Consider the following 72,089-nt stretch of genomic DNA (forward strand, 5'->3'; position numbering starts at 1 on the left):
CCTCGTAGCCTTGGACGGATTTGGGAATCCGGTTCACCTTGTCCTGCCAGTAATCTGTGGTAGCACACATGAGTCTCTAGAAGGTAGCTAGCGCATTAGTCAACTATGTAGGCAAAGACTCCCCACTCTCAATGGAAAAGGTAGGGTCTTGTGCCTATCAAGAGGGTGCACTTGCACTTGATTGTACCTTGAGAAGCCGTCCAAGAAACTGTAGGCCTCTTTACTAGCCACTCTCTTGAGCATGTGCCTGATGTACGATGATGGATAATTATCTCTCTTCGTAGCAGCAATTACCTTTTTTGTAGTTGACGCATACTCTGATCTTCTTGTTCTTCTTTAGTATGATGACTATGGGTGAAACCAAGTCCGTGTGCTCAATCTTGTAGATGAATCCCGCTCTCATTAGCTTTATCAATTTCTTGCTTGATAGTGTGAGCATGCTTTGGATTCATGGGATATGGTCATTGCTTGACCGGCATTGCATCGAGTGTCATGGGTATATTATGAGTCACTACACTTGGATCTACCCCTTTGAGTTCTTCTAGGGTCTAAGAAAAGACGCCTTTATACTCTTGTAAGAGAGCAATGAGACTTGCTTCCTCTTTCTTGGTTAGGTTATCCGCTATAAAGACAGGTTGGGGTGTCTCCGCCTCCTTGGCTAAATTGACCGCCATGACCTTGGCAGGTCCTTCTATTGGTTCACTTGCTTGCCCTTGGTGTTTGGCTCCCAGAAAGCTCACTATCCTATCACCTTTCTTGAAATTAGTGAATCTCCTTGTTGGTAGGTCTTGCGGTGTTCTTTGCTCCTTTACCTATGCGTCCTTAAGCAGCTTCCTTCTTTCCTCCTTTAACCTTCGGCACTTGAGGTGGACGGGTAAGTCCCCTTTGGTGCATCTAGTCTTAGAAGGTCGAGTTATTTCAGGATCACTATTTGAGCTTACTTTCGATTCAAAATCAAAGTCTCCGTCTTCACTAGAAGAGGGAGTCTCTCTCGGTGGTCTTAGCTCCGATGGTGAATCTACCCTAAGCGGTGGCGTGGCACTTGGTCGAGCTAGGCCTGCTTGCTCAAAGTCTATTGCACCTATGTGCTCCAACTAGGTGCGATCGCAATCCATGTGCATGACTCTTCTTTCGATTCTAAATGCATTTTCCTTGCATGGTTTGGAGTCTGCTTGTATTTGCTCTATCACCCATCCCTCAGTGTCGTATTCTATCTTGTCAATTTCCCCTTCATTCTTGTCACTGAAGGGTTAGAGCTATCTTCGTCTGACTGCTCGTCGTCTCCTAAGTCTTTATATGTCTCATCCTTCTTGTCAATGACTAAGGCCCAATTATACATCAAGTTTAAGTCGTGCACATTGGTCCATTGCCACTTAGGTTTGTTCAAAAGATCTTTGAGTGGTTCAAGGTTTGTTGATGGGTTACCAACTAGCTTGTCAATCAGGTGCTCTAAGATCTCATGGAGCTCTCGCTTGTTGTTCGGTACTTGGAATATGATGGGATTGGGTTTTCTCTGTGTGCTCCTAGCCATCATGTAGATTGGCAATGAGGGATCTCCTTCGGTCTTCCCAACTGCCTTAGCAACTTACTTGCATTCTTCATTGTCCGAGAACGGTAGGTCGATTGTAGCAAGGATATGCATCTAGTCACACACTTGTCCTTAGGACAAAGGATATACTTAGTCAGTGGCTTGTAAGATTTTCTATTATGGTCGACACCCTTCAGCATAGGGAGATGGCATCTAGGTCAACTAAAGTGGTCTTCTAGGTGTCCATCTCTATTCTTATGACTTCCATTTGATTTCCTAGGAAGATTAGACCATTGCCCCAGTCTTCTATGACTCTCGTGTTGCACATCTAGGGTTGTCGAGGCCTAGCAGGATGTCATAGTCCACTCCCTTCATGACTATAAAATCAATCAAGAATTGGACTCTTGTGATCTTTGTTGGCCAATTCTTTAATACACCAAATGGCTTCACTTTCATTCCATTAGCTACTCTGACGTTAAACTTGGCCGTCTCGACCGATGGGTTACCCCAAGTCTAGAGCACTGCATGGCTCAACACACTGACTCCCACTCCTGTGCCTACAATTCCTTTTCTTGTGGTGTCACCTAGAGCTAGGAACAACAAGATAATATGCATTTCAGTGCCCTTCCAAAAACCATTGACGTGTAAGGATTTTGGCACCAAGTGCAGTGTCAGACTCAATATCTACGCCTCTACATCATGTTGGTGTGAGTCAGCGGTAGCTTGCTCCATTGATCCTTCAACCCACTGTTTTAGCTCTTGCCACATTGGCAAATGCTACCTAAGCAGATCTCCTAGGCTTAGCATCACGGGGGCGGTCACCAGTGTGGTGAGGAGATTGCTAGCTGCTTGTTGCTCTCTTGTCCTCACATTTATGGCCAATGGCCTTGACTGATTTGCTAGACCATAGCGTTTAGGCTTTGTTTATGCAGCATTACTTGTGGTGCAGTCGTATCTCTCAATTTTGGTAATGGAGGTGACATTGGTGTGCTCATGCTTAAGAGATTGATCTCGTCTTCCAGTATGGGCTTAGCATCTTTTAGGTGTTCCTGGGCTTCTTTTACCCACTCCTTCGAAGACCTTTTTAATGGCTTTGAGTTGGCACTTTGGGTAGGGATACTTCTTGACCTTCGCACTTCCCTTCTCAGCTGTCCTTGGAGCTGACATTTCTACTTCTGCGTCTATCACTTTCTTTCCAATAGGCAGCGTTGTAGCACTCTCTATTTTCAGTGTGACCTTTGCATTTGGTTTCTTCTTTTTTCTCCTATGGCTCTTCTTTTTTATTGAGGTTGTGTCTAACTTCTTGGACCTTGGCAATGATATTCTAGCTAGCTTATTTTGTGCACGGGTCATGACATGCAAGGGGATAGGCATGGCCTCCCTGTTGAGTGTCTCGACATTGGATAGCCGCAATGGGTTCGATGGCTCATTTTCCGAATTAGAGGATGGCTTCCATCTAAGGCAATCAACAAAGAGATGTGTGAATCCACATTCAGGGCATCTCAAGTCAGTCTTGTCTTGATTCGCTTGCTCCCTTTTAGGGCAGTGTGAAGAGATATGTCATGGGTGATTGTAAGTCCATGATTGGCTCTTAGGTCTGCCCTCCTAAACCTCTACCTCTTCGTCTACCTAATGCCATCATTGGTATTGGTTGGTAGTCCGTAAAGACTACATTTCCATCTTCGTCATACAAGATGTAAGGGTACACATAAGGCTCTTTGTCGTTCAGTTCCTCCACATAGTGGATTGGAGTGTCACTTGGGGGATGGGTCATGTAGGGTCCATGAGGTCTTGGGATGCCGTAGGGTTTATCTCCATCCTAGGAATCACTGGCTTGGCATCATTGGGCATCGGGAGAGCCAATGGGGCTCCCCTTTTGAAGAAGTTTGGTGGCCTATTCACTGGGTAAGATTGATTATATGGTTGCAGATACGAGAGTCTCCTTGGCAATCTGTATTGCATGGCATCGTGGCCAAATCTACCACAATTGGTGCAAGGTCAGGATAGAGGGTCCTAACACTTAGCTGGTAGGTGATTTCCGCTACAATACACGCATTGGACATGAGGGTGCGTTGGTTGTCTCATCATCTTTTGTAATCTAGGTAGCTCCATCTTCATCTCTGCTAGCTCCTGGCTTGAGTTAGTACTCTTGCTTTTATCCCGAGTACTTGGGCCTGATCTTTTGCTTGTCATCAAAGCTCTCTCAGAATTCCTAGGGGTAGTCTCCTCTCAATTCGAGCTCCTGGAGTTTCTCTCTTTGAGCTGTTTGTCCACTCTAATGGCCTGTTCAAAGACCCTAGCTAGGGCGTCTCACTGTAAGCTCGAGTTGTTTACCAAGGCCTTATAGAGCTCTTCACTTTATATTCCATTAATGAATATTATGGACACCGCTTCTTAGGCAGTCGATCACTAGTTGGGATTCTCTTGAAGAGACTCCTCACATGGGTCACGTAATCTTGAATATCTTCCTTGTCCCTCTTCTTGACATTCATCAGCCGCACTAGCAAGTTATCAAAGTATCCTGTCTCAGAGAATCTCTTAATGAAGAGATGTTTAAGGATGTTGAAGTTGGCTCGCTCAACAGCATCTAAACTCATGTACCAAGTCCTTCCCTTATCGCCTAAGCATAGACCAAATGCTTGCAAGCATTGAGTAGGGTTGGTGAGGCCGTTGGCCTCGCAAACCTACTCGAGCTGCTCTAGGAAGCTATATGGGTCATCATTCAACTGGTATTTATCTAGTTGTTTTGCGACAACAAGGATTTTTAATTGGCTTTTGGAGCCTTGGTTAACTTCTAGTCCTGAGATAGCGACGTTGCTAGTGCTGTAGCACTCTACTCTACTGTCGTGTTATCTAGCAATCGCTTCAACGTGAGGTCTCCTTCTAGTGCTCTCTCTCTCTCTCTATGCATCTGGTCCTGTCCAATTTCTGCTTGCTAGGGCTAGCACTCACTCGATCTCTCGCATTTCCATGTTTTGGTGTAAGCTCCTAGTGTGCTAATCTTGGTTATAAGCCACTATGCCCTACAAAGCCTTTCGTGCCAACTTTCTTTCCTCTTTAAGATTTGCTATGACAACCTCTACAGATCTACCATGGAGGTCTGAGTTTGAGTGTCATATTCATTCACCATTTGCTAGATCTTCTTTGGAAAACCTCCCATATCAAGCTCCTCATTGTGTTTGCCATCTGAGAGCTGGTCTCTGCCATATCTGTGGTCTTGCGCTCCACCAAATTGTCGATGAGATTGATTAGGTCAAGTAGATTCACTTCTCCGATGGAGACTGTCCCTGCTATGCATGGCTTCTCTGTTGCTTTTTTAGCTTGGTCCTACGCTTGGGAGTTTCAATCACCCAACTATGCCTCAGGGTCTTCTCCTACTGGTGGGTTCCTTTAGGTTATTATGTCTAAGTGAATTCATTGTTAATTAGAAGTAATTTTCAATTTACAGTCACTGTGTGTGTGTGTGTGTGGACTTTTTTTCGTGTACTGTGAGCAATCAAGCTTTCAGCTTTTCTTAAGTGTACTTCAAGTGCTCAAAAATAGTACAAGTGCGAAGACAAGATGACCATTCAGCTTCTGTACTCCCGCTTGTGTTCGCGGCCTCAATGGGCTCTAAGCTTGGCTCCTGGCCTTTCTTTTTGCTTGCTAGGGTCTCCATCGTGTTGCTCAGTTTATTCACGGTTTTTAGGGTCCACTGGTCAGCCTACGGCTCAAAGCGTGTCGAATTTTCCGCTAAGTGCGTCAACACTGTTCCTGGCTATTTCGGATATGATTTCTAGGTCTAGAATTGCATGGAAGGCATTCGGAGAATTCTCCTAGTGTGGGTCGCGTTCTATGTCGTCCAAGATATGTCAGATTCCCAAAATTTTCTATCCATGTGTATCCAATTGTGCAGGGTCCAATTCTGAAAATCAAACATCTGATTTATTAGTGGTTCGATGCTCGGTTTGAGGCGCGCAAGTGCTCAAGCTTAAATTCGTTGGTCCCAGGAATGAAACCAAAATGTAATGGAAGCTCACGCTCAACCGCCAAGACCCACGGACTGCTTATTCCTTCAAGCATTTCAAGCGAGAACCTATGGCTATCTCTCACCTAGCTGACGCACCTTCGATCCTACCGGGGTGTAGTGATGCCCAAACAAGTTGCCTCCTCCCTCAAGCACTCCGGTAACTCCATGACTTGTGATGCAAGCTCAAGCATCCTCAAGCCTCCTCCTCCATAGCCACGCACGAGAAGAAGAAGAAGAAGAAGAAGAAGGAGAGGAGATGATGGAGAGCTTCACCTCCAAGATCCCTCACTCTTATGCACTCACTTACTCACTCACTCACACTCCCTCCCTCAAGCACTCACAAAAAGCAAAGAGAAGAGAAGGAGAGAAGAATATGAGTCCACTTTTGCCACACACCAAAGAATGAGCTTTTCATTCACTTTTTGGCTTCTATACATAAACCTAAATCCCCTTTTAGGCAATCATCCCTTTTTTACATGACCAGCCATTGTGGCAAGGTCCTTTTTCCATTTTCTTCTATGTGCCTTCTATTTGCATTCTCTCTTACCTATGCCCATCTACCTTTTACAATTTGCACAGGAGGTAGCTTGGCACTCTTTTACAACAGTTTTAGGGGTGACTTGCATTTAAAAATGTGATTTTGCCTTTGACTTGATTTTAGAGACCGCTCTTGCGCTTTTAGTCGTTCTCCATCATCCTATCTATTTCGTTGTGTTCGATTTCCTTTCGGGCCACCTCTTTTAGGTCCCAAATTGCGCTTTTCCACTTTTTTTCTTGTGCTGAGGTTAACATGGAGATAGTTTTAGTGTCTTCCCCTATCAATAGGCAGTTGAATGGTTGATTGATGTATATATTACAAGGCATGACATTAATTTGTTGTCTCACATATGAGCATGTCTATGCATAGCCTAGGCACTAACCATTGGTAGATGCAATGAAGCAAATCTTTGCTACATGAGTGATTCTCTCAAGGAGATCATTACTGCCAAATTTATATGTTTTTTTTAAATTTTGGCTGGGCTAGTTATTACGATACCTGTGTATCCACAAGTCATTTTTACTTCATGCTTAGCAAGTCATGCATATCGTGGTTGAGTAAGAAGTAGCCCATTGTGGCCACTTCTAGTTGTGAAGGTAAGTGCATGTAAGCTTTTACAACTATGATCGAGTGTGTTTGGCTTTTACAACTATGATCGAGTGTGTTTGGCTTAGACACCTCTTGGTTAATTTGGGTGTTTAACAATCATTTACCACCACCATCTTCACTGGCAATTAGAGTGCATTGGCATTGCATGGAATCTCACGTACTAAGCACATTGAGGTGCACTATCATTATTTTAAGGAGAGACTTTTGCATAAGAGAGATTAGCTTGGCCTATGTGCTAAGACATGACAAACTTACAGATATTTTCACAAAGGCTTTGCACCACAAGAAACATGAAGCTTTTTACAAAGCTTTGGGCTTACTCCCCTTTGTGAATTGATTTAATCCATTGGCATAGCACTTCCCTATACATGAGTGCTAGCTCTTATTCATTGCATCACTCCCACAGGGGATTTGTCACTATATTTCAGTATTGATGTGTGTGAACACACTTAGGACTATTGGGTGCTTTTTTCCCTCTTTAGGAGGTCATTTCCCTCGGCCTTCTACATGTGCCCATTCACTTTTACCGCATACTTAGTCTTTTAAATCTTCTCTATTGATACCTCTTAATACACTATGCTCTATCAAGCTTCTTCTTTAAGCTATGTACTTGCATTCCTACCACCCTAGATCCAATACTTCAATGTATTTTGAATAAACAAACGAAACATCTTACATATTAACAATATAAAAAAGATCACAATGCTTATAATTAGAAATGCATAAGCTTAATAAACACTAAAAATACAAGCTCAAATATTTCAACACTACAATTAAGGACCAAACTACATTAAAACTAAGTGTTCTTTTATACATCATATGTTGTACAAACTATCATCAATGTTGTAGCTCTCCTAGAATAATGCCATCTTATATAGCAGTAGACTCTTTGTATGGTTCCTGAGATTGAGTCTTTAAATGAATTGGCTAGTTATCATATGATTTTATATCTTGATATTCAAGGAAATGGGTAAGGGTTTAACAATGTATTTGATTATTGAAGATGAGACCCACCACTAGCTCAAACTAACCCAGTGATAGGTCTCAAAAAAATAGAGTATACTTGACCCCACCATATGCAAGCACTTGTGAAGGGACTAGATCATCTTTCCAAAATGTTATGAGAATAAAATTGCAGGAGTCCACATACACTATGTGTGAATCAAAATTAACAATCCAAGTATATCCCAAAAGATAAAACATAATGGGATGGAGGTTGTATGGAAAAGAGTCCCATAAATATTTAGACTATGTACCCTCCATACTACAATCCTTAAAACAATATTTAAATTCTCGAGATGTTAAAGATCTAATGTTACCTCATGTAATGAATAGACAAGTAAAAACTACACATACAAATTAATCTCCACATAATAATAAAGAGCAATAGAAATCGTGTCTAATTAAGAGTTACCTTGATCTACATAAATAATAATAACTCCAAAGATCAAAAGTTTGTGATGGTGATTATAGTTTGAATAACAATGTTCTAGCACTTTGGATTATTACCCTAGGAAACCCTATATACTCATAAAAACCGAAAACACATATAATCGTTAGCTTCCCTTTGTAACGATATTTGTGTTGATAGTCTAAAGTTATATCCAATGGAAGTTGGTATGTTTTACAAAGTTCTCTCTCTAGTGTACTCTCTATTTTCTCTCTCTTATCTCCCAATTTCTCTCTCTACCCTCTCTTTTCTCTCCTCTCTTGTAACATACCCAAAATTCTATAATCAAATATACTCAATTCAACCTTATTTGCCATCCATTTCTACAAAAATAGGTTAAACTAAGTTAATTTATACTTTCTCAAGAAAAATTATTTTTATAGATTAATTAATATTTTTAAAGATTAAAATATATTATTTTAATATTTTAATAAATATTATATTAACTTTTAAATTATTTTACTACCAACAAGTATTTTCTAATTATGGTTAGATTTTAAGAAGTATTTTTCATTTTTAATAAAATATTATAAATTAATTCACTTTTTAATAAATTTATTAATTTTTTCTTAGTCAATATCTCCTTAAAATAATTTGGATATTATCTTGAAATGATAAAATTTCATATTTTTTTAAAAATTATATCATTAAAATAATTCTTAAAAGAAAATAAGAAAGAAGAAAAAACAACATTTTTTTTAAAAAAAGAGAGAGGAGTTAAGGCTTTAAGCCGTACGAGGCTTAAAAGGAAAGGCTAATGGGGTAAATGAGTTTGCCACCTAATGGTTGCACGATTTGCACTAAAACCTAAAAACCACGCCCACCCTACCCCCCGCCCCCCTCAAAAAGAAAAAACAAACAAAAAGAAAGAAAAGACAAAACCCTCCCTTTCTCATATAAAATGAAGGAATAAGTTAAAAAGTTACACTAAATTAATTAATATTTCTTTTTCCTTTTAAAAAATGAAAGAATTTTCTTAGGTAACAAAACAAAAATAGTTTTCCCTTATCAAAACATCACTAAAAGATTGAATCTCTCTCTCTCTCTCTCTCTCTCTCTCTAAATAAAAAAAGAAAAGAAGGGAGGACTCCTCTTTTCATTTTTAAAACATAATGACAATAAGTCAACTCTTGAGAGTGAGAGAGAAAGGAAAAATTATTACGAGTCAGAGGTGAGGAAATTTTGTAAGAAGGAATTAGAAGCAGTTCACGTGTGTACCCATAAATTCTTTCTTTTCTCATCTTTCCCATCCACTAAGGCCTCTTGCAAGCATATCAACATAACGAGATCCTTGAGCAAACATGATATTGAAATTTCAGTTGTTAATATAATTGAGGTAAATATCTTATTTTTAAATTGGATAATTATTATAAAATAAGAACAAATAATATCCAAATTTATAAAAAAATATTTTAGAGTTTAAAATTTTTAATTTTCTTTTAAAATTTAGTTTTTACTAATTTAAATAATAAAAAAAATCCTTAAAATAGTAAAATAATATTTATGTTATTAAAAGTAAAGATAAAAAAGTAGACTAAAATTTATAAAATTGAAATAAATTTGTAAAAAAAACTTATTTAGCATCTAAGGTAGTCAATTTATCAAAATATTGAACTGTAAATTTAATTTCTTCTTGTAAAGTTAAAATTAAACTTTATAAAAAGTATATTTTCTTAGTTAAGGTCATTTGTGTTTTATATTATTTAGTACCTTCACATAAATTAGGATAAATGTTCAAATCATGGAAAATTGATATTCTTTTTACAAAAGAAAATTGGTTTAGTTTCTCATTACATTGTTTTTAGAGTTCACATGCATTGAAATACTTGGTATACTTTCGTGAATAGAAAAATAATAAATAAGGTGCATTCACATGTAGTTAAGTGAAATATGTGTAAATACACAAAGATGAATTTTATTTGATTAAGAAACCATATAAAAGTTCTATTCATTGATTTTGATTTATTTAAAATTTATTTTGAAAGAAATGATTGGTAGAAATTATAGAAATTGATTGTGGTTGCTTTAAGGTATGAAAAGAATTATACTAATTACGTCAGTGGATTTAGGAGTTGGATGAGGATAAGGCGTGATGCCATCCCTAGGGCCGCCTTAGTTCCTCTTCATTGAGAGTATTCGTATACTACCTAATGTAGGTGGCCACCATCACGTAGGTATGTTTGCTCTTCCATATAAGAAGGTTCACCTATATAGCATGCGAGAACCTGCACAGCAGGGCTCTAGTTTGAGTCATAATCTCGATCTTGGGCCTGAAATAGGGTTAGAAATCTATACAAGCCCAGCATGATTGAGTGTTGGAAGGCTCGGGAATATGGCAAGGGTGGTAACTTGGTTTTGGATTGATTTGCTTTTGAAGTTATTGTATATATGATAATAAAAATAAAAAATAGCATTGTTTTCAAAAGGATTACTTAATGTCTATAACTTAAAATACTAATCAATGAAATTATTTGTATATATCATCACAACATGATAGCATTCATGATTAAAACACTAAAATAACCCTTGATACCATGGGAAGTGGTGGACGGTTTTCCAATAGAATTGTCCCACAGGGTTGAGTGGACCCGATTAGCCGCATTGGCTTTCCCCAAGTTTAGAGTAAAGACTGATAAGCATGATCTTCCTTCGAGTCAGTCCTAAAACTGGTTGAGCACTATTTTAGGGGCTGATGTGAGACTATGCCTTATGCACAAAGGGGTTGATGCTCAATTCCCTTTTGTTTCTCACTCGTATTGAACCAAGTGTGGTACTCACCTACCTCATTCTTGGATGATTTGCAAAATGGTGGTGACTAGGATTGGTCCCTAGACGACTATTGAACTACCCTCCCTAAGTTTAATTAGGTCGAGTATATTGCATGTGGTATTAATAGAGTATGAATTTAGGCCAGCTAACATCTTGTAAACAAAAGAAAATAAATTCAAAGAAGTGAGTAACATATACGACCCAAAAGATTTTATGACTTGTATTTTAATAAGAGAATAGTTGTAAGTAATTCATGAGCATCATAAGTCACAAAAAGTTTGTAAGAAAAAAATGTTAGGGTACTCTTCTATACTTGATATCTTGTGTAGGAGAATTTATATTTGATGTTTCCCTTATTATACCAGGTTGGCTGATAGTGTAGCCTACCCTTTTGAGAGAACCTATTCTGCTTGATGGACTAAATTTTTGCACCTTCCCACTATCAGTTCTTTCAAGTTCACTAGTGGTGGACATAGTATATGGGTTGTTACTGGACTTCTACCAACTACTCTATGTATATTGACTACACAGACAAACAAGCTATGAAGAATCTATTGCATCGAGAGGCTCAACACAATCTAACTTTTTACCTTCTACCCAGGTCCTCTAGGGCCTGTAGAGTATCATGAGGGCAAGGCTATAATGCAAGCCTAGTGGATATATTGTAGGATTATCTGAGTCATATGACCAATCAAGTTATATTCGCCATAGATTCCACTCTTCTAGTTAGTAGGTAGAAAGATTTCTCGATCTCCCCAACAAGTTTCTAGCCCTAGATATCCTTAGTGAGCCACCCAAATATGAAGCTATCTTCCTTCAATAGTTCCATGGTTGATATTGTATATCATACAACTTTTTAGTAAAACAAAGCCTTTTATATAAATTAAAAAAGTAGTATACTTGGTTTTCTTTTGTTTTCACTAAGTTCCTAGTCTTCAGCATATATATAATTATGTTAAATTAATCTACTTGCTGCATATAGATTCAAGACGATCGAACCTTGGTATAATTTCCTAGTATTTTGTACTATGTATCAATTTGCTATATATTCATTGGATTATACTAGCAAGAAGACTTCATGAAGATCCTAGAAAAACTATATTATCCTCCTAGATATTATAGGGAGAGGTAATGGATCCAACATGGTGTTTATTGCTTTATTGATGTTGAAAGGTTGGATTATTTTGAAAAAATCTTAAAATAACTTAATGGATGGAGGAACTTAAACTTGTCAATATATTTTTGTTCAAAGATCCACAAGTAAAAACCATTATAACCGTGAATGATCAAAGTTTCCATCAAGATCACTACATTTATGATCGAGTTATTGATATCCTACCTCTTGATAGAATAGCTCACCTAGGTAGACAAAAACGAAATGACTATATTGTCAAGGGATTCCCCGAACGATTAAGCCACTATTGACTTCTTAAAGTTCATGAGAAACCCCACTATATAAAGAAATACATGTGGCCAAGTTTCGTAACTAAAGTCCTTTTACAATATATAAAAAATGCTACCTACAATTTATATTGAAGCAATAAAACTTGAGCTTTTGATGGTGTGAATAATTGTGTCATGAATATTCTTATCTAAGATTACTATATATCTTTCAAGTACCACTACCATAAATTTCCTTGGTCTATCAATAGGAAAAAGAAGTTTCTATTAAAGCAAGTTAAATCGATTGACAATCAACGAAGAATTAAATATAGAAATAAATGATGAGACATGGATTAAGCAAATGGAAGATTACTTCTCTATGGATGAGACAAGTGTAGCCAATCAGGCTATGATCACCCAGTTACTTCTCACAAAGAGAAGCCCATTTATGGTGGAAACAATGGTATCGTGACAAGGCTACTATTGAGACATCCCAAACCTATGAACAAATTAATGCATTTGTCCAAGGAATATACATATCCTTAGCCTACAAATTTGTAGAATGGATGAGTTCTTTAGATTAAGACAATAGGGCTTAACCATCAAGGGGTACTACTTCCATTTTGTTTCACTTCTAAAGTACACTCCCAAAATGACAATGACAAAATAAGTAGATTGCTTCCGCCAATGCTTAAATCCACCCTAGAATGGGTAATTGAAGGCTATGAGACCTTTCTAACCTCAAATATGTGGTGTTATGAACTCAATCTTTAATCGAATCTCTCCCAAAAAAGAAAATTTGGGCTACCCCTTACTTCTCAAACTGTGGATTTTTATATCCGAAGAGAGCCATGATCAATCTTTAGATAGAAAACCAGAATTGGGGTTGCCTCAACTTATTAATAATGCCCCCAATCGCCAACCCAAAAATAACAAAAACCCTCACCTTGTAAATCCTAATTAAGAGCATCAACTCCATTGCTTTAAATGCAACTGGCTAGGCCACTTCAAGGCCCAATGTCCCATTTGAATAAACAATGTAAACCCTCCTCATAACCCTCTAGCTAAGGGAAACTTCAACAATGGAGGGCTCGGGGAAGTTACTATATGTATATCCTCTACATCACGTGCTTTTAAGGCTTATTTATAAATATCATTATCTATGATTTTTTCATGAATAAAACATAACCCTTTTCTATTCAATCTATAAATAACCCCTTTATATTACACCCTTCTGTATGTAAAAAATGTATAAAAATGGTATTTTAAAAATACCTTATTTTGAACCCACGTGATGCACACATATACTCATGAGTAACTTACCCAAGGGACAAGGAGTAGGACAAGAAATAGGTGGTTTAACTTGTTTCCTTGCTAGACAAGAAGAAGAAGAGGAACTTGCCCTCTGTAAAAAGCTAGAGAGAGATACTATCCATATGACCATTAAAAATAATCAAGAGATTAAACATCGATTCACTATCCCTCTTGGAGAGCACCAAGGTAAAACTTTCTAAACTCTTATTGATTGTGATGCTACTCATTCATTCATTCATATCTCATAAGTGTATTAAGAAATCACAATTGAAACCTAAACCCAATAGGAAACTTGTAGTTAAATTAGCAAACGGAAAGGAAGTGTACTCAAACCAAATTGTTAAAATTGTTGATCTTCACTTAAGAAATCAATATACAAAGGCAAACTTTTAGGGTTCCATCCCTAGAAACATATGGCTATCTCTTAGGTATGGATTAGCTAGGTACTAATCAAGAAAGTATCCACTATGGGTAAGGGACAATCATCTTTAACAGCATTGATAGAACTTTAGTTCAAGATAAGAAAAAGGTAGGGAAACCCAAATTATAACTAGCAAAAGCAAATTGACTAATTAAGGGTCTAAGGAAATGACTACCCACTTATTTAATCAAATTAAGGCAGATCCACCTACAGACTTTAAAGAACCATCATGGCTTAGAGATTTTGCAGATGTGTTTCTTAAAGACCTAACTGAACTATCTCCTAGCCTAGATGTAGATCATGAAATTAAAATCAATTATCGTGGGTTGAATTAAGTAACCATTAAAAATAAGTATCCCATCCCACGATTTGACGAGTTACTTCATAGACTTCAAGGGTGTTTACAAAATTTGACCTAAAGTTAGACTACTATCAAATTCAAATTAAGGACAAGGGTATCCCAGAAATTGCTTTTAACATGAGGTATGGACATTTTGAATTTATTGTAATATCCTTTGGGTAAACTAATGCACCGGCTACTTTCAAAAGATTAGTCTAGGAAATTTTTAGATTGTATCTCCATGAATTTGTCTTTGTATTCTTTGACAAAAACTTGGCCTATTCCAAAGAAGAGGAAGACCATCTAAATCACCTCAAAGTCATCCTCGATACCTTGAGGGAAAAGCTCTATGTAGAGTGGAGCAAATGTGTATTCTTCAAAAAGAAGATTAAGTATTTAGGATTCATTTTTTCAATTGAGAGATTCTTGATTAACCATGCCAAAGTGAGGGATATCCAAGAGTGGCCACCTCCTACGATCATTTAAAAAGTCTGAGGATTCTTGGGGCTCACATGATGATACCTTATTTTCATAAAAGACTATGCCCTTATTGCCACTCCCTTGACTAAACTTCTCCAAAAGTAGACCAAGATAGCATGGATTCCCACATAGCATAAGAGTTTTGATAAGCTGAAGGAATGCCTTAGTACTAGTGCACCAATATTAAAGCTCCTAAATTTCTCTCAAGAATTCAAAGTCATGATCGATGCTAGCATTATTACAGTGGGTTTTTATTCTCAAAAACTCAAGCCTTATGAGAACAACTATGGTATGCGTGATCTAGAGCTTCTGGCAGTCATTCATGCTCTTAAACTTTGGTGCCATTATCTACTTGTCACATATTTACCCTTATCAATTACGAGAACAACTATGCTACGCATGATCTAGAGCTTCAGGTAGTCATTCATGCTCTTAAACTTTGGTGCCATTATCTACTTGGTCACAGATTTACCCTTATCACCAATCACATAAGCCTAAAATGGAACTTCATTCAACCAAATCTCAAGATGAGGCAAAGAAGGTGGATAGAATTCTTGCAACAGATTGACTTTGAGATTTGATATCGTCTTGGCAAAGAGAATGTGGTAGTTGACACTCTTAGTTAGAAGGACGTTCTAAACACCCTAATAATTAAGGAACATACAAAGCAAGAGAGTCTTGCAAGCCTCATCTCAATGCCTTATAATCCCATTTTGGAGACAATAGCTATTGAAGCTCTTAAAGATCCAAATTACCTAGAAGTGAAGAGGATTATATGTTTAGAAAAGAAGATCCTGAAGGAGAATTCCAAATTCAAAGACTATGTCTTACAAGATGATCTACGTTATTATTAGTAGAGGCTTTATGTACCAAAAAGTTGGGAGCTAAAGAATAAGATTTTGTGGAAAGCTCATGGTAGCCTAGTACCTTGACATTTGGGGTATACCAAAACTCTGAATGCAATTATAAAAAGCTACTATTAGCTTAGAATGAAAGCAAATGTTCTTATGTATGTGATGCAATGCCTGAACTATCAAAGGATCATGCTTGAAAGAATCAAACTTCTTGGCAAATTATGTCCCCTCAATATTCCTCAAATAAAATGAGAATATATTAGCATGGATTTCAAAATTTGGACTAGTCTCTTTTATGCCATTGAGACAGTTATGCTTCAATATAACATACCACCCGAAAACTGATGGATAAATAGAAATAATAAATCAAGTCTTGGAGGATATTTTGAGGGCTTATTGCATCCAAGAACCAAAGTGGATTGAATGCCTGCCATGGGTAAAACACGCCTATAATGCTTCATTCCAACAAAGCATTTGAAGGATTCCATTCCAAGCATTTTTTGGACAAGAGTGATTATCTTCTCTTAACTTCTTTGATCCAACTATAAATGTGGAAATCTAAAAAAGAATGTTAGATGATATGCAAGGGCAAGTCAAGGAAATCCAACAAGATATAAAAGTAGCACATGATTGACAGAGGCCTATACCAATCCAAAGAGAATTAACAGAACCTTTAAGGAAGGTGATATGGTCTTCCTAAGGGTTCAACCTAAGAAAAGCTCTCTATCTCTCAGAAAATTCAAAAAGCTTAGTCCTAGGTATTGTAAGCCTTACAAGATCATCAAATGCAATGAAACTCATGCATACAAGGTCGCCTTATCTCCTCATCTAAAAATCCACAATGTATTTTACATAAGCCTACTAAAATCCTATGTTCCTAATCCAAAACACATCCTTGATGTGACGAGTAAATTGTAATACCAACCTAAGGGATCCTTGAAGTCCAACCCAATAGAATCTTGAAAATCGAAGGAAAGCCCTTAAGAAATTATACTTTATAAGAATATCTAATCCAATGGAAAGAATTTTCAAAGGAAGATGCAACCTAGATTGAGCAGTCTATTCTCCAAAAGGAATACCCTGAGTTTCTTTTGAGATGAATACATATTGATTTCTTTAAGGGAAAGAGAATGTAGCATACCCAAAATTTCACAATCAAATATACTCATATCAACCTTATCTACTATCCATTTCTAATTTAAAAAAATTAAATAAAACTAATTAATACTTTTTAAAATAAAAATAAAATTTTACAAATAAAGTAAGATTTTTTAAATTCAAATGAATCATTTTATATTTTTTCAAAATTACTTAAAATTTTTTATAAATCCAAAATCAATTTCTTAAATTATTGTAAGCTTTTTAAAATTATGCTTAAATTAAAAATATTATCAATTTTTAATACTTTTTTGGACTGATTTGGCTTCTTGATAATTTTATAATTTTTTCTCTTTCTTATTTTTAACATATAATGATGATGAGTCAACTCTTGAGAGTGAGAGAGGGAGTAAAAATTATGAGTTAAAGATTAGGAAATTCTACAAGAAGGAGATAGCACCACTTCGCATGTTGTCCACCTACCTCGTAATCCTATCTTTTCTCATCCTCCCGTCCACCATGGTGCCTTGCAAGTGTATTGACGTAGTGGGATCCTCAAGTAGCCATGATATCAAAATTTCGAGCATTAATGTGGCTAAGGTAAAATATTTTATTTTTAATTTAGATTAGTACTACAAGATAGTTGAAATAATGCTGAATTTTTTAAAAATTTATGTTAAAGTTAAAATTATTTATATTTTTCATTTAAAAATTAGAGATTGATTAATTTTAATAATAGAAAATCCTTTTAAAATAGTAAAATAATCCTTACCTTATTGTGTTTAATATTTTTATTTTGAAAAATTAAAAATATAATCAAAATAATATTAAAATTTCTTTTTAAAATGATAAAAATAAAGATAAAATAAATAAATCAAATGCAAAGTTAAAATTAAGTAGGTATGATAAAAATATTATTTTTGAAAAGGTTTAAATTATTAAATTAAATAAACATTATTATAAATAATTAAAAGTAGTATTAATTTATTAAAAATATTATTTAGCATATAAGATAATTGCTTTATCAAAATATTAAATCATAAATTTAATTTTTTCTCATAAATTAAAAAATAAGCTTTATAAAAATTATATTTTTAATTTAAGATCATTTTTATATTATTTAGTTGCTTAGTATAAAAACACACATTGAAATACTTGGTATACTTCTCTAAATAATAAATTAAGGTGCATTCACACACATGTACATTGAAATACATGTAAATATAGGAATATGAACTTTATTTGATTGAGAAATCATAAAAAAGTTTCATTTTTAAATTTTGATTTATTTTAAATTTATTTTTGAAGAAATAATTAATAGAAAAATTAGAAATTGATTGTGGTTGCTTTAAGGTATAAAAGGAATTGTTCTAATTATGTCCATGGCTTCAACAACCAGATAAGAATGAAGCCATTCTTGGGGCTGCCTCAGTTACTCTTCACTCAGAGTATTTGTACACTATTTAATGTAGTTGGTCACTACTAAGATATGTTTGGTCTTCCATATAGGACGGGTTGGCTTGAGTTATAATCTCATTCCTATACCTAAAATAGGATTGAAAACATATACAAGCCCAATGTGGTTGATCATTAGAAGGCCTAAGATGAACATGGTAAGATGGTAACTTGGTTTTAGATTAATTTGCCTTCAAAGCAATCGTATATATGAGAATAAAAATTAAAAAAGGTTTGCTTTCAAATGGATTGCTTTAAGGGTGTGCCGATGAACCATATGCAAATAATAATTAATCAAACTATTTGTATATGACATTATAGTATGGTAGCATGCCTATTTAAAATAATATATATTAAAATATACCTCCACACCTTGGAAAGCAGGTGGACAATTTTCCAAAAGAATCATCCTATAATCAGGTGAACCTAATTAGTTAGGTGGCTTTCCCAAGTTTCAAATAAAGACCGATAAGCATGACCTTCCTCTAAGTGTTATAGAATCCGAGATACACGCTCGACTTTCTTATATACTTAAAATATATATGGCGAATATTATATTGGCACAAAGGGAGAATAGATGAGAGAAAAGAAAGATGTAGAGAGAGAGGTAGAGAAATTGGCAACACATTAGGGACTGGAAGATGGGCTAGTCCCCCCCCCCCCCCCCCCGTTATGGAGTTATATTATTGACAAGGAGCAAGCTCCTCCATTACACATAAGCCAATTCTTACTTGTAGATCTTGGAAACAAGATCATAGTTCCTTGCACGGTATACAACCGGCTAACACTTGCACAACTTGGAAGTTGACACCTTTTGATCCTTCTTGAGTCTCCTTCTCTCTTACACAATATGTGTAGGGCTCTCCTCTTGGTGCTTGATTTCATCAGAGCTTTCGCGGCACTTGCACCTTCTCTTGTCCTCTTGTGTCAGAGAGAGAACTAGGGAGAGAGAAAGAGGAGAGAGAAAGACTGCAGAAGAGAGAGAAAGACTGCAGGAAGGGAGAGAATAAGAGTGATGAGGAGAGAGAAAGACTAGAATTGGAGAGAGAAAGACAGGAAAGATGAAGAAGCATGGAAGCTTAGAGCAAGAAGGGAGAGAAAGATTGTAAATGTATTGATTTGTCAAAAGATGTGAAAAATTACAACTTCTCTCCTTATATACCAGTGTCAATGTGACATGGCATATTATTAGCATTCTAACTATTCCCAGCTTCTCACAATCCATCCCTTCCCAAAAGTTTTTGTCCTAAAAAACAAACCTAAAAAGAACTAAAGAAGAGATGGATAGAACAGAGTACTACTCTGTTTTACAGCTTTACAAATGGGGAATGAGTGAAGAATTATCATTACAAGGGTTGAATTTGAAGAACGGAAAGAGGACCCCGCTATATACATGATTTGAAGAACTTTAGAAGCCATTGGAGCCATAGAATCTTCAACAAATAGTTCCAGAAGAAAGTAGATAGCTTGCTGAAATAACAGTCCCTGCTGGACCAAATCTGCCATAACTTTTGATAGAAGTGTCCAAATGAGATGTACCACATATCAAAACGAAGCTCTTGAAGAGTACTTTAAGCTTATGTAGATAGCTCAATTCTGAAAATGAAGTACGACAAAAATTGTTCTAAAACAGTGTGCTGTCCTGAACTAGTCTGCACCAATACTAGCTCCATAAGCAATAGTCTTCAGCCACCAATGTATCCTTCAAGTATGGATACTCATCCAATATTGAATCAGGTCTCCAAGAAGCCTCTTCAGAGGGTAAACCTCTCCATTTAATCAAATATTCCACAATAGAACGTGATCAAAGCTTCTTTTCACGCTGACCTATAACAGCCTCTGGGATGTACTGAACAATACCATCTTCATCAATAGGAGGCAGCTCATCAACTAAATTCACTGGATCACCATAATAGGGCTTGAGTTGACTAACATGGAAGACGTTATGAATCTTTGTAGAAGAGGGAAGCTCTAGTCTGTATGCCAAATCTCCAATCCGCTTAAGGATGGCCATAGAATCTGTGGGCAAGCTTATTACTGGATCCATCTTTCAATGTAGAGTACTTGGATTTGGGCACCTTCAACAAAACCAGCTCTCCTTCCTGGAACTCTAAAGGCCTCCTCTTCTCATCAGCATACATCTTCATCTGATCTTGAGCCTTCCTTAGATTCACCTTGCATTGCTGAAGAAGGGTTTGCATTCTTTCCAACTCTTCCTTCCCATGAGGGTTGATCTTTTCATTAAAAATGACTGTGGGTAAGGGCACCTTGTAACCATACAAAGCCTCAAAGGGTGAAACTCCTATGCTTGCATGAGTGGAATTATTATAAGCAAACTCAGCCAAGTGTAACAAAGAATCCCATGAGGTTTGGACATCATAGCAAAAATGGCGAAGATAAGTCTCCAACCATTTATTAACTCTCTCTATCTGTCCATCAGTTTGGGGATGATAAGCCGTAGATGGAGCCAACTTGGTACCCATAGATGTAAATACCGCTTGCCAAAAGCTACTCATAAACTTTGAGTCTCTATCATGGACAATCACTTGCGGTAATCCATGTAATCTGAAAATATGCTCCATAAACTGGTTGGCCACCTGAGAAGCAGTAAACTGAATTTTTGTTGGGATAAAATGAGCTGCTTTGGTGAGTCTGTCGACCACCATATAAATACTATTCCACCCCTTCGTGGTAGTAGGTAAGCCAGTGATAAAGTCCATAGTAATATGAGTCCATTTACTTGTAGGAATAGGCAATGGCTGCAACAAACCTGCTGGCTTATGGGTGCTATCCTTATTTTGCTGACAAGGCATATACTTCATAACGAAGTCCTTGATATCTTTCCACAGTCCTTTCCAATAAAAGCTCTTGCTGATCCTGTCATAAGTCTTGAAAACTCCCAAGTGTCCAGCTAAAGGCGAAGAATGCAACTCCTCCATAATTTTTCGCTTGAAAGAAGAAGTAGAGGGAATAACAATCTTGCCCTTCCACCAAATAATACCATTTTTAAGCTGGTAATGTGAGTTTTCTTCCATAAGACCTTGCTGTAATTTCTGAAAGATTTGGCTGAATTCCTCATCTAAGAGATATGCCTCTTGTAGCTCTTCAATCCAATCACTATGTAATTCTGTCATGGCTGATACTTTGCAGGCCCACATACGAGAGAGAGAATCAGCCACTATGTTATCTTTGCCCCTTGTATGAGTGATGTCAAAGTCATAATTTTGTAATGTTGCTACCCATCGTCGTTGCTTTGGAGTAAGATTTGACTGAGTAAGGAAATACTTAAGTACCCGATGATCACTATGTACTCTAAATCGACTGCCATATAAGTAATGGTGCCATTTCTTGATTGCATGCAGAATAGCCAACATTTTCTGGTCATAAACATTCATGGCCATCTCCTTATCAGTAAGCTTACGGCTTTCAAATGCAATTACTCCATGCTCCTGAAGCAAAACAGCCCCAATGCCACGGCCACTAGCATCACACTGTATAGTAAACTCTTTAGAGAAATCCGGGCATACAAGAATAGGAGCAGAGGTAAGTAATTCCTTTAACTGGTTGAAGCTGCTATCTGCAAGAGCATCCCAAAAGAAAGCCTCTTTCTTCAACTTGTCAGTTAAAGGGGCTGCAATTGCCACATAATGCTTTATAAATCTGCGATAGAATGAAGATAGACCAAGAAATCCTCTAAGAGAGGTAGTAGTAGTAGGCGTTGGCCAATCTTTTATGCATTGCACCTTCTTGGGATCAGCCTGTATTCCTTTTTCACTGACTATATGTCCCAAGTATTCCACTTTAGTCTGCATGAAAGAACACTTCTTCTCCTTAGCAAAAAGCCTATGATGTCTCAACACATCAAAAACCTTCCTCATATGCGACAAATGATCCTGAAAAGTCTTGCTGTAGATCAAAATGTCGTCGAAGAACACCAAGACAAACTGAAAGAGGAAAGGTTGTAGAATCTTATTCATCAGGCTTTGAAAGGTAGCTGGAGCATTTGTAAGGCCGAATGGCATCACCAAGAAATGGTAGAGCCCACGATCAGTCCTAAAAGCAGTCTTGACCTCATCACCCTCTCTCATGCGAATCTGATGATACCCTGATCTCAAATCAATCTTCGTGAAGAATCGAGCCCCCTTAAGCTCATCAAGCAAATCATCTATCCTGGGTATAGGATACCTGTTTTTCACTGTTATCTTATTAAGATCCCTGTAGTCAATGCACATTCTGAAAGATCCATCTTTCTTTTTGACTAACAGGATTGGGGATGCATACGGTGAAGAACTGGGTTCAATAAATCCCATTTCAAGAAGCTCTTTGATTTGCTTGGCTACTTCCTCTCGTTCACATTTTGATAGTCTGTAAGGTGGCTTATTGATTGTCTTTGAGTTGGGTTCCAAATCAATGGGGTGATCCACCGCTCTCTTAGGAGGCAATGAAGTAGGTACTTCAAATAAATCTCTATACTCCTCAAGAAGAGCTGTCAAGGCTGGATGGTTTGCTGAATTATTGGGCTGATCCTGTGCTTCTTTGTTCAAATGCAATACAAATATTTGTGAGCGCTTTTTGTACTATTTCTTGAGTTGTTGAATGGTGATAAGCTGAAAATCAGATCTACTAGGGATCCCCTGTAAACGGATGAGCTGTCCATTGGAGAAAAACTCCATAATAACTGTGAGAAATCCATAGTAATCCTGCCTAAGGTCATCAACCAATCACAACCAAGTACAATATCTATGGGCCCCATTTCCAAAGTGATCAGGTTTACTTTGACTTCAAAATTTTCAGCCATCTGCAAAGAAACCTGTGGGCAAATCTGCGTGCTGGTTTCCTCTTCACCATTAGCCACTTGTACTCGAATGGGCTGCTGTAAGTCGGTGGGAACACAATTCAACTTGTACATAATAGATTTATTGACAAAACTGTGAGTACTACCACTATCTATCAAGATGAACACTGGCTTTTCACATATGCTTCCCTTCATACGAAGTGTATTAGGGCTCTTAGATCCCGTCCAAGCATCCATAGAGATAGAACAATTAGTGGCAGCAGGCAACTCATTACAAAATCCACCAGGATCAAATGGGATATCACCGCCTGGATCAAAAGGAAAAGAATCAGATGGATCATAGAAGTACTCCTGTCCACCATCATCCTCGAAATCTTCATTTTCAGCATTGATTGTGACTGCATTAACTTCATCTATATCATTTTCAAAGTCCTCAAGAACTACCATACTCTGAATTTTTGGCTTGGCATTTTTGTATACACACTTTGAAGCATGGTCAAGAGTATACTTTTCTCCACACTTGAAGCATAAGCCTTTGTCCTTTCTTTCCTTGTAAAGATCCATGGGAATATTTCTGGAATTTGTATTGGCTGAAGTAGACTTAGGCTTACTGTCACCTTGTTTAAATTCAACCTTTGGACTGTTTGCTGTCCTGAAATTGCTTTGAAGCCTAGAAGCATTAAATGGAGGATAAGTTGGTATCCGTAAGCTCCCACTAGGCATATGATTGCTGCCATAATTGTTACCAACTTGCCCTTGCTTTAAAACAGTCCTTGGCTGTCCCATAACTTGGCTGAAATGAAGACTCTTTCTTATACTTCCTTCCATAGCGCTCTGCAAGCTCAATAGCCTTGAAAAGTGAAGTAGGATTCTGTGCCATAACATCAGCTGACAAGGATGGTTCTAAACCATACATAAACTTGTGTAACTTGGCCTCATCACTGATGTTTTCCATATACATGGTCAAGTTGAGGAATTGGTTTGTATATTCTCTTACACTTAGGCTCCTTTGTTCCAAGCCATACCATCTTCGTTCTAACTTCTCTTTTTCAAGAGGTGAAACAAAGACTTTAGCCATAAGTGCCTTGAAAGCTTCCCAATTCTCAATAAGTACATTCTCTTTCTTAATATACCTCCACCAAGTGTGAGCAAATCCTTCTAAGTGGAGGGAGGCAAAGTGTATCTTCATATCATCAGTTTTAGGAAATATGTCGAAATAAGACTCCATCTTAGAGGTCCATTCCTCTAATTCTGATGGTGAAGATGACTGGCCATTGAATTTGGATAAAACAAATTTGTCCTTGAATTCTCTATCATGGAAGGGTTGCTGTCCCAAAACTGGCTGATCGGGATTTCTAAGTACAGAACCCCCAAAATGAGACTGAAATCTTCCAACAGGTGGCTGAGAATTACCATGTAATCTTCCTGTTGGTAAAGCACCCCTAGAATTCTGAGTATGCAGTCCAAAAGTTTGAGTATTGGCTCCATTCAAACTGCCCAAATAATCATCATGCCTTTGTGAAGCTTCCCCCACTTCATATTGACTATTTGGTATGCCTCTTCTTCCTATGATCCCATCTCCATAACCATTTTGGTTGGATGGCTGAAGTGGGACTGAAGGGTCACTGTTTGAACAAGCCTTCTCATTTGCTTCTTTTGATCCCTTTTGTGACTGCATGAGTTGAGAAAATTGTGCCATAAGTTGAGCATTAGATTCTACCAATTTATCAATGGAAGCATTGATTCGGTTAGTTGATTCCATCATCTTCTCAACAGTAGACTTTGTTTGATCAAACGATAAAATCATATGCTCCATTGCTGACAAAATAGTCTCATGACGTTCCTTATGTCTTAGTTCATGGGCACACAAAGTGTCATTGAGTATACTAATCTCTCCTTGTTGAGGCTCTTCAGGATTCTCTTGAAGTGTGCTTTCCATCATGGAATCCCTGATTTGTTGTGCATAATCCTCCTGGACCTTATTTTTGCCTTTATGTCCTGCCATACTAGTGCAGTCCTACAGTACCCCCTGTCAGTAAAACGGCTATAACTTTGGCTAGAAAACTCCGATTGTAAAACTTTTTTGTGCGAATCGAAGCTAACAATGCCCTCTTTGAGATGAGCTATAGCACGCTATAATAGATTTAGGACAGAAAATTCTGTAATTGAATTTCAGAGTCTAAACTCTCCAGTCCTGCACCCTGTTTAGACTTGTAAGTGCCCTGTTTTGACCCTGTAATGCAAGAAAGTAACCTCAAATGGCTACCAAACCCTGCAAAGCGGTATATAGGACCTGTGGGTACCCTGTAGTACCTGCACCTGTGCTTCAGTATCAAAGGGTGTACCTGTATCCCCCTGTAAATACCCTGTGGGTAACCTGAAAATGCCCTGTTTTACCCTGTTTTAATCCAGTAGGTACTTGAGTCATTGGAAAGTCTTCAATCTTCAATTCTCCACTCGCTGTACCTGTGTGAGGGATAAAATGGCAGGATGGGCTCCCTACACGGGCTCCGAATCACCGGGAGTTGGGCAAAGTTCCCCCCGGGTCGGTTGGTTGCACACCTTCAGGATCTTTGATAGTGAGGGAGGGTCACCTCTCTTTTGTCCCACTATCTCCCCCGGCATCCACCTTTTTCCTCGGTGGGAATATCAACATGGCAGAGGCTAGTGTGCTAAGCAATCAACATGATATGCAATTCCAAAAATATTCATTCAGCCTTTCATGAGATGCAATTGATTGAGATAAGAGAACTTGAGATGGGAGAAGGGTTTTACCTATGCAATTCAGTGATTCACTGATTGCTAGTACTTACCCTTTTATAATATTTCAGCTTGGGCGAGAAAATTTCAACAAAACAGACCAAGGTTATGCATCAAGCTGATCAAAAGTTACCTAAGATGAGTAATGGTTTTGAATCAAAAGGAATTCAATGAAATAGGCTGAGATTGAAGAAAATTAATACTATTCTCTGATCTATTGATCAATCCAGTGAATTAATTGATCAATAACCTCTCATCAACAAGTGGAAAAGCCATTAGCAATAGGATTATTGAGATATTTCAGAGATTAGCAAAAAAAAAAACCTCCATTAAGCTTGAAAATGATGATGGATATCAGCTTTAACCCGGTTGATGCAAGAGTTCTTCATAATCCACCATAAATCCAACATAAAGCTTGAAATCTCCATGAAATCAGTCCATACATGCTTCAATATGATGAAATCCTTGAAAGATCAATACTCCAGCCTTGCTTGAACACTTGAACTTCAAAGATTCAAGCTCCTTGATGAAAAGCCCCAAAATAATCCTTCCATTTGAGCTTCACTGACATGCACGGGCTGAAATCTCTTCAATGTCTTCAATCTTGAAGTCTATCCAGCTTGTATTTAGCTTTACAGAAGCCTTGAAGTCGGGGAAGTCCAAAATTTTGAGAAATTTGAGCTTCCATGTTTGTGGCTATGGCTGCCCTACTGTGTATTAGGGTTTGAACAGAGGAATGGCTGATCAGAATGCTTCAGAGGCTGAAGATTGTTGCCAATCAATGCTTGATGAAGCCTTCAAGAGCTGTGGTCAATGGCTGAGGTTGTGGAGCAAGCTGAGCAGGGAGTAGTGACCAGAGAATTCAGCGCATTTTTCGGCGCATTTTTCGGGCTGATCCAGGGCTGATACTCCTCAGCAATGATGAAGATTGGTAATCCTCCTGTAGCTCATGCAACAAAGATTCTTTGCCCCATGCTTTGACAGAGAGATAAGTTCAATAGAGAGAGATATTTGAGACTTTCTTGACATCCACCATGAAAGATTCAGCCAAAAGCTTGAAGGAGAGAGAAGAGAAGCTCTCTTTTGAAAAGTAACTGTAGTTTAGTCTGTAACTAAGCCCGGTTAACCATTCTTTACCCTAGTTACCTCCATTTTTGCATGAAATTTGATGACGTCCAGCCATTTAAGCCCCCGCCATCTCTGACCTTGGATATCTCCAGATGTAGTCATTGCTAACTGTAGTTGTCCTGCAGCACTCCACTAGTCACTGTCTTGTACCATTTTTGTCTGAAATTGGTTTTGAAATAGGAAAATAGGAGTGAAAATGGAAGAAAATAATGGATCAAAGACTGAAGCTCTGATACCACTTGTCAGAGAGAGAACTAGGGAGAGAGAAAGAGGAGAGAGAAAGACTGCAGGAAGGGAGAGAATAAGAGTGACGAGGAGAGAGAAAGACTAGAATTGGAGAGAGAAAGACAGGAAAGATGAAGAAGCCATGGAAGCTTAGAGCAAGAAGGGAGAGAAAGATTGTAAATGTATTGATTTGTCAAAAGATGTGAAAAATTACAACTTCTCTCCTTATATACCAGTGTCAATGTGACATGGCATATTATTAGCATTCTAACTATTCCCAGCTTCTTACATCTTGGAACTTGATTTCAGTAGGCCTTCGGTAGCACTTGCACCTTCTCTTCTCCTCTTGCATACATGCAAAGTGATGCTTCCTTCCACCTCCCCCTTACACCCAAGGAAAGCCTCCTCTTTTATAGGCTTTCAGGAGCTTCTCTTCTTGGAGAGAGAGTTGAGTTGATCTTCATGCAAGATGTGGTTATTCCACTTTGCAGCACTAATTTCAAGATATCTCTTTGTGCGTTGTTTGGATGAAAAAATGTCCAACACGAAAGTTGTAGATCTCGTTGTTTTCAATAACCCATGCGGCCCGTTTTTAGAGATCATTTTTCTATTGCAAGATATTTTAAAAATGGATTTTCCAAAAAATAGCTTTTTAAACTGTACTCTTAACTTGTGGTCCATGCAACCACCTTGAGTCATAGATAAGGAGAGTTCATTAGATTGCCTTAGGCCTCAACCTTAAGATTGAATTCCACACAAAAGCTTGTGTCATTTTAGACTTTAGAAAGAGAAAATCACTTCTCTCCTCACTTCCAGAGGATCACATCTCTCGTATTTCTTAGTGAGAGAATTCCCTCTCTTGTCTTTCTTAATGAAAGAAAAGACCTTAAACCTTGACTTGTAGGGGAGAGGATGACCCCAAATGAATGCAATGCTGGTCTCTAAATGGTCTCATGGCCATGCTAGATCATCATCAAGACTTAAAGAAAAGTGAGTCATTAATTTATTAACATGAATTTATTAAATAAAGAATGTGTAATAAGCAATCAATTTAGTGACACTAAGTTAGTTGTAAAATTGGTTTAGTACTATTTCAGGGGGCTAATCTCAAACTATGCCTTATGGAAAGAGGGATTGGTGCTTAACTCTAGCTCATTTCTCGCTCTCATTGAACCAAATGGGGTACCTTCCTATTTCAATCTGGGATGATTTGTGAAATGTGTTCATTTTTTAAGCTCAATGTTAGATTACTACTAGAGACTATAGTGCGACTTTAGGAACCTATAGGTCAATCCTCATGGGATGAGGCTAGATGCTTCACATGCAAGATAGACCTAGAAAATTCCTAGTCATATAAGTTTGCATACTCAATGTTAGCATGGATAGTGGTGACTAGGATTGGTCCCTAGAGACAACTATCAAATTACCCTTCCTAAGATAAATTAGGATTGGGTATATTTCATCTCTATTTTCTCTCTCATCTATCCTCTTTACTCTCTTCTATCTCTCCTTTATACTCTACTCTCTCTCCTTTCCTCTTTACTCTACTCTCTACTCTACTCTCTCTACTCTCTACTCTACTTTCTTTACTCTCTTTACCCTTTTTTTCTGTCTACCCTCTACTCTACTCTCTCTACTCTATTGTCTCTATCATCTAATCTCTCTATCCTCTCCTTCAATGCTCTCCTCTCTTTAATTTCTCTCTTCTCCCCTGTCTCTCCCCTCTCTACTCTACTATTCTCTCTGTTATCTCTATACTCTCTTATCTCTCTATTCTATTTTCTCTACTCTATCTACCTTCTCTTTTTACGCTCTACTCTCTCTTATTCTCTCGTCTCTCGTCTCTCTAATTTTTTCAGGGGGTTAAAGGCCACACATGCCTAGACGCTTACATTTACTTGTACTCACTATTCACACACTGTACATTATAGATGGCAAAAATTGCTCATCACTATCACTTTATTATTTATTCTTGACATGACGATAGAATAAGGGAAGATATGTTATACATTGTGACTATTGGTGTTCCCACATACCATCTTGATCTCTCTCATGATTTGAACTTCCATAGCTCTTGCTTCTCTCTTTCTTTTGCTTGTGTTTTTGCTCTTGCTTCACCTTTTAACTAGTATCAAAGTGGGCATTTGATGAGCTTCTTTAACATTAAATTCAACCTAGGGAGAGAACTTGATTGAAACTTTCATGAGAGCCACATACTAATGTATGTATCAATCCCATTGAGCTTACCTTCATCAAGACTTATTTTAGAATTAAGTAGGACCTTCCAAGGGTTGCTTTAAGCACTAGCAAGTGATGCAGTGCACTCATCCAAAGCTTGTGGGAGCCCAAGAGTAGCCAATGTGATTTACACCAATGTGGATTGCTCTTATTCGTGACCTCTTGCATCCTCTCTAGCTCTTGTTGAGCTCTTGTTTCATTGTTTACCTACTTGGCATCCTCCTGGCTCTTGTGGCTTTGATCTTGAGAATTATTTGGATTATTTGAGATCAACCATTGACCTTAAATTTACTACAAGTCTACTATTCAGTATTAGGACAAGCAAGCATTCATTGATGCTAATGGGACCTGTTTATTATGCACAAATGAGACATTGATGCTTATCAAAGACTTTTGTGGTGATTAGAGCTTAATTATCTTAGTTACTGCAAGGTTTACTACTGTAACAAAGTCTAGACAACAAGCATTCACCTTACAACAGTAGGAAAAATATTGACATAGCATTTACTTCTCATGCACTTACAATGAGAGGCAGACATGGTGGTAATGGGAATAATAATCATGGTAGATACTCACACTCCAACGTGGACAAGTCTAAGTCTCATGGGCAATCACACAATAAGTCCCATGGTCCTAATTCTTCTCTTACTTGTTATTATTGTGGGTAGTAGGATCACATAAGGCCATAGTGCCATAAGACTTTGATGATCCGAGCATTGTTCCTATGTCTAGTCTTAGAATAGAGCAAATAAATACCTTATATGATTACATACTTGCTACTTTATCACTTGATGCTACTTAGTTGCTTGATGTTTACTCTGCTTATTTTGAGTGGTGGCTTCTAGATTTGGGGGCTTCTTTCCATATTACCCTGCATTTTCAGGGGCTTTATACCTATTGCACTATTACAAGTTCAGTCACACTAGGTAATGATCATATATGTGACATTGTTGGCATAGATGATGTGAGATTAGTACTCCATTTATTCTTCATAATGTATATCATATCTCGGCTTTGACTAAAAACCTTATCTCATTGGAAAGTTGAATGTTGACATGTACCATGTTTCTTTTGGCAATTGTGTATGGAAGATTACACATGGTAACCTTATTTTTACTAGAGGTTCCAAAGTTGGTAATGTGTACTCCTTGCTTATATTTGAGTTTATTAATCATATTTTGGCCATGTGATTGATCTTCCACATGTATCTCTTTAGCATCATCATCTTGGGTATATATGCCTTGAAGGAATGAAAGTACTCACTCGTTTGCAGTATTTTCTATCTCTTGGCTACTCATGTTTTGACTCTTGTGATAATTGTTTATATTGTAGTAGACTCGCAACTTGCATAAAAAGTATAGTTTTATGCACATGGGTGAGCTATTGACTCTTGTGCATTCAGATGTTTTTGGTCTCATGCCTTGTCAGTTACTAGGGTGGTGCTAAGTATTTTGTCATGTTTATTGATTATTATTTGCATAAAGTTTGGGCCTATCCTATTAAGAAAAAATAAAAGGTGTTAGCTATATTTAGCACTTTCTTACTATGGTTGTAAATTACTTTGGGTATAGGTTGAAATGAATACAATCTAACAGTGGAGGTGAATAAGGCATTTGAGTAGTTTTGTGATAAGTGAGGATTAAGTGTTAGTTGACCACTTCATACATCCCACCCCAGAATGGTATTGTAGAGTGCATGAATAGAGCCATTCAGAAAAGAGTCCACAATGTGCTTAGTCAAGCAAGCTTACCATAGTAATTTTGGACTGAGGTAGTTAGTATTGATGTTCATTTAATTAATATATCCCCATGCACTAATCTTAGTGGTAGAGTTGTAGAGGAGGTATGTTCTGATAAGCCTCCCTCATATGCACACTTTCTTGTCTTTGGATGTGAGGCTTTCTACCATATTCCCAAAGACAAATGCAATAATCTAGATACGATATTCATTAAGTGTATCTTTTTTGGATATAGTGATGTAGGTGAGATTGGCTATTGCCTTTGGGATTTGCAAGCTTAAAAGGCTATCTACAATCTTATGATGTTGTGTTTCATGAGAAGGTAGTTGAGGTAGGTAGGGTGATCTTTTTAGGAGGAGCCTCCTATTACAATACAAGCCACAACCCCAGTTAGACAACCTTGTGGCAGTTGTTGTTGATGATGTAGTGGCCTAGGATCTACATGTTGTGCATGATCTTGATGTTAGATAGAGAGGATAGGCTATACAGGCCCCACAACCAATTTCGAGATGCTTTGCTAGAGTCGCGTGTCCTCTCGATCACTTTGAGCCCTCTATGCATTATGTCATGGTGATAGATTTTGGTGAGTAACTTACTTATGAGAAGGCTATGTGAAAAGGTGATAGCCACTCCTAGGAGACGGCCATGCAGTTTCGGTATGATTCACTATAGAAAAACATACATAGGATTTGATTTCTTTGCCCAAGGGAAAACATGCATTGTCATGCAAGTGGATGTATAAGTAAAAGAGTACCCCTAGTCACCCTAAGCCAACATATAAGGCTAGATTGGTTGCTAAGGATTCGAAGCTAGAGAAAGGAGTTGATTTTGATGAGATATTCTCTCTTGTGGTTGAGATGACTACTATACACTTAGTACTAGCTTGACTTTCTTACACGGGGATCTACATGAGGATATCTATATGTAGTATCTTAAGGGCTTTGAGAAAAAGGGTAGGGAACACTTAGTGTGCAAGTTGAGAAATAGTCTTTATGAATTTATATTTGTGCTACATTCTCAACATGTTTGGACCATTGGATACACTCTTATTCATTCAAGAGCTTGAATGTGTGTATCATATACTAGCTCTCATCTAGTCACTTGCATATGGATCGAGAACAAGCTATTGTAGTGAGCATCGAGCCACATGCATCACATTAAGAAGGCCACAAGCACTAGCTCCACAATTCAAGTGAGCACTCCATTGCCCCTCAACCCCCTACAATCTTCGTCATGCTAAAGGAGGCATGGTAGGCACAAGAGTATACTTGAGAGGAGGCTAGAGATTTCACTCTCTTGGTCCCTCACTTGTCACTCACTCTTCGTCTTCCTCAATCTCACACTCTCACAGACTCTCTCACAAGACTTGGAGCAAGAATGTAGAGAAGCCAAGTTTGCACACATAAGAATAACCATTTCTATTCAATTTCATCACTTTTATACATGAAGTATAGGGTTAGGGTCTCCCATTTTCCCTTGGTTATCTTGTCCATTCTTTGGCCACTTGACCATCTTCTTGCTTTTGCATACTTTTAATCCATTTTCCTATAGTATAGTTGACAATTTGCACGAGAGAAGAGGTTGGCTCTCTGTAAAATTAGTACAAAACTTTGACCAATTGATACAATTTCCAAAAATTAGTGAGTGCATTTTCCAATGTCTTTATGGTTCAAAAAATACATTAACATTTGCCTCCTCCTAACAGAGTGCCAGTCCCATGGCATTCGCTTCTAAAATACACGGCGTGCTGGCAAGAAGCCCTAGACTGATCACAATGGAGAGATCTTGGAAGGCTTATGCTGTTGCAATAATGTGGTGATAAGGATATTGGTGCTAATGACAAAGGATAGTATATGTAGTTAGATGAGGGCCATCAATGTTGATGGTTCTTCATGAGCTGCCTTTTCCTCTAGTGCTCTTCTTGAAGGTGTGACTACCTATCTAGTGATGTGAAGTACTCATGTAATGGAACTAGGATATGGGTTGAGTTCCAAGTAAACTTGGAATGTTGTCCCACTAGAGGGCCCAATTTGTGGAAGGTTATGGTGCTATACTAACTTCACAAAGATAGGTCTGCCAAGTAAGCTTGGGATGTCCCACTCTTGATGTATCCTAAAGTGATGATGTGGGGAGATGGGCTAGGGTGATCCCTAGGTGTTGTATATGTGTCTCTCTACTTTTTCTTTTTAAAGTAAAAAATATAAATATAAATATACAAATAAAATATAGATAGGTTATATTTCACTCAGGTACTAGCTTTTGAGTGCATGTTGTAGACATCTTGAGCTAAGCATGCATTTATTTGATGAATTGCATAACTCAATGCTTGAATCAAGGTAAAAAGGATGTATGAAAATCGAAAACCTATTGTCTACCATGTCTCTTAGCAGATTAGCTCAATAGGTTGGTAGCAATAGTACTCTAAGATGGAGGCAAATAATGGCTACCCAATCAATACCTACATTCATGTCAAAGAAGAGTGGTGGGAGCTGCTCCTCATATGGTGTGATTGGATGTCAAAGTAGCATAGCAATCAATTGAAGGTAGCTACAGGTTGTAACAAAGGTGGGATTTGGACAATTAGTGAACTTTCCCAAGAAGTGCATGAAGGATAAGATAAGATCAAAAGGTAGGAATAAATAAATCTTAGCTTTCTCCATAGCCTTCACATCAAGCACATTTAGGAAGTCATACCTCCCATGCTTCTTCTAGTAAAAATCACTAATGTGCCAGTGGGGATAGGGACAAAAAAGTGGGTTTGATCGATCAAGCTTAGTGGAGTAGTTGAAGGCATTCCAAGCTGCTTTATCGTGCTTTAGGATTGGATATTTCCACTCTAGTTGCCTTGGGTAGGATTCTCTTAGTTTTAGAAGGATGTATCTGCTTATGCCTCCTTGGATTTGACATGATGTCCTAAAGGTATCAATGTCAAAAAATTGATCCTATTATTCAGCTATATTATGAACTTCTTTGATCAGCACATGGGTAGCTTGTGGGGGGTAGAGGCTCCTTGTACTGGCAATCTCATTTATCTTAACATCAAACACTAATGCTTCTCGAGACTCTTCCTAAAATCCTTACCTTTGGAACTTTTCCTCGGGCCGTTTCTTTGAAGTGTCTTCTTCTTCTTTGATTGTGAGCTTAGGAGGAAGGGGATGGTTGATCACCTTTTGTGGCTGCGCCTTGAGCTCTTCCACCTTGGCATTGTAAACTTCCCTCTATTCTACTACTTCCTCTAGATTGGGTCATATGGAGAAATCATTGAATGATGGTAGGTCAGGAAGTTGGATGGTGGTGTCATGGATGTTGGTGGCTCCAAGATTATTGGGGACTTAGGAGGGGAAGACTCTTCATCCATTACTCCCATCATTTCTATCTCCTGCTCACGGTATCCTTTTTGCAATAGATTTCTTATAACTTCTTGTCTCATTGGCTCAGTGGTCATCAAGCAAAGTTCCTTAGTCTGCTCCATTCCCTCCAAGAGACTTTGAACTATCCTTAGTTGGGCTAAGCTCAATGGCATCTTTAGATAGAGGTATGCATGCTTTAGTGGTTGCCCCCTGTTCAAATTCATAGAGGCAGATATATGTCGGACAGAGTGAATCAGCATGCTTCCTCTCACTCACTTCATTATTCATTCAACACTGTATATTGAAAGTACAACCTAAGGTCATAAGACCATTCACACCAGTAGTGGCACCGACTTATTTAATGTACCTAACTACTATGGCTAGACTAGCTGTGTCCAGCTCATGTCGGTCAACACACATAAATGAGCTTGATATTCTAACACTCCCCCTCAAGCTCAAGACATCATCTGAACTCCAAGCAGCTGTCTAAAACCACAGAACTTATCTTTACCCAAGGACTTGGTAAAGATATCCGCCACCTGTTCATCTGTCTTTACATGCATAAGATCAACGCGTCCTGGGAGAACCATCTCTCTGATGAAATGGTAGTGTACCTCTATGTGTTTCATCCTGGCATGATAAACTGGATTCATAGCTAGGTGTACACTACTCAGATTATCACATAGTAGCTTCACTGGAGCATCTACCTATATGTCCAAATCAGCCATAAGCTTGAGCAACCATGAAATCTCGCATGCTGCCAATGCAGCACCCCTGTACTCTGCCTCAGTACTCGATAAAGCAACCGTAGGTTGCTTCTTGATACTCCAACTAATCATGCCGCTACCAAATCCACATGCATATCCACTTGTAGATCTGCGGTCATATGAGCAACCTGCCCAATCCGCATCTGTGTATCCAATCAATGTCAAGGGATTATCTCTGACATAGAACAGCCCATAGTCTACAGTGGACTTAACATACCTCATGATGCGTCTAACTGCATCCAAGTGCGGCTTCCTTGGCTTCTGCATAAACTGGCTTATCAGCCCTACAGCATAGCTCAAGTCAGGCCTAGTGATGGTCAAGTAAATCAAGCTGCCAACCAACTGCCTGCACATAGTCACATCCTCTACTTCAACCCCAGTGTTCATATCCAGCTTGGCATTCTGATCAAGAGGTGTATCCAACGGTTTGCATTCAGCCATGCCATACTTCTTAAGCATTTCCATGGCATAGTGCTTCTGCATCAGCCATAAACCATTTTCACCTGGTACAACCTCAATACCCAAGAAATACCTCAGATCTCCTAGATCTTTCATGTCAAATTTAGATTTCAGCATCTTCATTGCATGCTGAATTCCCATGTCATCATCTCCAGTAATTTTCAAGTCATCAACATATATGACCAGCACTACCAAGCCACTGTCAGTCTTCTTTGTAAAGAGGCTGTGATCAGCCCTGCCAACAACAAAACCAAGACTCTGCAAGTAGTTGCTGATCCTAGCATGCCAGGCTCTCGGAGCCTGCTTCAGCCCATACAGTGCCTTTTTCAGCCTGCACACATAATGCTGAAAATCAGGGTGGTGAACATACCCTTCCGGCTGATCCATGTAAACATCCTCTGCTAAGTCACCATTGAGGAATGCATTTTTCACATCTATCTACTGCAATTTCCAGCCTTTAGCAGCAGCCAAAGCAATCACAGTACGGATAGTTGCCATCTTGGCAACATGGCTGAATGTTTCATCATAGTCAAGCCCATACTGTTGGGCATATCCCTTTGCGACTAGCCTTGCCTTATACCTTTCCACACTGCCGTCAGATTTGCATTTGATCTTATAGATCCATTTACAGCCAATGGTCTTTTTCCCTTTAGGCAAAGGTACCAAATCCCATGTCTTATTTTCAGTCAAAGCATGTATTTCTATATCCATGGCTGTGCACCAGTTCTCATCTTTCACAGCTTCAGCATATGTACCTAGTTCTTTAATCTCCATTACTTTTGTCATGTAAGCATAATGCTTTGCAGAGTAGCCACTGTATGTCAACCTGTCAACAAGGTATCTGACCCTCTGTGATCGTCTAAGTTGTGGTGCACTACTCGATTCCCCTCTTTCATGAGGCGGAATATACCTGCTCTGCCTTGTGCCAGGCGTATAGACAGTCGGAATACCAAGTTTGCTGTCCAGAGTATCAACAGACTCATAGCTAGAAGTCATTTTGCCAGGTGTCATCATACCAGATACATCCTCAGTAGCTTTTTCTTTTCCTTTGTTGTCCAAGATATCATGTCTCCCCCTCACTGACATACTGGTATCAGTGGATGGTGAGCTCCTCAATCTCCCTGTCCATGGGGATACTGTCTGACTGCTAGGTCCTGTCATAGCAGTCCTCTGCTACAAATCAACTGTAGAGACATGAGTGGAAGGCATATCGGATGGCACTGCAACTGGTGAGACATACCAAGAGCCCATCTCATCAAAGATGACATCCCTGCTCACCAAAGTCTCCCTGGTAGAGGGGTCATAGCATTTATATGCCTTCTTCTCCTGCGAATACCCAATGAAAACACACATGCACTTTTGGATCCAGCTTTTTCCTTTTCTCATCTGGAATATGCACATAAGCAAGACATCCAAAGACTTTCATATGACCTATATCAGGCTTGTAGCCATACAGCCTCTCAAACGGCGTCATATCATGAATACTTGCAGTGGGAGTCCTGTTCAGAATGTATACAGCTGTCGTAACAGCCTCTGCCCAATAATAAAGTGGCATATGTTTTTCATTCATCATGGTCCTAGCAGCCTCCATCAGAACCCTATTCTTTCTTTCAGCTACTCCGTTCTGCTGCGGAGTGTAGCTGCAGGTTAGCTGCCTACGAATGCCATTTTCAGCCAAGAAATCAACAAATTCATTTGCTACATACTCCTCACCACTGTCGGATCTCAAGCAAGAGATGTAGCATTCAAATTCCTTCTCAACCTGTGCTTTGAACTGCTGAAAAACAGCAAAGACCTCATCTTTTGTTTTCAATATGAAAAGCCAAGTATAGCGACTATAGTCGTCAATGAAAGATACATAATATCTAGAACCTCCCATAGAGGCATTATGAGCTGGCCCCCAAACATCAGAGTGCACTAACTGCAAAGGATGTGTACTCTGCCTTACATGCCTGACAAACGGCAATCGAGACTGCTTACCAAACTGGCAAGCCTCACATACATGACCAATATCTGAATATCGGAATTTGGGTAAACCTGTAACCAGCTGTTTCTTCTGCATAGTTTGCAGCCTTTGCAAATTGACATGCCCCACTCTCTTGTGCCAGATTTCCAAATCCCTAACAGTGCCAGAACCATGAGCAAACATAGCTGAATTCAGCTCTGGCAAAGAAGCATCAAGAGTAAACATTCTGCTGTTCCTGTGACCACGAGCTATCAACTTGCAGCCATTACCAAACTCTTCAATAAAGCAACCATGCTTATTGAATCTAACTTGCAAGTTCTGCTCCGTCATCTGACCAACAGACAATAAGTTCTTCGTAATTGAAGGGACATGCAAGACATCATGCAGATTTTTCTTCCTGCCATCATGAACCACCAGAGGCACTTTGCCTTTATGCTCAATGCTATGCTGCGTGTCATCACCTGTGCATACATAGCCATGCTTTTCAGTCACCATATCAGTGAACCAATCACCGTGAGGGGTCATGTGATTCGATGCCCCTGAGTCAATGTACCACACTGCATCATCAGATGATTTTTCAGCAGCCTTATCTTTGACATATTGCATGGCAAACAGTCTATCACCAGAGTCATCTGCCTGACTAGACGTAGCATAGTGTCCATGCTGTTTACCCTTTTGATTCCCCTGCTTCTTCCAGCACTCGTTTGCAATATGCCCATACTTGCCACAGTAATGACAATCCTTGTCTTTGTTTGGATTGTCTGACTGACGCTGCTGCTGCCATGAGCCTCTACCATGGGAGTTAGATCTCCCCCTACCTCGAAAATTTCCACGACCTCTTGCATTTGATGACTGCTGATTTTGAGTGCCATAGGATGCATTCTGCTGGCCTCCTCTGCCAGATCCATAACCCCTGCCACGGCTGCCACGGCTGCCACAGCCGCGCTGATTCGAGTAAAAAACTGCATCCTTATTCTTTGAACCGCTTGACCCTGTAGCTAAGCCAAGCTTCACTTCTTCATGAATCAATAATGCAACCAGCTCATTAAAGTCAGGCATTTTAGCCCGCACAGACACTGAAGTGTCAAAAGACTTGTATTCAGGACCCAATCCATTTAAGGTCACTGCAACCATATCTTCATCTTCAACCTGTGAACCAACATATGCCAACTGATCTGCTATGGTCTTAACCTCCGTGACATAATCTTGTATGGATCTGCTCTTCCGGTCCATGTTGTTGAATTTCTGCTTCAACTGTATCTTCCTGGTACTTGTGGTTGTGCCATAGTATTTGACCAATATGTTCCATGCATCTGCTGGGCTCTTACAGTTCATGATCTGCATCACCATAGCATCCGAGATACATAATGACAGCCAATGTAAAACTCTGCGAGCTCTTTCCGTCCAAGCTCGATGCGCTCGTCTTTGATCAGCTGTAGGATTCCTTTCTGGAAGTTCAGGTTCAGCCTCAACACCTGTCACTAAGTCCCAGTATCCTTTCCCAATTAGGAAGTTCTCCATTTGAAACTTCCAGATGGCATAATTATTGCTATCAAGCTTCTCCCCCACAATCTGGGTTATGTTGTCCGTTCTATCAGCATTTGCCATTTTATAGACACTGCCTGACTACCTGCAAGCCAATAAGACAACTTGTCCGACTTCAGCCCGGAACTGTTTATGACAGTTTTTTGCACTAAATTGTAGAAAAAAACCAGGGTATTTCAGCCTACTGGCACCCCAAAACAACCCACAAACAAGTGGTCTCAACTATAGATATCACTGTCAATACATAAGCTATGTGTTTGCTTCAGCTTGAGCTTTGGTAAACTCACTGCCAGGGTAAATACATGCAGTCTGAAAACTGTAAACTGTAAATAATCAGCAGCACTTTCAAGTCCAAAACTGAGTGGTAATCATGTCACACATGTCCCAAAACCTCCCAGATAGCTGCTAGTACACTTGGAAGTCATGACATGAGCATAGAGTCACAGAACAGTGCATAACCAGCACATACAAGTGTCAACAAATTCAGTTGCAGGTTGCAGTCAACCAAAGTTCAGCATATCAAGTTCCAATCAGCCCCAAACTGTCTTCCAATCATGTCATACATTTACTTCGTAATGACAAGGTCAATACATGAGCATCTGGGTATACATAGGCAACCTATTTTCACTGACCAAAGCATAAAACTTCATGAACCATTTGTACTTGACCAAGACAATATGTCTGCATTTACTTCAGCTCTAGACTTCAGTTTTCAATGATGCTCATTGCATGTTTCAAGCCTCCATACATCCAGCATGTATATGACAGCTCTCATAGGTGATAAAGCTCTAAAAATGACATGTATTGCATCAGTAGTATCCAATGCTTGTCACTGACAGTATATGACAGCTTTCAGCAGTGAAACAGTTCTCAGATCTGAATATTTTAATGAGAAAATTCAGCTCAAGTACTTCACATCAAGTACATATGACTTCTTGACTTGTGTTGTCTGCAGTGCAATCTTCCCAGCATATTAGGGAGCTTCAAATGCTCTTCATGATCAAAACAGTGATGTAAATCACTGTATTCAACAGTGTACATTCAGTTTCAAACCTGTATACCTGCATAACAGTCCATGCCTCATCACCCAAGTTTCCATTGACATGTCAAACCTTCAAGGTCACACCCTAGGGTCAGCATACACTTCATAGAGCATGTATAAGATGCTTAATGCCTCGTTTTGAAGCTGAAGGACCTGAATCTGGACCTGGCGCAGCAGCGCAGACTGGCAGGGGGGTAGCACAGCTCACGATCTTGTTAATCATAACAATGAAGCACTCCAAGGTGCTCAACACATCCCTCTCAAGGCTACAAACAAGCCTTTGATAATGCCTTTGATCATTGAGCATACAACCATACACTGCATACCTTCCATTGTTCAATGGCTTCAGCCTGTTTGAAGAAGAATGACCTTTCCTTCGACTTCAGCTCCTGCAAGTCCAATGCCACACTCCCAGGCACCCAGTCTTTGCCGATTCATGGCTCTGATACCATGTTCAAATTCATAGAGGCAGATAGATGTTAGACAGAGTGAATCAGCATGCTTCCTCTCACTCACTTCATTATTCATTCAACACTGTATATTGAAAGTACAACCTAAGGTCATACGACCATTCACACCAGTAGTGGCACCGACTTATTTAATGTACCTAACTACTATGGCTAGACTAGCTGTGTCCAGCTCATGTCAGTCAACACATATAAATGAGCTTGATATTCTAACACCCCCCTATAGATCTCCTTTTGTTTGGTGAGGATGCACTTATAGGTGTCTTGTTGGATCTTATATTGTGATTCTACATATAAGGTAATGCCTTAAACATTGAGTAAGAGGTAGAGTCTTGGTGGAGTTTGGAGTATTTTGTTTAGACTCTACAGGGGTTGGATCAGGCAAAGTGATAGGAGGAGTTAATATAGAGGAAGTTGCAACGGATGTACAAGCTGGTGTTGGGCAATTTGGGTAACCAAAGCTTATGGGATTACCGATAATAGCCTTGTGCTTCTAGAAGCTTCTTAGAGACCCATCACTGTGTAATGTACGGGTTGTGACATGGCTAATGGTGATGGCATGCTTAGATTGCTTGAGTGTTTGAGAAGTAAGGGTATGTGAGGATTTGTTGGGTCGCCACTACCACTTTGTTGTCGTGCTATTAGGGATTTTCTTACTTGCATAGTCATCTAGAATTTGGGTCAATAATATCGTGGCCTTGGCTAGTTGAGTAGGTGGAGAATTGCAACCAGCCAAAGTGGATCCAAGCAGTCCATTCTTGGAGGAAAATGTGGTGATCACACGGGTATTGACCAAGTGAAATGAATTCATTTATCAATGTAAGTTGACATTACATTGGGTTAGACATTTGAAGATGCATCCCAAGAGAATCTCTTTGCCTACTCCTTCAAATCTAGAAGAATATGAACCTAACAAGGTGTATGGTTATTCTCCATAGGGGTTAAACTTTGAATTGGCATGCTACAATGAGGGTTGCACTAATTTTTTCTAATAGTAGTATGGCAAAGTATTATAATCAAGTCCCTCATCAATGAGAGTGTTGGCTATCAGTGAACGTGTTGCAATGAGGTAGATGCAAATATATGCAGCTGGGATCAGAGGTTCATCATCTAACTCAAAGTTGCTAATGGTAATAGCTCTTACATGTACAATTGTTGGCTTGGAGAGGTAGACACATGTGGGGTCAATTGTTGAATTTGCTCAAATTGTTCATAGAACATTTGTTCTATATGCAACACATGACTTTTTGTATTTAGCATGAGTGGTTTATGTGAAGGGTGTCCAGTTGATAATACTTCCTAATTCTACCTACAATTAAAGTGGATGATGGCTAGCCATCTAGAGTTTCCAACTCCACATTTCCTGTGTCCCTGATCACACAAACACAAAGAGATTCAAGACCTTGTAATTTGAGTTTTTTCTTGTGGATTTTAATTGAATAAAGTAGGACAAGATTCCCCTTATCAAAGGATTGTTGCTTGACATGATTGTCAAACCAGGCCTTTCGTCTACCTTTCTCAGTGAGTAGGGAATGAGTAACTAGCACTTGTGTTTCTATCAATTTCTCTAGCTCAAGAAAGCAATGTTGCCATGCTTTAGTGCCTTCCCAATACTCTTGAATGGGAATGCATGGACTAGGGATCAAGAATTCCATAAGTATAAGGGGATCAGTGCCATATGTCAAATAGAATAAAGTTTTTCTAGTGGCAGTCTTATAGGCTATGTAATAGGCCTAGAGAGTTGCCATAAGCTTGTGATCACAATCAGATCATGTAGCTAAGATTGTTTTTGTCAAGACACTAATTACAGGGATTTTATTGGTAGTAGGATAGTATGGGCTAGATTTTTGATGGATGACTAGGAATGTGGATAAAAGATGATGGATTACCTCATTGAAGAAGTGTGTCCCTTGATCACTAACAATCTATATGGGGCATCTAAATTGTGAGACAAGTTTCTCCCAAAGAAATTGAGCCATGGTTCTTGCATCATTTTTATGGATTTCCCTTGCTTTTAGTCATTTAGTCATGTAGTCCATGGCTATGATAATGTATCAAGCTTATGAGTACTAAGCGGCTAGGCTAACTGGTGCCATGAAGTCTATGCCCTAATTTTTGAAAGGGTGGTGGGAAATAATTGGTATAAGTTCCATTTTGTCCTTGAGGATAGGTTTTTAGAGCAATGGTACTCATCATAGTGCTTGACAAAGCAACTAGCATCCTTGAACAATAGAGTTCACGAGAGTTAGGCTTGAAGCATGTTTTTGGCCATGGTGGCAATTGCATCAAAGTGTCCTCTAGCAATATTGCCATGTGCCTCTTCTAGCATAGCTTCAATTGCATTTCGCACATGCATCTTCTGAGGGACCATCATGTCTTGAGTGGTACAATTGATCTGTGATCAACTGGTATGGTCTAGTTTTGATTAAAAGGCAAGTGGAGCGAGGTTTCTCGATTGGGCATTTTGGGAGAACTTGTTCAAGAATGTGTATGATATCATCAGCCCAATGGGGTGTGACTTCGACTTTGAAAAGCTAGATCTCTTGGTCAATATGGAACATATGAATGTCACGAACTTGGTCATCAACTATCGTGGCCTTCTTGCCATAGGTTACTCGTGAAAGATGATTAGCAATAAAATGCTATTTTCCCCACATAACAACTAAATAATCAAGATCTAACAACAAAAGGAATTTCCTAGCAATGTGCACAATAGCATAGGGCTTGTTCACAAGATATAACAAGGCTTGATGGTCCCACAAAGAAGGTGAAGGGTGTAGCCTGTAAATAATGGTGAAACTCTTAACAACGTATACCATAGTTAAGCCTTTCCTTCTAGTGGTGGCATAATTCCTTTTAGCCTGAACGAGCTATGGGCTGGCAAAGCTCAGTAGGATGTCCATGTTGTGTTTATCCGATTGGCATAATATTGCCCCAATTGCAACCTTGGAGGCATCTTTATTGATATGGAAGGTGATTTACCAATTTGGGGCCTATAGGAGGATAGGTATGGTCATTAGATAAATTTTTAATGCTTCATAGGAAGCCAATCCACTTCTAGGTAGGCTTGACACTCCTCAGTCCACTCCTAGGTAACTACTAGCTTGTACGAAGGTCAAGCAATAGTCACATAATTAAGTACAAAGTGGTGATACCTCCAAGTGTGTCGGAGAAAACATTGCACTCCCTTAGTGTTGGTTGGATGGTCGTGGTAAGTTTATGATAATCTTAATCTTAGCTATGTTTTTTGCAATGCCATTCTTGGATACAACATGGTTAAGAATGATGTCATGGTTAACTTGTTAGTGATGCTACTGAGTTGTACAAAGAACGTGGAAAAATTAGGGATCAACATGCATCAATTTTTTTAAATATAATGGCACACTATCCAACTTCATCTTTGTAGACATGATAGGCCACCTAGGCATCACAGAGGATGAGATATGATCCATGGGGGAAGTTGGAATGGCATGTAAAGGCCATGCAGAGCCCATCATACTGCTCATTAGAAAGCTTTGGTTGCATATACACATGGATATGTAGACAATGAAGATTTCTTCATAGCTCCACTTGAGGGTTGTGATGTATTATTGGTATGCCATGATGTCACCATATGCATGCAGTGATCGATTCTTGCGCAAAATAGATCACTATTCAGTATAAGGGAAAGACACTCACACTTGATGTAAAGTTAAAAGGTGTATCTATCCCTGTTGTATCTGCAACTACCATTTCTAAAGTAATAAAAATCATCTTTTAGCATATTGGTTTTTACTAAGGATAAATATGATAGTGAGAATGTTGGGAACATGTCTAAGTTAGAGAAGGATCGCATGTCATTTCTAAAAATATATGTTGATTGGTTCTCCTAGTCACTTCTAGGGCAGCTAGAAGATCATGGCATAGATCTTATCCTTGGAAGTAGCCCACCTAAAAAGCCACCCTATAAAGTTAGTGTATCCCAACAGGAGGAGACTATGAGGTAGGTAAATAAGTTGTTAGAAAAAGGGCTAATTCAGCGCACCTCATCTCCTTTTTATTCTCTAGTGCTTTTGGTGTAGAAAAAGAATGGTTCATGGTACATGTGTATTGATTATTGTTCTCTGAACAAGATTAGGATAAAGAATCACTTTTCAATCCCTTGGATTGATGATGTTATGGACAGATTTTAGGGGACAATCATATTCAACTGTATAGATTTGAAAAATGTGTATCATCAAATACACATTAGACCAGAGAATGTACCTAAGATAGCTTTCAAAACATCTTTTGGGCTATATGAGTTTCTTGTCATGCCTTTTGAGGCCTTACTTGTATCAATCAGATGATGGATTGCATTTTCACATCATGTAGAGGATTTGTGGAGACTTTATTTGATGACATGATCTATTCAAAGAATGAGATGTAACATGGAAGACACTTGGACATTGTGTTCAATGAACTACATGATTATACTCTGGTTATCAATGATAAGAAAAGTGAATTCTTTTTGCATGAAATCCACTTTTTGGGACATATTGTATCTATTGATGGTATTTGCATGGACCTTGCAAAGGTTGAGGCAATACGATCATGGCCAACTTTGAGAAATGCACATGAAATTCACAGCTTCTTGGGTTTATCTTCTTACTATAGGAAAGATGTATGCGAATTTTCTGAAATTGCTTCTCCATTGCATGCTTTGTAGAAGAAGGACGTGCCATTTAGATGGACAGCAACGGAAATTTCAGCATTTGAAAAGTTGAAGGAAAAGATGACTTTAGATCTTGTGCTTATGTTGAAGGAAGTCATCTGTAGTTCAGTATGATGCATGTGATAACAACATTAAGGTTGTTCTTATGCATGACAGCCTAGTTGTGGCTTATGAGATCTGAATTCTCCGTGGTGAAAAAAAGAATTTAAGGGTCTATGGGAAAGAGCTCTCACCTATAATTCATGCATTGTCTACATGAAAACAATATTTGTTGGGGGCTGATTTTATAGTGCAGACAGACCATCAGACTTTGAGGTACTTTCTGACATAGATAAATTTGTCAAGGAAGCATATGAGATGGGGAAAACGTATCTCTATGTTTCATTTTTAGATTGTACACATTGATGGTAAAAAGAATGTTGTGGTTGATGCACTATCACCTAAGCCACAAATTTCAGCTTTTAGCATAGTTTATTACACTGAGTTGGATGCCCTAAAAGAGATATATATTGCTGATTCAGAATTTGCTAATGTTAATGATAAGCTTTGTAATGGCCAGAGGCATGAGAACTTTGTGCTAAGAGATGGATTTGTGATGGTGCATGGAGGACTGTGTGTCACAAAGCAGTTAAGGCCCAAAGTTATTACTAAAAGTCATGCTCTTTCGTATGCAGGACCTAGAAGTATTGATGTCACGGTCAAAAAGTAGTGGAGCATTTCTTTTATTGGCCACCTTTGAGGCATGATATAGAAAAAAATTTTAGGGCATGCATCGTATGTTAGAAGGTAAAGCATGATAGGCAAAAGATGTCAGGTTTATTGCAACCCTTGCCTATTCCACATAGGCCTTAATAGAGCATTGCAATGGTTTTTTTAAAGCTTCCTAGGACACCTGCAAGGAACGATGGGATAGAGACTATCATTAGCAAGTTTAGCAAACATGCCCATTTCATTTCAGTGAGGAAGAAAATAAAGGCTAATTATATGGCACTATTGTTTTTGCAGCACAACTTTATATATCATGGTATGCCAGAATTGATTATTAGTTTTGGAAGGGGTTATTTGAGAATATAGGTTCCACACTAAAATTCTCATCATCCTTCCATCCACAAACAGGTGATCAGGACTGAGGAAGTAAATTCTAGAATGTTAGATCTTTTGAGGTGCTATGTTTCAGAGCATAAGTCACAATGGGAGTAGTATTTGTCCTTGGTTAAGTTTGCTTACAACACCTTAGGCATAGTTCCATTTGCAAAGCTCCATTTGGAAAGGGTGGTGATTTCTTGATTAGGCACTTAATTATAGTAATTAGTAAATAAACATAAATCAAAATGCACAATTTACGTTAATAATCTCGGACATTGGACACCTTGTTGGCCACAAAACTAGCACTTGTTTCTGTATTTCTTTAACTTGATTGCTAGTGGAATGAGTACAAGGAGATTCACAATCTCCTTTGTTGTTCTTCTAAAGAGTCTCTTTATTATTGTACCAACAATTAGCAAATGATTTGGGCCAATGGCCCCTCGATATTTCACCTAGGACTTGCACAAATGGAACCACCAAGTAGCCAAATGCTGTCACAAATTATAATGAATGGGTTGGCATCTAAATTCCTTGATAATTATACAAATTTCAGGTGATGAATTTAGTATATATGATGCCTTTACCAATTGGCACGGGTCTCAAGTGGCTGTTGAACGCTAATTTCTGTAGAAATTTAGGGTTTACAGCAGAGATGTCTCTGCTATCTACCAAATTTGGCTGAGATCTGCTCAAAATGATTGAGAAATGCTAAGATCTTCTAAGAATGGGTTGGAGAAGGTGAGAGAAAGCCAAGATGAGAGATAAATCTCATTTTCTTTGCAAGAAAATCCTAAATTCTACTTGCTACCTACTGCATGCTCCAACTTGCATTTCATGCAATTACCTACCGCTAGGGGTACCTCCAAAAATGTTGTCACTTAATCATCAATGCTGTTGCCAACCCTACCTATTGAGGCTCCTAGATAGATGTCTTTTTTTATAGCAAATTGTTGTTCTCTGATCTGAAAATGGATCCTCAGCTCTCTCTCACCTCCTCTCCCAAGCTATAAACTAACTAAATGACTAAGACCTAGCCCCCAAAATCGTTTTCTCAATCTGCATGGGCATTTCTTGAGTGTGTTATTTTTGCGAGCTTTTGATTTCGTGCTTTTGCAATTGAAATCGATCTTTCGAGATTTTTGAAACAACCTTGGATTTTTTCTACAAATGACATGGACATTATAGTTCACTACATAAAGGTCATATCACACATTACTACTCTTTTTTAACATGAAGATATATGATATATCATGCATGCATCACTGTTTGGGAGCTCCCAATGAAACATACACTATTCAAAAAAGAGAAAGCAATGCTACTAAATAATCACTACAAAAGAAAACTAGTACTAAATCTAGGATGACCCCTCAAAAATCATCACACTTCAAAAATTTTCCTAGACGAAGGGTGCCAAAAAGTCAATGTGAACCCAAGTTAGTCCAATACAAATCTATTCCTAGAGATAAGTAGTTCCCGTGTGGTAACTTCATAGAATTGACACATAGCTATTGTGCCAACATAAAAAGGAGATTTGACATTCTCACATAATTAGGTGGATCTTTTGTGTTTGTCCAAGCACAAAGACAATGTTTGTGGATGTGAGTATTGGCTAATGTATGATCATATTCTCCTTTGGTTTGAGACCAAGAATGTGCACATACACACAATACATGTGTTTGCAACCAATGAAATATTTTTGTGTGCTCTCTCTTTTGTGAAAATCAAGATAGGTGCAACTAGGATCTTCTTTAATGTGAACATCAGATGAAGTCTCTATGAGTACTCGAAAACACTACATGTTATTAGTGTACTTTACATAGCATGGGCTCCTTGTAAACTTGAAAACTTAAAGTTGTCAATAGCCAGACCTATAGCCACCAAATCACAATTCTCAATCACATATACAGGGAATAAAGTACTCTTCCAGGTTGATGCAATCTTCTAGCAATGATCATGTCCATTTATACTCATCTGGTGTATGCTAAAATGTTTTAACTATAGACTTGCTAGTGGTATGATATACTTAATTGCTGTACTTTGAGCCCAAACACATGGCATGCACCAAATTCCTCATTGGTCTTATGCTCAGCAAGCATACTAATCTTTTAAAGATTTTCTTAGCATAGTTTTGGTGTTGTATTACTATTCTGATGAATCTATGTTTACATGACCTTCCCAAAAGCTTGAGTTCGCATAGACGTTGGACATAAAAATGTATGCAACCATGGGATCAATATCATATATATCCAAAATTGCAAAATTAAAAATTTGCTTACCAAGATCCACATCACCCACTTTTGACAAGCCCCTAAAATTGTATTCCATGCAACAAATTTAGAAGTTAGTTGCAAACTTTTCAGCATTGCAAAAGCTTCACTAAGTTGTCCCGCTCAACACATGAGATCAAGCATACAGTTGTAATGCTCAACAATTTTTGCAAAGCCATAGCTTTGACAAAGAGTCTCAAAGCATGTCCAACCTTTCTTTATAAGGCCATCATGCCTACATACTAAGAGCACATTAAGAAATCGATCCCATCAGGTCTTGTGCCTTCATGTTTCATGCATTCAAACAACTTCAAGACTACTGTAGCCTCTCCTTGAAAAACATATCCTGATATAACCGCAATCCATGATACCACATCTTGCACTAAAAGATCATAAGATATTAAGTGTGCATCACTGAGTGAGCCAAATTTGGCATACATACTTACCAAAGCATTTCCAACCAACTCCTGTTCAAACCATCCTTAATAATATTAGCATGCAAATCTTGGTCTCTACCTAATGCTTCAACACTGCCACAAGCTTTTAAGATACAAATTCTTGTGACTGCATTTGGATATGTACCCTCCACCTCCATCTCTAAAAGAAGATCTAAAGCTAACTCAGGAAGTCCATTTTCAACATGCCCTGAAATTAGTGTATTCCACAAGCTAGTTTCTTTCGCTGGCTGTTCATAAAAAATGTCTCGTGCTTCCTAAATGAAGCCACATTTTAGGTATAAATTAACCAAAGCTTTGACAACCAAAGGATCCAAATCAAACCCTTCTTTAATGATCTGCATGTGAATTTCTTGGCCCTTAGCTATGGCTCCCATTGTGGTACATGTCCCTAAACTACAAATAAATGTGCAAGAATCTGGAAATATTCCTTTTAACAGCATCTGATCAAAACAGTTGAGTGCTCTTCCACACTATCCATGTTCCTATGATTAATGCATTCCATGAGACAACTATTTTAACTGCTAGATCATTATGCAATCTCTCAGCTTCTGCAAATAAGCTAGCTCTTGCATAAGCATCTACTAGTGCATTGGCAACAAATTCATCTTGCAAAAAACACTCTTTTACAATTTTTGTATGTGTTTCTTGAACCCAGCCTAAAGACCCTTACCTCCCATCAACTTTCAAACTACATGCATAAGTGACATCATTAAAAGGTACATTCTCAAACTACATTTACTTAAGATAGCTTAGCACTTACTCATTCAGGCCATGTTCCATGTACCTAGCAATCAGAGCATTCCACAAGACAACATCTTGGATGGTTGAGCTATCAAACACATACTATGCTTCTAGAATTGAACCTATTTTGGCATACACCCTCACCAGACTATTGACTATGAAGGGATCACTCTTGAGCTCTTCCTTAACAACCTCTGCATGTGTGGCATGCACATTTTGTACATTTTCTAATATGCTGCATGCTTTTAGCACACAGATATGTGTAATTATGTTTGAACCCACACCCTCCAGTTGCAACTTATCAAAACACTCTAAAGCTTCCTTTGCAAGTCCATATCAGCATGGAGAGATAAGTGTAGTCCAGAAGACAACATTTCTGAGTTGTAGGTCATCCAACACCCGATATGCTTCTAGAAGTAGTCCACATTTCACATACATGTCTATCAAGCTACTGGCAACACTAAGATTTCTTTCAAGGCCTCAATAGCAATTTCAGCATGGAAGCCTCGGCCCCTACCTTTGGCGCATATGCTTCCACAACATTTTAAAATGGATATGTAAGTAATAGCATCAGGAGAGAGACCACTTTTATCATCTTTCCAAACAAATCAAGTGCTTCCTCACTAAGTCCCTTCTCACCATAGCCTGCTACTAATATGTTCCATGAGACTATAGATTTAACTATCAAATCATCAAGTGCATCCTACGCATCTTCAAGTGAACCACATTTCATATACATATCAATCAAGGCATTACCAACCACAGAATCTTTTTCACATCCTTCCTTCACAATCTAAGCATGGGTTTTTAACCCTCATCTGAAGCTCTCATGCTACCACAAGCTTTTAAAATGCAAACAAATGAGGCACTATCTAGTGAAGCATTAAAATAATCCAAATTTTTCTCACTCTGGCCATTTCTGACAACACCTGCCATTAGTGAAGTCCAAACAACTATGTTTTTAACTAGTAGGTCATCATACGGACCTTGTGCTTTTGTAAATGATCCACATTGGGCATATTCATCGATCACACTACTGATAACATAGTGATCCCTTTCAAACTTGTGTTTCACAATCTCACAATGTACACCTAGAACCCCATCTATTGTTCCCATGGTAGAGCAACATTGCAAAGAAGAAATGAAGGTAACCACACATTTGGTAAAACACTGTCCATCTTCATCCATTGCAATGTTTCTAATGTCTTGTCCTCTAGACTGTGGTCAATGTATCATGAAACCAAAGCATTCCATGAGACCACATCTCAAGTTGAAAGTTCATCAAATAATTCAAGTGCTTCTGCCCCCCAACAACCCACACTTTGCATACATGTCCACCAGTGTATTGCCAATATATAGATCTTTTTCAAAGCCTTGTTTTGTGATTTCATTATGTAATTCCCAACCACTATCCATGGCTCCTATCTTAGCATAGGCTTTCAAGCTACAAACATAGGTGACACCATCAATAAATATACCCTGAATTTCTGCAAAGCACTTTAGTGCTTCCTTAGCAAGTCCATGCTCCATGTATTCTGCAAGCAGAGTTGTCCACATTATAGCATCCTGGTAAGGCAACTCATCCATGACTGCATGTGCTTCCACATTTGGCATACATATCTACTAGTTGAGTACAAACAAAAACATCCTTCTCAAACCCCTCTTTGACCACATCCACATGTAGTTTCTAGCCAATATCAACAAACTTCAGCTTTGTGCAAGCCTGCAATAATCCCTGAATTGTAAACAAGCTAGGATGGATAGATTCTGCTTGCATCTTTTGGGACAAAGTGAGAGCACCTTGTATATCACTAGATTCAATGTGGCCTTGAAGAAGAGAAGTCCAAGAATGCTCACTTTTTCACCTTTGCAATATTCAAGGTAGCATACCTCTAGAGTCTCTCTCTCTCTCTCTCTCTCTCTCTCTCTCTCTCTCTCTCTCTCTCTCTCTCTCTCTCTCTCTCTCTCTCTTCAAGCACAAGTTGTCAAGCCACAAATCCTCCTCCTCGTTATCATAGAGTAGCCCACTCGCCCGCGTGTGCATGGACAACAAGGAAGCTACTGCAGTTGTGGGATCCATTTTTGCAAGGTTCATTAGATGGTTCCTCATGTTGCACATTCATTGCTCATGTTCCTCATGTTGTACATTGGTTGCTCATTAATGATTCCTTATGATGCACTTCTAATTGGCTCCATTGCTACCTTGTAGACCCCGTGACCTTGCAATTCTACAAACCCAAGAGCCTTGGACCAATAAAATAAAAGGGGGGGTGGGAGCCCCCATTGTTCAAGTGCACGCCAACGATGGGGGGGCTCTCACCCCCCTTTATTTTGCAAGTTAAGCCTTTTATTATCACCTAAGGCTGACTAAGACATGGACTTGTGAGAGGAATCATCTTCCCCTTGCATCATCATCAAACTTCATGGTTACAAAAGAACAAAAGAAAAGCTCACAAGAATAAAATCCCTGAATGCATCATGCTTTATCAATTTCATGGCCTTCCTACTCAATTGTTGACTTGCATTTGGCGATCCGTGAAATTTGAAAAAAACCATTGTTTGCCCATCCTCTCTTTGGCACATTGCCACAAGTCATGTAAGGTGATCATTTGCTACAAGGTGATAGAAAATTGCTACCATGGGTCTCTTTGTTGCTTGCCAATGTCTTCTTTTAGTTTTCCTATTGCCACCAATAGTATCTAGTTAAAAGCCCTCTACAAGTAGTGTCTTGGGATCATCACAAGGGGTTTATGCATTCCATAGAGTTACCTTAAACTTCCACTATTTTGAGCTACAATACAATAGGTAGGTGATTAGATAAAAGCCATTCAATATCCACCTCTAGGGTGGTGATTGCTAGGAGGGGTCCATGAGTCATGGTCACTACAATACCATCTATATAGTCAAGCCCAATAATTTTTATGAATGAATGAGTTCTAGGTAAATGATGGCTCATATATTTGCAACACCTTTTCTATGTCCTCCATCCCCTAACTATGTAACTCTTCCTTATAGAAGGCAAGCTCAGTACCTGAGCAAATTGAAGATTAGGATATGCATCACTCTAGTCCATGATCATGTTGAAGTCACCCCCAACAAGTCATATTCTTGGTGAGACATCAAGTAGTTGAGCCCATTGCTTCCCCTTTGTTGTATTGTCATTAGCTCCATAGACATTGATGATGTTCATATTTCTCTTTTCTCATCTTATAGAATAGTCAAAATGCTACCATCTTAAAACCTATAAATGCATTTTAGGTCTCTACTTGATTTGACTATGTCATGGAATCAAAATTACCATATTTTACTTCCTCAAGGAAGCATGAATGCTGCTTGTGTTAGAACTTAGAACTACTCCATCTATGTCACTTGTGTTTCAAAGCATTAATAAAATCAAAGTTATGCTTAGTAATCCATTTCCAAAAAAGAACTTTCTTCACCTCTCCATTTGTAGTGGGAGCTTATGCTCAACCGCCAAGACCCACATATCTCTTATTGCTTCAAGCGTTTCAAGTGAGCTCTAATGGCTATCTCTCACCTAGCCGACGTGCCGTCGATCCTATGAGTGTAGTGAGCTTACCTTGATGCCGATATGAGTTGCCTCCTCTCTCGCACACCCTGGTAGCTCCACGATCCAAGTGCAAGCTTCAAGCAAGCTCGATCCTCCCGCTCCAAGCTCCAAGCTCCATCGCCGTGAGCAAGATAAGAGAAGAGAAGAGAAGAGAAGAAGAGAGGAGAAGATGGAGAGCTTCTCCACCCCACGGTTCCTCACCCTCACACACACACTCCCTCACACTCTCACACACTCTCTCTCAAGCACAAGCTCAAGAAAGCAAGAACAAGAAGAACAAGAAGAAGAAGAGGAGAGCTAGTTTTGGCCACACACAAGAATGAGCTTCTCATTCACTTTTCAAATTTATATACAAAACCCTAAATCCCTTTTGGACGGTCATCCCCTTTTCCCCTTTTTTACATGGCCGGCTGTAGCCTAGGCTCTTTTTCCCATTGTCCTTCTATCTTCCTAGCTTCCTTTCCACCGCCCGTCTACATTTACAAATTGCACGGGTGAGAGCTTGGCGCTCCTTGAATTAAACCATGATGCACTTGTGCTCTTTTACAAAAGTTTTGACTTGCGCTTTTCCTTGTGCGCCTTTCTTCCTTATTTAGGACTTTTCTGCATTTCTTGTGCTTCCATATTTTTCTTGGCGTGCCTTCGTCTTCCGTTTCACTTTTGCCTTGGCCTTTGTCTTCTGCTTTAGCTTTTTCAGATTTTTCACCTTGTTCGTCTAACGTTTAACATTACCCCCTCCTAGACGAGTGCCAGTCCCATGGCACTCACCGTCGTAGGTAGCAAGCTTTAGCATGCACTGAAGTTGTGGGTGGCAAGGACATCTGTGGTTGCTATGGCGGAGTGTTGGGAGGAAGGTTGTTGGGGGCACGCTGGTGGGTTAAGTGGTAGGTGGTAGGGAAATGGGAGTTGGTGGTAGGGCTGTTCTTTGGTGGGTTGCACTGATAGAGTACAAGTGGCGGTTTGTTGGGGATTTTGTACATGATGATTCTTGGCAGGCTTACAGGGTGGTAAGGATATGAATTCAGAGTTGAGTGTTGATGAAGAGTGAATGATACCTTCGTTGGTGTCTTCAATACCTGCAATTGAAAACCTCTCATATAGGTGGTTTCTCCCTAGGGGTAGTGCTAGTATTCTTTATCATGCACAAGACATAGTTTAATTAGTTTGGGAGACACGTCGAACTCTAAGCAAGCTGAGAGCATTGTCCTGCACTTGAGGACCCAAACTGTATATATACTTTGGTGCAAATATTATGTGAGTGCTTGTGCATACTTAGATATTACATAGGTAGAAGACCGCGGGCTGGTTTCTCAAAACGACGTGTGGATGAAGCAAAGTCGTCCATGGTGAAAAGAAGTACACATGAAGGTGTATGCGACATCCTGTGCATTGTGATGGCATGATGTAACATACTAGAACACATGGATACTGCACTATCGGTAGCTGGTAGACATTGGGCCTGTGTGATGAGGACAGTGTACTTTTCATGGCCATTCGTGCAGTGCTTACCACAATTGATTGCAATGGTATTAAGGCACAATGCAAGAGGGAATTGTGTGAATGGGTCAGGGTGACAGGTCTAACCATAGGCGAGACAAGCTCCCTAGGTCTGTCTTGCCCTTGATGTGCCCTGAACTATTGTGGGTAATGCTAGGGGGCTAGGGACGGAGCCAGCCGACCAAGGTCACTGGACGCTCCTAATTTGAAGACCCCTAGGTGCGGTGTTGTGATCGTTGGTGCTGTAACAAACGTTGTGAGCTCACTGTAGAGCTTGACCCAAGAAGAGAGCCTAGCCCATGACCATGATTTGGTTTGTGCGATGTGGGCACTCGCAAGGGTGATTTTTTGTGTTTGGCAGCGTGGCTTTGGTGCGGTTGGTGGTCTTGCGGTGACTTGGGCATTGAACACGTTTGCACGAAGACCTGTGTCATCCTGCATCCACTTGTCGCTTCGTGAGAGTATATGCAAGTCGCATGCGTCAAGTACAACGAACAAATGCAATCATATCAAGATATAACTTTTCAAAATGCTATGATGTTGATTGCAATGCCTATTCCAGTGCTTGTTAAAGACGTGGCATATATTAATGATAGGTAAAGGAAGTGTGTACAAGTGGGGAGCCTGCCACTTTAATCATCAAAAGAAAAAAAGTTATGGCAGGATGGCTTGTTAAACTGCTTGTATATCATAGGGGCTACTCGATTTGCACAAGGCGGGGTGAGTCTGAGTGGTTAGGCGACAGAGGCTCTGCTAGTGAGGGGCTTCTGTGAGGTTAGGCAGGGAAGATGTCGGCCGGGACGGCCTAAATGGTGTAGTCTCTGGCTACGACCGTTTTCAAGATGCTTTTGAACAATCCATCAAATTCTTCCTTATCTCGAGGTGCCCTTTCAGCCTTTGAGCACTTGGTGCCCGAGCGCTTGTTGGGGGCTTGCACAACCCGTGTTGCCACACCTTGTGTGCTTCTTTGAGTTTCTACTCCCCCGACCTGGGGATTCTTTGGCCTAGGTTCGGGGCAGTGTCACTTGGGACCTCGTTTGTTTGCATACCTTTTGAGGGTAGGCACGTAGCGCACCGGTGGAGGGGCATGTGCTGCATGTTCCCGTCGACAGCGGAGAGCGTCTTTGCAAGCCAGCTGCCCTAGGTGCTCCATGTCTTCCTCGTAGGGGGACCTACAAGATGCAAACCAAGGATTAGGCCTTGATACAGGATAAAACCATTCGCATGTAAGGGATTATAGTGTGGGTTATCAAGCGCATATGACGAGAAGGGGAGGGGTGAGGCATGGAGTGCTTGTTGTAGAGGGATGGCCCCCATGATGATGTTCATTTAGCCTCTAGCCATAGCAGATCTTGGCTCATGCTAAGTTACGTGGATTGGTGGTCATGGATTGGGGCAAGGCTCTTCCTCGGAAGGATAGACCGGAAAGGGAAAAAAGTGTATAGAAAGGGACTGCACCCTGTCTATGTTGAGATAGCAAGCTCAACACATGCGGACATTGATGATGGACCACCCGGTTAGATGGGTCCACATGTCTACACTTGGCATGTCGGTGGTCATTATGACTCTCACATGACCACTGACTCATTACTTATTATATTCAGGTTGTTACACCTATTTACAACTGGCATAGTTATAGCGCCAGTCGACTAGTGGAGTCAGTTATGCATTGTTTGACTTAGTAGGCCACTTTCCTTTATGTTGTATCTTATCTATACTTTGTGTACATTGTAAAGTGTGTGGAAGAAGAAGAAAAAATCAGCAAGAAAACGTTTTGGCCCCCATCTCTCTTCTTGTCTCTCGAGTGAGCTTCTCCTTGTGCATTATGTGTGTGTTTGGTGCAGCATCTTGAGCAAATCCCCCCACCATGCGATTCTTGACATGGTATCAGAGCCGCACCACTGAGAGAGGTTAATTTCGAAGGCTGAAGTGAAGGAGAAGAAGCAAGGTTTGAGAAAGCAAGCCACGGGTAAGAAGCTCTCCCATCCTTCCACTCTTTCTCTTGGATAGTGCCTGTGGAGGCACTGGAAGCAGGGCAGAGCAAAAATCTCAGATTGCAGTGAGATTTGGTGTGTGCGAAGAGCGCTTTGTATTCTGTAGATAGGCCCTTTTAGGGCTTTCCCGCAATTATTTTGGGCATCTAAGGCGGTTTCAGGCCTCGTTTTAGAGCCGCAAGGTTGTGGATAGCAGTTCGAGATACCCTGCAATTTCAGTTGTGTCTGCCGTATATAGGTGCACAGGTTACAGATTTTAGATCTGTAAGTTCAAAGGTGTTTACTAGCGAATAAACACAAGGTTTATGTGCAAACTGGTTGCAGATTTCATGTATTGTTGAGCAGACAGTGAAAAAGGCTGTTTGGTGTATTGCAGTGCACTATAGGTCGAGGATTGCAGAAGATTTGCTTGCTATTTGGTATTAGTTTTTTGATAATGGCAGAGAACAGTGAAAACCCCATTATTGAGAAGCTCGACAAGAACAACTACCCTTCATGTAAGTTTCATGTCACGAACTTCCTTATTGGAAAAGGCCTCTACGAGTTTGTTTCAGGTGAAGAAAAGGAGCCGGAGGTGAGTGATCCTCCAACTGCAGAAGAGACAAAGGCACGAAAGGAATGGAATGCAAAAGACAAAAAGGTCATGTATTGGCTGTCTACAGTAATTGACAATAATATACTGGGACATATTAGAAATGCAAAGAATTCATATGCAGCTTGGACTATACTTGAAAGTATGTTTTCCGTAAATACAAAGGCATGAAAGATTCAACTCAAGCAAGAGTTGAATACATTGAAGAAAGGGAATACGTCTATCAATGAGTATGCATTGAAGGTAAGGAGCATTGCAGATGCCTTGGCAGCGATTGATGCAATGCCCGATGATGATGATTTGGTGTCGTCTACCTTGGGTGGACTTAACAATGAAAAGGCTTGGAAGTCTTTTGTAACTTCCGTATATGTCAGAAAGCCATTTCCAAATTTTGATGAGTTGGTCTCCCTTATGATCACTGAAGAGATCAACATGCAGAGTGAGACATCTGAAAGAAGTGGTGAACAAGTCCAAGCTTTCTACTCCAGTTTAGGAAGGGGACGTGGCAGGTTCTCTTCAAGAGGTCGTGGTACAGCACGTGGTAGTGATAACGAGCAAAACAGATTGAATCAGCAATTTGGTGATATGTAGGTTTCAGGAGGTCATGGTAACTTTAGAGGCAGGGGGAGCTTTAGAGGAAGAGGTGGATGGCAGAACAGAGGTTCTAACAACTCTGGTATTGTGTGTCACTACTATGGAAAAATAGGTCATATTGCAACCCAATGTTATGCTAAGAAATATGATATTTGTAGTGGTAAGTTGCAGCAAGGAAACTATGCATCGTCTTCACGACAGAGCGAAGACAAAAATGAATGTTTGTTTGTTATGCATCATATGCTGAATGCTGTTACAGGAAAGGGAACACATGATGATGTTTGGTATGTTGATTCAGGTGCATCCAATCATATGACTAGCCATGCAGAATGGTTTGGAGAGATGCAGGATTTGCAAAATGCAGGTTATGTGCAGACGGGTGATGATTCATGCCACCCAATTTCACACATTGGGAAAGTTTCCTTGTCCTTGCATGATGGTAAGACAAAGAGTCTTTCAGATGTATTACATGTGCCATCTATTACAAAGAAATTGGTGTCAGTCGGTCAAATGGTAGAGCAAGGGCTGCAAGTCAGATTTAATGCAAAGGGTTGCTTTGTAGAAGACTTCAATGACAAGTGCAGGTTGGTAGCAAAGGGAAGTAGAGTTGGACATATGTTTACTTTGGATGCTGGAATTTCTATTATGAATGCTGCTATGTATGCTAAAGGAAAAGGTGTTGTTGCAAATATTGAAATTTGGCACAAATGCATTGGACATGCAAATGTATAAAGGCTGAAGTTAATGCAGTCCAAAGGGTTGGTTACAAGTTTGCCTACATTTAGAGTTGCAAAATTTCATAAGGTATGCGAAGCATGTCAGTTTGGTAAGCAGACAAGACAACCCTTTTCACATGACAGAGATGTAAGCAGAAATATCCTTGATGTTGTGCATAGAGATATTTAGGGGCCTACACAAAATGTAGCTCTTGGAGGTAGTTCATACTTTGTCACATTCATTGATGATTGTTCTAGAAAGCAGTGGGTATATTTTATGAAGGAAAAGAGTGAAGTGTTTGAGCACTTTAGAACTTTCAAGGCTACAGTTGAAAGAGAAATAGGCTTGAAAGTAAAGTGCTTGAGGTCAGATGGAGGGGGAGAGTACCTCTTGAACGAGTTCAGTGATTTCTGAGGTCTCATGGGATAAAGAGACAGACTGTTCATATTGCTGTTTATATTATGAACAAAACTCCCACAGCTGCAGTTCATGGGATGACTCCTGAAAAATGCTTTACTGGCAAGAAGCCTGATGTGTCGCACTTGAAGGTATTTGGCTGTGTTGCATATGTTCATGTGCCAAATGAGCTACGGAAGAAGTTTGATCCAAAGGCAAAAAAATGTGTCTTTATTGGATACTCTTTAGAGCAGAAAGGGTATCGCTGTTATAACCCTCTCACATGTAAGTTCAGAGTGAGCAAGGATGTCATCTTTGATGAAATGAGCAATTGGTATGCATCTAGTGGTGATGCATTGGATGATGATGATGATCATGACACTCATGTGCAGACTGAAAAGCAAGAATCACGGATTCTTAGTGGACCAGATACATCATCTGGTAGTCCATGGTCTAGGAGACTAAGGAGTAGCTCTACATCTTCAGGTGCATCTAGTAGCACTACAGGTAAAGACAAAGGAAAGAATAAAGTTTCAGATGGCATTGATGCAATTCTTGATGGAGACTCCAGTGGCTCAGAGAGCTTAGATGATGAGCTTGGTATTTCTTCTGTCAGGCCACCAGGTGTATAGAGAGCTCACAATAATCTAAAGGCTCCATTGAGTGATCCGGTGGTACGTAGATCTAGCAGGGTCAGATACCCTATTAAAAGATTTGGTTTTGAAGGTTATGCAGCTCACCATTATGCTTATATGGTGAAACTAGTTGAGGATGTTGAGCCCACTTGTTTTGAGGATGCTGTTGGTCATACTCATTGGGATGTAGCAATGGATGAGGAGATGGCTGCATTAGAGGCCAATAAGACTTGGGATCTAGTATCATTGCCGAAGGGCAAGAAAGCTATTGGATGTAAGTGGATTTATAAGATTAAACAGAATGCAGATGGTTCTATTAGTAGGTACAAAGCTAGGCTGGTTGCAAAAGGCTATGCCCAGACATATGGCATAGATTATGAAGAAACCTTCAGTCCAGTTGCTAGGATGGCAACTGCCAGATGTGTGATTTCTTTGGCAGCAGCCAAAGGTTGGAGGTTGCAACAAATGGATGTGAAGAATGATTTCTTGCATGGTGATTTGCAGGAAGAAGTGTATATGGATCAACCAGCAGGTTATGAAGATTTAGAGCATCCCAGGTATGTGTGCAGGTTGAAGAAGGCGCTCTATGGGCTCACGCAAGCACCTAGAGCATGGTTTGACAAGATCAGAGAGTATCTTGTCAATATTGGCTTTTATGTTTCTGATGCTGATCACTCATTTTATGTGAGAAAGGAAGATGCAGGTTTGGTCATCATAGTCATCTATGTGGATGACTTGATTATTACAGGTGATAGTGATAGTGGGATTGGTGAAGTCAAGGACTTTTTGAAGAAGAAGTTTGAGATGAAGGATTTAGGTGAGCTAAGGTACTTCCTTGGCATTGAGGTGATCAGATGTGATGATGGTATATGGCTGTCCCAAAGACAATATGGCTTGGATATGTTGTCCAAGTATGGTATGACAGCATGCAAACCACTTTCAGTCCCATTGGAGCAGAATGTAAAGTTGAGTGCTGATGTTGGGGATGAGATAGAAGACCCTACTATGTTCAAGAGGATAGTGGAGAGTTTGATCTACATGACCATTACAAGGCCAGACTTGAGCTATGCTATTGGTTTTGTGAGTCAATTTATGCAAGTACCTAGAAAGCCACATTTGGATGCAGTCAGACGCATATTGAGATATGTGAAGTCCACATTACATTATGGAATTTTCTATGAGGCAGATATAGATGTACAGGTGTTTGGATACACAGATGCAGATTGGGATGGTAGTATGTCTAATAGAATTTCTACCAGCGGATACATGTTCTCTCTTGGTAGTGCAACAGTTACTTGGAGCAGCAAAAAGCAACCTATAGTTGCTTTGTCGAGTACGAGGCTGAGTATAGAGGTGCCGCTGTAGCAGCATGTGAGGTAGTATGGCTACAAAAGTTATTGGATGATTTAGATGTGCAGGTGGAAGGTCCAGTTGTCATTTATTGTGACAATATGAGCAGTATATAGTTGGCTAGGAACCCTGTGTTCCATGCCAAGACAAAATATATTGAGGTACACTACCACTTTGTGAGAGAGAAGGTACTAGCAGGTGAGATTGACTTGGTGTATGTCAGCATGCATGATTAGATGGTTGTCATCTTCACGAAGGCATTGGGTTCAGAGAAGCTTCAAAAGTTTTGAAGCTTACTTGGAGTTGTAGAGATGCAGTTGAGCTTGAGGGGGAGTGTTGAGATGACAAGCTCAACACATACGGACATTGATGATGGACCACCTGGTTAGATGGGTCCACATGTCTACTCTTAGCACGTCGGTGGTCATTATGACTCTCACATGGCCACTGACTCATTACTTATTATATTCAGGTTGTTACACCTATTTACAGTTGGCATAGTTATAGTGCTAGTCGACTAGTGTAGTCGGTTATGCATTGTTCGACTTAGTAGGCCACTTTCCTTTATGTTGTATCTTATCTATACTTTGTGTACATTGTAAAGTGTGTGGAAGAAGAAGAAAAAACTAGTAAGAAAACGTTTTGGCCTCCATCTTTCTTCTTGTCTCTTGAGTGAGCTTCTCCTTATGCATTCTGTGTGTGTTCAGCGCAGCATCTTGAGCAAATCCCCCCACCACATGATTCTTGACAGTCTACACCATCAGAGATGTTGGTCAGGGCTTCCTATGGTGGTAATGAGGGGTGCATGGCCTCTGCCTGGAGGTGGAAATGGTCACACAACTTCTAAATATGTGGTGAGAGGAGGACCTAACGAGCTTAGCCTATTGACCCCAACTCTTCTCCCTGCGCTTGACTATTGTGTTGATAGTGTCTATACAGGGTCACAAAAGTCATTGTTTATTTACATACATATCCATGAATCCATGTCACTTCATGAGGATAAAAGCGAATTGTAGAACTCTAGATTGTACTGGAGTGTGGCACACGCATCCAGTACTCGTGGGAGCTTACTCAATACCGATAGATATTTTGCAACATCGAGTAGCATGGAACCTTGTCCGAGTCTACTGGCAACATGTAACTCCTCCTCAGTGAGAACCTTATCTAACAGAGAGTTCTCTTGGTTAGGTTCAGCTAAGTCCGTACCCCGAATGGCAGTCAGCACACTCGAAGGGAAGTTGGTGCCACATAGGTTGGGTCTCTTTGAGACCGCCATTTGGCCAATTGCTCCTCTGAGACTATCATGATCTGGGCTCCTAGTTCGGCCATTGCAACGCGGTTTTAACACCAACGCTGTTCAAATTGACTTCGGCTCTCTAATAATCACTTTAGTTGCTCTATCTCTAAGAGATTTGGTTGGCAGAGTGCATCATTGAATGTGACAGTTAAGCGCAGTTCGTTGAATTCCTCACCAGAGATGAGTCGCATGCGTTCATACAGGAGCCTATTATAGTGCTCATCAAGATGCTCTTGCTCTTCCCAAGATAAGAAAAATGGCAAGTATTCTTTGAGCTGCTCTTTAAGCAATGTGTGCATGTCTGCCAGGACACAGACATGTGCGAACACTTTGAGCTTAGCATCCAACTCAGTTAAGCACTCTATAACACTTCTATGTTCAACGAGGGCTTGCTCGGTTGCTATCTCATGCAAGGTTCTAGGAGTTTGCTTGGGCTTTAGCGTAGCTAGGGGCTCAGGCCTAGACGCGCAAGTTTGGCTAATGCTAGGATTTCTTATGCTCTTGGGGTTTCCATGTTTCTCCTGAGGCTTTGTTATTTCGTCATGCTTTTCCTTGGATGTGACTGGTATAGGTTTGTCACCCTGTTGTGACACCATTATATCCACTCTTGATTGGTCAATGCAAGTTCTATTGTCGGTGGATTGAGTGTTGCAAGCAGCCATTGATGGTAACGACTGCTTTGATTTTTCAGAGCACACGGATGTGTTTGAGGTTTTACCGCTATTAGGAGAGGCATCAATGGGTTCATTGCTGGATGGACTAGATGCTTTATTCATCAGCTCTCTAACGCTCTTCGTCTCAATGTTCTTGGGGTCCACAACCACCTGCCAACTGTTGTTGTTTTCGTTGTTTTCTCCTCTTTTTCTTGGTCAATGAAGGTGCATCTCTTAATGACTCAGGACCCTGGACTAGGTCAACCATTGATGTGCTTGGTTGGGCCTCAACATTTCCTTTCTCTAGTGTGTCCACATGGGACATAGCCATGGCCTGCTGAATAGCCTCGCCAGGTTGTGAGGGTACAACTGTCTCCCTTTTGGGAGAGTCTAGCCCTTTAGCCAATTCCCATGTGTTTAACTCCTCCAGCCTAGGCTTTAGGCACTTTGGAAGTGTTGGAGTTGTCAAGGAAGTTGGTTGCGACACCTCCTTCATAGGTAAACTGCTAAGGACACGTTCCGCAAGGGGCATTGTCACAGCTAAGGGCTGTGACTACTGTGATCCTAGATTAGAAGTAGTAGTGGCTAGTCCAGTGGGCTAGCTACTCTTGGTGGATTGCGGTGTCAAGTCCCTAGGGTGATCGGAAGTGGTCGCGTCTTTTGTTGCCCCTTGAGCATTCATCTATGTAGATCGAGCATCAGTTGATCTGGTTACATTGGGTTGCACAGGCATATCCTTGGGCTGAGAGCTACGGCTAGTGTCATGACCCCCCTCTTGGATATTTGGAAGCTTTGATGGAGATAGAGATTGGGAGTGAGCAGCCGCCATTAACGACTGCTGTTGTGCTTCCTGTGTCCATTTGGAAAAGGAGGATGTAGGAGAACTAGGACTCTTAGGTGGACTTGGCACTGGCTGAATGATTTGCTCGAGGCTATTAGACGATTGTGCCATTTGCTTTGTTGAGCGATCAGCCTTGCCATGAGAAATGTTGTGCCTATGATGCTTGTTATCCTCTTGGAAAATCAAAGGCTCTTTGGGCACTAATGGCTTTTGTGCACACTCAATGGCTACATATGACATCTACTTATTAAGCATGCTAGGTTGAGGCTCTTTCTTGTGAACACTCATGTCTGGTTTCTTGCCTCGAGATAGTAGAGTTTCTCTTAGATTTCCTCCTGTGCTTCGTTGCTTTTGATGCAATCTTGCCTTTAGCTAATAGAGATGGTTTAGCAGGGGATTTTGGTACCCAAATCCATTGGTTACTTGCATAATACCCTTGAGTACATAGCAATGCTTTGGATATCCATCACGGAGTTGTGTTGACCCTCCATCAATGCCTTCGTCTATAAGGCTTAGGCTTCTTTTGGGGTCTTCTATGATATTTGTAAGTCCAAAGCCCGTCCTTGGCATTGTCTCTTGACTTTCTTGTTTCAAACATGGCCTCACTCACTGGTTCTCGTTGTTCGACCTCTGCTTGTATCAACTCTTCCAACAAGTCCTTGCTCTCGTTAGTAGGCTTGACTGTTACGTCAGCACCTTCCTTGCCTTTTCCTCGAGGTTCGATGAGGTCACCCTTGCTAAAGGTTATGACTATCCTCACACCCGAGAGTGTCAGGTGTATCCTCTATGCTACATAGTCAGCCTCACATTTGGTCGCCCTTTTGAAGGGTCTTCCCAGGAGGGTTTCCTTATCACATTTAGCACTATTTGGAGGAACATGAAATAGGATAGGCAAGCTTTCAGTTTTGATTGTTGCAAGGATATTGCACTTCCCTATGAGTGCTTGTGGGCGTCCCCCATAGGGGCTAAGAGTTGCATTAGTCGGTGTGAGCTTTGGTTGGCCTAGTAGGGTCCATGCCTCATAGGTCAAGACATTAAAATTTGCTCCTTCATCAATCAGAGCATCGATAGTATGCTCTCTTTTCGTGGTGAGTTTGACCCTAAGATAAGCAGGTGGTACTATGTCTTCATCTTCTAGGTCTTGGCTTGTAAATTTAAACCTTCTGACAAATGCCCTTGAGTCCCCAACTGCACGACCAGATGTGGATTCTCCACTGATGTCTTGGCTCGTTAGTGCAGTGCTATTCAAGGAGCATCTATTGTCAGGACTGTCATATCCAGTCATTCTCGCTATTGTAGCTTGATGTTGTTGCTTTCCGCTTTGACTAGATGCAGTCCGAATGCAACACGTATGTGTTTTTGCAGTGTGGCCTTTTTGCCCTTGTTGGCTAGATTGGCCCATTGAGGTTCTAGGGTCTCTGTTTCTCTCGGTTCGGGTATGGGCCTTTGGTTGCTCTTTTGTCAGTGAGAATCCATGTTCATGTAGAGCCATTACTACACTAGGGTCTAATTTGGAGGACCTGTCATGGCGCGCGTTTTCTCTCCAACCTACTTGGGGGAGGTGTAGAGGGGGCAGAGAGCCCCCTCTGCGGGGGTCTGGGGGGGGCGGCAATCCCCAAAATTTTGAACTAATTGCTCTAAGTTTCAGCCCAGTGTTGGATCTGTGATGTGCTTTAGCTCTACGTAGCCTTTGGGGTCAATTTCGGGGTTCAGATACGTCAAAATTTGTGTTCTAGATACTTGTCTGATTTTGACAATTTTTTGTCCGATTCTTAGATGTCCGATTTTCAAGAGTGCGATTATCAGAATCAGACGTCCAATTCTGGGTTGGTCCGATCTTGGGTGGTTTATGTGAGTGAGTTCCTTCAGTTAATGAATGCAATCCTCAATTTATGGTCACTCAGTGTGCATGTCGCTTCTCGTGCACTTGTGCTCAATCAGGATTTCAATTTTCTTAAGTGCATTCGAGTGCGGAAATTCAAGGTGAGTGCAGTGAACAATCTCGAAGTGTCTTACGCACTCTCGCTTTGTTTCGGGCCTGATAGGCTTGTTGGTTAATTTTCTGGCCACCTTGACAGGGTTCAGGGTTTTTCTAATATGTTGCCTCGTTTGTTTTTTGCCAATCAGGTTTTAACTGCTCAACGCTTTGCATCTAGGTCTCTGGGTCTCAATGCTGCCTACTTCAAGCTGCTAAGCAGCTGCTCCCTACGATTTCGTCTATTCCATGTGCCAGAATCAAGTTCTGAGTGTCAGGACTTTCGATAGTTTGCGCTGCTGAGCTCTAGCCGGCGGGTTATGTCGAATTTCTAAGAATTCGATAAAAATTTACACTCGGCCCAGTTGATCCGAGTTGTAGGGTCCGAGCGGGTCACTCGGACGGGCCGAGGTACATGGGCCGAGGGCCGAATTCGTAACTTGGACAGGGTAGACTCGGACGAGCCGAGGCACAGACTCGGACAAAGTCACTCGGACGAGGTCACTTGGACGGGCACTTGGGTCGAGGGCCGAATATGACACGTGGCCGAGGGCCGAATCCTATGGCTCAGCCGGTTTGGCTCGGATGGGGCTGAGGGCCGAATTAGTCGATGGTCTGAATGGTCGACTCAGATGGGCCGAGTAGGTCTGGGCCGAGGGCCGATTCTAGGACTCGGCCCAAAAGTGACCGCTCGGACGAGCTGAACGTGGCGCGACGACGACGCGGCGAGAGGTCGATTTTGCTCGATTCTTGCAATTTAATCAATCATAGCAAGCATAAACCTCCAGATCCTATCTAGGGGGATAGGGGAAGGGATTCATATACCCGAATAAAGTGATAGGCTCGTCGATGGTGAGATCAGATTGAATCGTGCGATGCCTCTCTCTCTCTCTCACTAAAATGGTCACAAATGAGCTCTCCCCTGGTCTCTTGGCTCTTATACCCCTTCCCGAGTATGGTGTTGATGCCCCCAATCACTCACTTGCCGATCTTAGGCATCACAAGCGAGCTTTTTACCATTTTTTGCACGATTTTTGTCCTGTTTTGCAACAGTAAATCCTACCCTTCTCCGGTGCGATTTCCTAATCCTAACCTATGCTAAATGCAACAAGAATCGAAAGCAAAAAACTGAAATAATTTCTCCATGTTTCCCAATCATCAAACAAACAAAATATCCCAAAATACTTACTTGTTTTGAAGATCAAAAACACCCAAACTTCCTACCTATCTCAAGCTCCGTTTCGGGGATGAATCCCTTACTTCGATGCTCGATATGAGGCGCACAAGTGCTCAAGCTTGAATTTGTTTGTCCCGGCAACAGAACCAAAATGTAGTGGGAGCTCACGCTCAACCATCAAGACCCAATGACTGCTTATTGCTTCAAGCGTTTCAAGCAAGCTCTAATGGCTATCTCTTACCTAGCTGACGCGCCATCGATCCTATGAGTGTAGTGAGCTTACCTTGATGCCGATATGAGTTGCCTCCTCTCTTGCACACCCCAGTAGATCCATGATCCAAGTGCAAGCTTCAAGCAAGCTCGATCCTCCCGCTTCAAGCTCCAAGCTCCATCACCACGAGCAAGATAAGAGAAGAGAAGAGAAGAGAAGAAGAGAGGAGAAGATGGAGAGCTTCTCCACCCCACGGTCCCTCACCCTCACACACACACTCCCTCGCACTCTCACACACTCTCTCTCAAGCACAAGCTCAAGCAAGCAAGAACAAGAAGAAGAAGAAGAAGAAGAAGAGGAGAGCTACTTTTGGCCGCACACAAGAATGAGCTTCTCATTCACTTTTCAACTTTATATACAAAACCCTAAATCTTTTTTGGGCGGTCATCCCCTTTTCCCCTTTTTTACATGGCCGACCGTAGCCTAGGCCCTTTTTCCCATTGTCCTTCTATCTTCCTAGCTTCCTTTCCACCACCCGTCTACATTTACAAATTGCATGGGTGAGAGCACGACACTCCTTGAATTAAACCATGATGTGCTTGTGCTCTTTTACAAAAGTTTTGACTCATGCTTTTCCTTGTGCGCCTTTCTCCCTTATTTAGGACTTTTCTGCATTTCTTGTGCTTCCATATTTTTCTTGGCGCGCCTTCGTCTTTCGTTTCACTTTTTCCTTGGCCTTTGTCTTTTGCTTTAGCTTTTTTAGATTTTTCACCTTGTTCGTCTAACGGTTAACACCATTCGATCCATGCTAATTTTGATATCCCTTATCTCCATATTCATTTTAAGAGTGTTCCTTTTTCAATTCGAATAGTATGACTAAAAAATGATCAATGCCATGATCTATTCTAAAGGCAATCTTAACTTCATTGTTTAGAGACAGAGAGAAGGGTTGGAGCAACAGAGAGGAGCCGTGTACTATCCTCTCATTTTATTTATTATTCCATAACACATAATTGAAGTGAATACAACACACTAAGGTCTTACATACCATTCACACATAGCCTAAAGTCACCGACTTATTTAATGTCCCACACTTGTTGATATAGATGGACATATGACAAGCAACTGAGTGTTGATTACACACATACTAAAGATAAAAGAGCTTGAAGTCTTAACACTCCCCCTCAAGCTCAAGTCAACATTTGCACACCAAGTAGCTATCCGAAAACACTGAACTTATATTTACCCAAAAACTTGGTAAAGATATCTGCAACCTGCTCATCAGTCTTCACATGCATAACATGCATAAGATCTACTTTCCCTACAAGAACAATCTCTCTGATAAAATGGTAGTGTACCTCAATGTGTTTAGTCCTAGCATGATAAACTAGATTTGTTGCCAATAGTACAATACCAAGATTGTCCATAACAAGGTCACTAGATCATCCACTTGTATGTCCAAATCTGCCATAAGCTTGAGTAGTCATGCAATCTCACATGCTGCCAATGTAACACCCATGTACTCTGCCTTAGTGCTAGACAATGCAACCATAGGTTGCTTCTTGCTGCTCGAGCCGATCATTCCACTTCCAAATCCAAAGGCATAACCACTTGTAGATCTACGGTCATATGAGCATCCTACCCAATCGGCATCCGTGTATCCAGCCAGGGTCAAGGGCTTAGCTTTCACATAAAATAGCCCATAATCTACACTGGACTTTACATATCTCATAATCCTCCTAACAACATCCAAATGTGGCTTTTTGGGCTTCTACATGAACTAGCTTATGAGCCTAATAGCACAACTTAAGTCAAGCCTGGTGATGGTCAAGTAGATCAGACTTCCAACTATTTGCCTGTACATAGTCATATCATCAATTTTAGCTCCTATACTAATGTCCAACTTGACATTTTGATCAAGAGGTATATCCAGTGGTTTACATTCAGCCATGCCATATTTCTTTAGCATTTCCATGCCTTAGTGTTTCTGCATTAGTCATAAACCATTTTCAGCCTTGATCACCTCAATACCCAAGAAATAATTCAGTTCACCTAAGTCTTTCATATCAAATTCAAATTTCAGCATCCGCATAGCATATTGTATCCCGAAGTCATCATCACCTGTGATTATCAAATCATCAACATAGATAACAAGCACTACCGTCTGCCTTTTTTGTAAACAGACTATGATCATCCCTACCAATAGTGAATCCCAAACTCTATAAGTAATTATTGATCCTTGCATACCAGGCTCTCGGAGCTTGCTTCAGCCCATATAATACTTTTTTCAGCTTGCATATGTAATGCTGAAAATTAGGGTGTACATTCCCATTTAGGTTGATCCATATAAACATCCTCTACTAAATCACCATTGAGAAATGCATTCTTAACATCCATTTGTTGCAATTTCCTGCCTTTAACAATAGCCAATGCGATCACTATTTGTATGGTTGCCATCTTGGCAACATGGCTGAATGTTTCCTCATAATCTAACCCATATTGCTGAGCATATCCTTTAGCGACCAGTCTATACCTCTCTACACTGTCATTCGACTTGCATTTAATCTTGTAGACCCATTTGCAGTCAATGGTCATCTTTCCTTCTGGCAGTGGTACAAGATCCCATGTTCTATTTTCAGCCAAGGTAGATATTTACTAATCCATAGCTGTGCACCAATGTTTATCCATCACTGCTTCAGTATAAGTAGCAGGTTCTTTGACCTCTGTCACTTTTTTCATGTAAGCATAATGCTTTGCAGAGTAACCACTATAAGTCAGCCTATCCATAGGGTACCTGACTCTTTGAGAGTGTCTAAGCTATGGTGTACTACTCGATTCCCCTCTCTCATGAGGTGGAATATACCTGTTCTGCCTAGTGCTGAGCGTATACACAGTTGGAATACCAAGCTCACTGTCTAGACTATCAGCTGAGTCATAGCCTGAAGTCATCATGCCAAGTGTCATCACACCAGATGTATCATCAGAAGCTTGCTCTTTCCCTTTGCTATCCACCACATCATATCTCCCCCTCATTGACATAGTGGTGTCAATGGACGGTGAGCTAGAGCTCTGCAATCTCCCTGTCCATGGAGATATCGTCATACCACTAGGGCTTGTCAATGCAGTACTTTGCTGCTAATCAATTGTAGAAAACATGTATAGAATGCATATCCAATGGCACTACAGTAGGTGATGCATGCCAAGATGCCACCTCATCAAAGATAACATCTCTGCTCACTAGTGTCTCTCGAGTAAGTGGAGGGATCATAGTAGTTATATGCCTTCTTCTCCTACGAATAACCAATAAAGACACACTTGTGTGCTTTCGGATCTAGCTTCTTTCTCTTCTCATCAGGGATGTGTACATAAGTAAGGCATCCAAATACTTTCATGTGACTGATATCAGCCTTGTAGCCATACAACTTCTCAAATGGTGTCATATCAATGAATACCTACAGTGGGAGTCATGTTCAAGATATACATGGCTGTCATAATAGCCGCAGCCCAATAATAGAGCAGCATCTTCTTCTCATTCATCATTGAATGAGCAACTTCCATTAAGACCCTATTCTTCCGTTCAATTATCCCATTCTGCTGTGGAGTGTAGATGCATGTAAGCTACCTACGTACATTGCCATTTTCAACCAAAAAATTGTCAAATTCATTTGACACATACTCCCCACCACTGTCCTTTTAAATTTGCTACTTAAATTGCTAAAAAAATGCAAACACCTCATCCTTTGTTTTCAATATTGAAACCCAAGTATAACGACTGAAGTCATCAATGAATGTCACATAATACTTAGAGCCTCCCATAGATGCATTATGGGCTGGTCCCCCACACTAAAGAGTGAACCAACTACAATGGTCACTTACTATTTCTTACATGCTTGACAAATGGCAACCTTGATTGTTTACCAAACTGACAAGCATCGCAAACATGACCAATATTTGTGCATGCAAACTTAGGTAGACCTATGTTTCTTTTGCATCATTTGTAATGGCTGAATATTAACATGTCCCACTCTCTTATGCCATATTTCTAAATCTCTAACTGTGTTAGAGCCATGGGCAAACATGGCTGATTTCAACTGTGTCAAAGTGGCATCAAGAGTAAACATCCTGCCATTCCTATGACCACGAGCAATCAATTTGTAGCCATTATCAAACTCCTCAATGAAGCAACCATGCTTATTAAACCTAACCTGCAAATTCTGCTCAGTCATCTGGCCCACAGACAATAGATTTTTAATAATTGACGGGACATGCAATACATCATGTAGGTTCTTCTTCTTGCCAACATGGATTACCAAAGGCACTTTGCATTTATGTCCAATGTTATACTACATGTCATCCCATGTGCATATATAGCCATTCCTCTCAGGCACCATGTCAATAAACTAGTCACCATGAGGCGTCATATGATTCGATGCCCCCGAATCAATATACCAAACAACATCCTCACTAGACTTCTCAGCAACCCTTTCTCTCACATATGTCATGGCAAACAGTCTATCCCCAGAAGCATCATCTGATTGACTGGATGACACATAATGTCCATGCTACTTGCCTTTTTGATGGCCTGCTTCTTTCAATAGTCCTTGGCAATATGACCA

Source organism: Lygodium microphyllum, chromosome 25 (assembly GCF_053477565.2).
Source record: "Lygodium microphyllum isolate KBCC chromosome 25, Lygodium_microphyllum_v1.1.10, whole genome shotgun sequence".
NCBI lineage: Eukaryota > Viridiplantae > Streptophyta > Polypodiopsida > Schizaeales > Lygodiaceae > Lygodium > Lygodium microphyllum.